The sequence below is a fragment of the Nicotiana tabacum genome, chromosome 20, assembly GCF_000715075.1.
Source record: "Nicotiana tabacum cultivar K326 chromosome 20, ASM71507v2, whole genome shotgun sequence".
In the NCBI taxonomy this organism is placed as follows: Eukaryota; Viridiplantae; Streptophyta; class Magnoliopsida; order Solanales; family Solanaceae; genus Nicotiana; species Nicotiana tabacum.
In genome coordinates this window covers 106,662,712-106,734,800 of record NC_134099.1, presented here as the reverse complement: position 1 = coordinate 106,734,800, position 72,089 = coordinate 106,662,712, and the positions used below count along the sequence as shown (strand labels likewise).

Here is a 72,089-nt window from a genome sequence, read left to right as displayed (position 1 = left end):
GGATAGGATAGACAGATATAACAAAAGAAAGGAAGAGACTCTGGCATGCTACTGAACGACTCAGAAGAGGTAGCTCACCGTGAAGTCTCGATCAAGTATCAGGGGTGCGCGCCGGCTGCAAGATGCACCTACCTTAGATCTTGTACAGTCAAGTACAAAAGCGTAGTATGAGTACATAAACAATATGTACCCAGCAAGTAGCCAATCTAACCTCGAAGAAGTAATGACAAGGGGTCGACTTGACACTTACTAAGGTAAATATCAATAATATTTAAGGATTTCGCTAAGCATGGATATCATGAATATAATAACAGTCTCAGAATCAAGGAGAAAACGATATATCAATTTCAGTCATGTCATATAACAATTTGTCTTTCAAAGCATTTAAACAGAGTAAATCATGGACAAATTCCACATAAATAACATGCACACATCATGTCGAGGTCGTATAGTCTGGTCCAACATAATATTAAACTGTGCACTACTAGAGGGTCGAATGACGCAAACCGTAGATGCATCTATTTCTACCGAGGTGATCCGCCCGATCCATAAATAGCAATTTTTTATCAAGTAAGCAAACATTGCTCATTTATGGTCAAATAAATTCATATAAGTTCTCAAGTAAGTGCGTACATTCGTTTATAATTATTTACAATTTCTAGCATGTCCTAAGTGATCTCAGTAGCAAGCAAAAACGTAGGCAGTTACATGTATAGCATGATATGAGTCCTAAACTACCCGGACAATTAGCATAATAGTAGCTACGCATGGACTCTCGTCACTACGTACGTACGTAGCCCTCACAGATAGTCACAAGCATTTATTTAATTCACCTAGGGGTTTATTTCCCTCTTTCGAGGTTAGAAATGAGACTCACCTTGCTCCAAAGCTTACTTCCAAACTCAAGAACGTGATCAAAACCCTCAATTCGCAGCCGAACAATCCAAAACTAATCAAACGGGGTAAGAACTAGTCAATACAAGCTCAAGAGTTCATATTTTAGCTATTAGAGTAATTTTCCAACCCTAAATGCAAAGTTCCTAAAATTCATCCCCGGGCCCACGTGCCCGGATTACGGAAATTTGTGAAGAAAGTTGTTACCCATAACCTAAGGATCAAGAATATATGATTTTTACTCCATTCTATAACAAATTTTGTGGTTAGATCTTATTTTTATCAAAACCCTAGGTTTTACTTTAATCCCATATTTTTTACTAATTTTTATGTGTTAACTACCCAAAACCCAAGTATTAAACTCACATTAAGTGAAAATAACTTACCTCACAATGCTAGGTTGAAATCCCCTCTTTGGAAGCTCCCAAATCGCCCAAGTGTAGAAGTGAAATGAAATAAAATGGCTTAAGTCCCGTTTTCTAAAACTGTGTCCAAGTCTCTGATGTCGCATTTGCGATATCAGGTTCGCAAATGCGAAGGTCGCAATTGCGACAAAATCATCGCAAGCAAACCTGGGCTCCCTCTGCAAGGGTTGCAAATGCGACAAAAGGGTCGCAAATGTGGACCCTGCTGAGTTTGCAAATGCGAACAAAATATCGCAAATGCGACGACTGCCCAGCTTAGGCTTCTTCGCAATTGCAAAGTCTTCCTCGCAAATACGGTCATCGCAAATGCAAACAATTCCTCACATTTGCGAGACCTACAACACTGCCTAGAAATACTAGAAAAACTAGAGTGTTTTCACTCCCAACACACTTCCGAAACTCACCCGAGCCCTCGGGGCTCCACATCGAATACTCACACAAGTCTAACAAACTTGCTCGTACGATCAAATCACCGAAATAACATCTAAAACTACAGATGTAACACCAAAACACATGAAATCCTCAAGAACATTTGAAATTCCTATTTTTACAACCGGACGTCCGAATCATGTCAAATCAGTCTCGTTTCTCACCAGATTTTACAGACATGACTTAAATATTATATTGGACCTTCACCGGTTTCTGGAACCAACATACAGGCCTGATACCAACATGATCAAGCATTATTCATTTTCTTTAAATCCTTAGATTTTCAGTTAAACAATTTTTAACAAAAATTATTACTCTGGCTAGGGACCGCGGGATTCGATTCCGAGCATATGTCTAAGTCCCATATTTTACTACGGACCCTCCAGGACCGTCAAAATACGAGTCCGGGTCCGTTTACTAAAAATATTGATCGCAGTCAAACTTGGCCTTTTAAGCCAACTTAAGGAACCAAGTGTTCCGATTTCAACCCAAACTCTTCCAAATCCCGAATCAACCATCCCCGCAAGTCATAAATCAGTTAAAGTAAGTATGAAAAGTCTTATTTAGGGTAATGAGATTCTAAAAAGTAAAACGACTAGTCGGATCGTTACAAAGGTAATGACAAATACTCAACTATTAGGTGTAAAAGAGAATAAAATTGGAAAATTTAAAACTAGAGGAGGCAAAGGGAGGGGTAGGAGGGAGTAGTGTAACAAGTAATGATGAATGTAATAGACATTTTCTTCCATTTTTTGCAAGATTATTTTATTATGTAATATTTGTTGATGTTCTAGATTTTTAGAGAAGTAAATATTATGACAATGGTACAAGTTTTTGGATCACACATTTACTTATCTAATAGTAATATTTTATTGGGCTTAAATCTTAAAATCATTTGTGTTTGCCACTCCAACAATGATAAAGTTGTTCTTGTCTATAAGAAATGATATGTTCTTATGTTGTGCTAATTATATTTCCACTCCATTATTAGAGATATTTCCCTTGTACGGAAAAATATATATGAGACTTATACTTTCAACAAAAAACTGCATTTCATACCGCCAAATGACCATTACAACTGCGACATCACTAAACACATTAGCAATTACAATATCCCGGAACGATAAATAACAATAAACCTTTAACAAAATCCGCATTATCATAATCTTTAACTAGTTTACCTAACTACACTACATCATCTTACAAACTAGTACCAACACAAAGACAACCCAAGAAATAACAATAAACCACTTCATCATTTGTAGTTTATCCTCTATCCTAGCTACATTCTCTAAGTTGGCTGAATTAATTTCCTCTATCTCTTCCATTATTTTTTCCATTTTCTACCTTTTAGCAAAAATAACCTCCTCCAAGTTAGCCACCATTTTTCCCAGGTAATTTCTTTCAACTTTCACGGACTTTAGTGAAGTATTCAAGTTTTTGATTACCATCGTCACATGTGGTGGCATCTCTTCATTCTGCCATTCTCACAAATCACATGAGACTTCCTGGTCAAAGCGAAGGTATTTGTAGAATATATGTCCACCATTCAAAGGAGTCTTAGCCACAAAATAATTTATAATTAGACCATAACCACAACGATGCGACAAACGAGAAGAGACAGAATTTTTAGACATGTTAGATTATTTATTAATCAATAAAGGCACAATTTTTACAAACAAACGCAAGATTCGAAGGGAAAAGACCAATAATTAATTAGTTGAAAAAGAAAAATTTTGGGGAAGAAGCTGATATGAGCATACATGATGACCTAGGACCTAATTTGGGGAAGAAGACAACTGAAATAGGTGGGAGTACGGTAAAAAATAATGACCCAAGTAAAAAAGGTGGGTCGGATCAATTAAATGGATTGAAAAAATACTCAAAATTTTGTTCAGCCCCACAGAACCATGTGGCCTAATTAGCCACATCATATAATGAAAGGCCCACATGTGTTGTCATTAATTGTGGGGACAGTTTTGGTAATAGAAATAATGTCTCATGTATTTTCAGACGAATAGATGGATGAACGTGTATATAAACTATTTAGTAAATCATAGAGGTAGTTTAGGTCCATTTTAGATTAATTAACTATGATTATGTGATATGTATCTATTTGTAGACACATGACATACACTAATTGGTTGGTTCGGGTGAATTTTTACCCTTTCTTGGTCTTTGGTGTGTCTATTTGTGATTCTGCTGATGATTGACACTTGTCCGTCCTTTTTAGATGGACGTGCAAGAACCTTAATTATCATTATTAATTAACCTTCCTTGGTTTTCGCTTAAGACCCTCCGTTAGTAAATTCATTGTAACAAGGAATTTCATTGGTCCCACTCACGTGGGGGCTCATCCAAGTTCCAATTACTAAAGATTATATTCCTAACCCCCAGAAACATATTTGATTGGAGCTGTATATGATATACGAGTATATTAATATGAAAAGTACACCAAATCTTATATTAGTACTAATGACCGGTTCCTCTACAATAAGCTTGTTACCTCACCATTACAATGGAGTAAAGTCTAGTCATTTTAATCTCAGGAAAAATAATTTTATAACTTTACTGTTATATTAAGTAAAGTTTAGTAATTATAAGTTATGGAAAGTAAAAATGAATTGCTTTAATGTGATAAATATAATTTATGATCTTATTAGTATAATTGATAAATAAATCGATCTGGGGCTACATATGGAATTAACCTGAAATATAATGGCATCTCAGAATATGCAGTTTTATAATAAGGATTCTTTGATTTAGTCCTTTTTCTTTGTCTGTTTATTGATTAATTTGTTCTCGTGCTTCTTTGTCATATGCAAACACACTTATGAAAAAGGAAAGAAATTAGAATTATTTTCATATGCAACATATTGTACTTCCACGTAGTGGCGGAGCTAGAAATCCGGGGAAGTGCTCAGCCAAACTCAGTAGTTATTGCTCAAATAGTGTATTTATATTAAAAAATTCACGTTATATGCGCAAAAAATAGATTTAGAATTCAATTATTAGCACTTAAAGTCGTCGTTCTAAATTCTAGAACCCATAAAATTGAAATCCTAGCTCCGCCTGTGCTCCACGTAAATGAGTCTATCTTCAAGTTGGTAGTGTAAATTCAATCGAACATGGTTTTCGAGTCATTGAATATTGAGATACGAAAGGGGGTATATATACGTTTTAAAGTTGAGGGATGAGTTTAATTCTTTATACAAGATTAAAAAGGAAGTATGATTTTCTCCCCAAATTAAATTGAGAGAGTAAATCATTGCTTTCTAATTTGGAGATTTGAGGACCTTTCTTCTGTGACTAGCTTCAAATATTATTTCAAGACATATTTTGTTGCAGAAATGCATAGATAAACTGTCAAATGCTCTTGTATTTTTATTTTTATTTTTCGAAGAAGAAATTATAAGGCTCCACATTGTTCACGAGTGTGTGAAAGTTACATTCAGTAATTAACGGTGACTTGATTTCTTAAAATCAACATTTAGAGCTTATTTATATTTGACAAATGACACAATCTAGCCGCTCTCAAAATAGTAGCCGAAAAATGTATATTTTTTGTATATATATTCTGTATGTTATATAAAAATTGTACACATTTTATACACTTTTTCGGCTACCAAATGTAAATAACGCGGGCAGGGGCGGATTTAGGGGGCGGAAGGGTGTTCACCCGAACTCCCTTCGCTGAAAAATTACACTGTATATATAAGGCAAAATCAATTTTTTTACTTCTATATATTATATTTTGAATCCCCTTAACACAGATCAAAAGCATAGCTTAGTAGTCAGGGGGGTTCAAAACCTTTGTAAGGTCATTGGTTCTATCTCACTTGCTACAATCTTTCTAACTTTTTTCTTTTTTTGAACCCCTATGGCGGTAATCCTGCCTCCGCCACTGGCTAAAAGTAATAATACCTCATTTATATTTAAAAAGATTTCTTAGCTTTTTAGATATCAATTGTAAGTTTTTGTAACTATCAATGCTTGTGGTATGAATATTAAGAATGAAAAAATGTATGACTGAGAACGTTTGAAGCTATGTCTTGAAGGATTTAGGTATGAATATTAAGAATGAAAAAATTATGACTGGGAACGTTTCCCTTTTATTTGACCTTATTATGCGACGTACACCAATTGAGAGACAAAAAAATATCGTTTAAAATTATTTTCCTTTTTCTTTATTTCCACTTTTATTTGGGGAAAGAGAGAGAAGAAGAAAAACCGGAGACAAACAAAAGACATTTGCCATGAAAATGAGAAATTTTTTAATAGCCCGTTTGGCCAAGCAGTAAAAATTAGCTTATTTTGAAAAGTGCTTTTCTCAAAAGTACTTTTGGTGAGAAGCAGTTTGTGTTTGGCTAATTAGTTTGAAAAGCACTTCTGAGCAGCAATTAGTGTTTGACCAAACTTTAAAAAACTGCTTCTAAGTATATATTTTTTTCAAAAGTGTTTATCAAAAAAGTATTTTTTAAGAGAAGCTACTTTTTTTTGCTTCTCCAAAACTGTTTATGCTTCTCCTCAAAAACACTTTTTTTCCTTCCAAAAACTTGACCAAACACCTTAATTTTTGGCCAAAAATACATTTGGCAAAAAAAAAAAAAAAAAACCTTTGCTAAATAGAAGATTGGCCAAACAGGCTATAAGGCACGGTGCAAGACTTCCTTAAACGGTAACCTTAAAATCCAAAAAAAGAAGCCATTATTCGTCTGTCCTATTGACATGTGGATCACACTTTATTACTACTACTCAATGACCTTTTCAACTGTGGTCTATGTTTACTTTTATAACCCTGTGGCATTAGATAAATTACATTTCATTAGTAAAACTTGTTAATTGCTCTATTATCCCCAAAATGTAAAGATCGAATAAAGAAAACACCTCAAGTCTTTGAAAAGTATTACTCAATTAGCAAAATTATGTCATCATCTAAAGTCCAAGAGTTATAGGCACATGGGTCCAACAACTCTTAACTCATATTGACAGTTTAAAATCGTGTTTAGTCAAAAACATGACATAATATTGGTGATAGAAGAAGTTTTCAAATTAGTAATTTAAAAGTATGTTTGATAGAGAAAACATCTCAATAAAGTTTATAATAAATATGGAGATCTAATGAATTTGAATTATTGGGAGTCCTGAAAATGTATGAAAAAATAGGCAAATATATTTGAACATCAAAAATAAAAATAAAAAATGTCACATAAAGCAAAGTGCATAAAATATTTTTACATAGGAAGTAGAAGCTTGATTGACTTACACAAATAACCACTTTTGTAGGCTCATACTTTTTCCGCGCGACTCATACCAGAATAATAAATCATCAGATACTATCAGAAAAGAAATAAATTCGAAGAACCTTAGTAGCCCAATTGGATGGCTATTTTAACTTTTGCTAGGACTGTCTAAGCCTCTAAGGGGAGGGTACTGAGTTCTTAAGGGGACTGGTATGGGCGCGGTACGTTGGGATTCCTTAAGGGAACTGTGATTAAGGGAATTTAAGGGTACAGGGTAAGTGTATTTTTAGTCAGGGGGAGGGGGTACTTAAGGGGCGGTAAAGGTACTTAGGGATATTTTTAAATTAGAATTTTAAAATATATTATATTTAAATACAAACAAACTCTAATGGTAGTAAAAAATTCAATACTTTTATTTCATTAGTTATAAAAATTAAACTACATATTTCTTTTGAACGATTTATGGAATTTTTCAATAACTTTTATTGGTTCTTCGCTTGAAATTGATAGCACTTGTTCTTCAACATCCCCGTAGTCTCCGGTAGATAGTATTTTACTAAAGGCATCGTCGCCTTCTTGAATTATTTCTAGATGGACAAAGTTTTTTTTCTTCCAATATTTCAACAAGTCTTCATTTCCTTCATCATCGCAAATATTATTTTTAATAGTTGTTCTAGGAAAACCTTAAAAAGCAGAATTATATGTTTCTTTTATGTAACTCTTAAATCCGGACTGGTTAGTGTTTGTTTCAAAACGAGGAACCCCTCCTTAGTATTGCCCTTAGTAAATTTATTACACAATTCTTTTTACCAGTTTAGGAGCCATTTTTAATAATAAATATTTAAAATAAAAACAAATAGCAATACAAATATAATAAAAATAAATGCAAAATTTAATAATAGTGCTAGAGCGTTAATTGCAATTAGAGATTGAGAGAGAATTAGAGAGATAGGAGATTTTTGTGTGAAAACTGAAATACTGAAATGGAGTATCTATATCTATATTATATTAAAAGGAGTGTAGTGAAGCATCTATATTATATTAAAAGGAGAGTAGTGAAGCAAGAGATTAAGCCAAGTGGCAAGCTAAAAAAAGCCACTTGGCAATTTTAAGACAATATTAAAAATTTAAATTATAAATGAAAACATAATTAATGGAAGTAATAGTTCAATAAGAATTATTTTTTAATTATGATACAAATCTCTATTAGTAGTATAATTTAGTTAACATTTTTTTTTTGTATAATTATGGTAGGGACGAAATAAATTATGGTAGGGACGAATTTTAATTAATTGATCAAGCTTTGTAACTGACCTTATTTTGATACAATATACATTACTGTAGGTATCTTTAGTTAAAATTTTATGTATAATTCAGTTATGATAGGTATTCTTTTTTGAGAAAGAATCAATTAAATTTTTATTTTATATCTTACACATTAATTTTAAGTTGAAATAATAATTCTTTATTTAGTACAAACTTTGTATCTGACCTTATTTGGGTGTAATATGAATTACTGTAGGTATCTTTTATTAAAATTTTGTGTATAATTCAATTATGGCAGGTATCCTTTTTTGAGAAAGAATTAATTAAATTTTTATTTTGTATCTTACACATTAATTTTAAGTTGGAATAATAATTTTTATTCAATACAAGCTTTGTATCTGACCTTATTTGTGAACAATATACATTACTTTTTGAGTATAATTCAGTTATATATATAATGAGGTTATATTAATGTTTACAATTCGGACAAATAAATATTTTATACATGTGACGACCCGACCAATCGTCTCATGAGTTACCGCTCCGTTTCCCCCATTTTAGCTTCTTGACGCTTCATTATCCGTGTTTTATGTGATCGAGTTGATTAGTTCGAGTTCGGAGAGGATTTGGTAAGAAATGAGACACTTAGTCTCTCTTAAGAAGGCTTAAGTTGGAAAAGTCAACCGGATGTTGACTTATGCGTTAGAAGGCTCGGAAGTGAGTTCCGATGGTTCGGTTAGCTTCGGGAGGTAATTTGTGACTTAGGAGCGCGATCGGAATGGGTTTTGGAGTTGTAGAGAAGATGTAGGCTTGAATTGGCGAAATTGATATTTTGGCAAATTCCGGTTGATAGGAGAGATTTTGATATAGGGGTCGGAATGGAATTCCGAGAGTTGCAGTAGCTTCATTGTGTCATTTGGGATGTGTGTGCAAAATTTTAGGTCATTCGGACGAGATTTGATAGACCTTTTGAACGAAAGCATAATTTAAGAGTTCTTGGAGTTCTTAGGCCTGAATCCTATGTTAAATTGGTGATTTGATGTTGTTGTGAGCGTTCCAAAGTTTTGAGAAAGTTTGAACGATGTCATGAGATGTGTTGTTACAATTGGTTTGAAGTTCCGGGTAGGTTGCGTGATGTTTTAGTGCAAAAATCATAGCTGTAGCAGGTCTACAGGAGTTGCAGGCCCCAGAACTCACCCATGCGGTCCGCACAAAAATAGGTGCGCCCGCGTTGAGTGCTGTGCGGACCGCACAAAAGTGGCCGCGGCCGCGGTAGGTGTCATGCGGACCGCACAAAATGGTGTGCGGCCGCGGTGGGGAACGATCCGCTGGTCCTAATTCGGAAGCTCATATCTTTTAATATACAAGGAATTTTGAGGTGATTCAAAAACGAAAGTTGTATCCCTTCGTGTCTAGTTTTCAGAAAGGTAAGGATATAGCAATTTGGACATTTATAGCAAAAGTTATGGCCAAAATACTAAAGTCTGTCACTGCAGAGGGAGGCCTGTGCGGCCGCACATTGCCTTTGTGCGGACCGCACTGGCTTGCGCATACCGCATGAGTTTTGGTGCGGCCCGCAGTAGCTGATACCTGAGGAGTACCTATAAATATGAGGTTTTGGGTTTTATTTAATATTTTGACCTAGAGAGCTCGGATTTTGGCGATTTTTCGAAGGTTTTTCAAGAAATTCATCGGGGTAAGTGATTTTAACTCATATTTGGCTAGAATACATGAATCTATCACTGAATTCATCATTTAATTCGTGATTTGAGATGGAATTTGGGAAAAAAATTGTGAAACCTTTCAAAAATATAAAATGATGATTTGAAGGACCAAATGGTATCGGAATTGGATAATTTTGGTATGGTTAGACTCGTGAGGATATGAGGATTTTGAAAATATAAATTTTACCCGATTCCGAGATGTGGGACCGGGGCTCGAGTTTTTGCTAATTTCGAGATTTTTGATATTTTTCAAATATTTTCGCTTGGGCTTTGTTCCCTTTAGCATATTGTGACGTATTCGTTCTGACTTTGGATAGATTCAACGCGCGTGGAGGCTAATTCGAGGGGCAAAGGCGTCGCGAGCTAGAGAATTAGCCAATTTGAGGTGAGTAATGGTTGTAAATGATGTTCTGAGGGTTTAAAACCCCAGATTGCACATTGTAGTGCTATATTGAGGCAAGATACGCGTTGGATGATGAGCGTGAGGTCTTTCACCACTGGAGATTGTGACTTGGTCCATCCCGATTGATGACTTTACTGAATATTTGACTGAAATCCATTTGTTATCATCATAATTTGGGCTGATTGCTATATTTGAGCTTCGTGACAACTATTTGAACCCTCCGGGGATTTTTATAACTGTTTCCTTACTGCTTGACTTATTATTTGAACTCAGTCCTGTTGATATCTACTGTTTTACAAACTCAGCCACTTTTACTCAGATTTGAAACTTAAATGATATTTCTACATCATGTTTTGGGCTGAGAACTACTATTTTCCTAATGCCCAAGGGGCTTAAGATGACTTCTGGACTGAGTGAGGCTGAGGGCCATATGTGAGGATATGCTGAGTGATATGAGGCCAAGGGCCTGAGATACTATTTATGCCATGCGGTGGCTTGAGTGATGTGAGGATATGTTGAGTGATGATTCCACGAGGTGGCTTGATATAGCGCTTGGGCCGTAAGGGGCCCCTCCGGAGTCTGCACACCCACAGTGAGCGCGGGTACCCATGTGATTTGAAACAGTGGTAACAATGACACTGTATGATGCAATTTGGTCAGGTAACAATGGCTGACCATTATGCTGAGTGATTGTGAGGTAGCTCGAGGGGCTGATATTGTACTGAGAGTGAGCCCGAGGGGCTGATACTATGCTGAGCGATTGGTACTGTGCCCAAGGGGCGAATTTCTACTTGTTAATTACCTGTTAAATTACCTGTTTTACTTGTTTTAAAAAGGAATATCATTTGATTTCTTCACTGATTTACTACTTTAAGTGATTTTATTGCTTGATATGGAATTGCCATGTGCCTTTACGTGTTTTCATACTTTCAGCCATTATTTGTAATTATTACTCACTGAGTCGGAGTACTCACATTACTCCCTGCACCGTGTGTGCAGATTCAGGTATAGCAGAGTCTGCACCTGAGCGTTGATTCCTTCCAGGCTAGGCAATGATTTGGAGTTACGAGGTAGCTGTTGACGTCCACAGTCCCTTGTCTCTCTTATCCTCTATCATTTATGTTTTATTCAGACTGTTGTATCGGATTCCGTACTTTGTTGACTTATAGCAGATTCTGTAGTAGCTCATGACTTGTGACACCCCGGTTTGGGCTATGTCGGGATGGTTCCTGTTGTTATTATCGTTAAATTCCGCAATTTATGAATATTATGCTATATGTTACTACTGTTTATGATGATTAACTGTTTAAAAGAGGTGTTCCGTTTTGGTCTGGCTGGCCTTGTCTCCGCGAGAGACGCCATCACGACCGGGTTCAGGAATTGGGTCGTGACAAGTTGGTATTAGAGCCTAGGTTACTTAGGTCTCACGAGTCATGAGCGGGTTTAGTAGAGTCTCATGGATCGGTACAGAGACGTCTGTATATATCCTCAAGAGGTTGCAGAACCTTTAGGAACAATTTCATATTCTTGAAACTCTTGTCGTGCGAACTTGTTGGTCCGAGTACTAAACTTCTGATATTCCATTCTCTCACAGATGGTGAGGACGCGAGCTACTAGACGAGGTGGACGACCACCAATGCCACCCACTGAGGCCACTAGGGGTCGTGGATGCGGTCGTGGACGTGGCAGAGGCAGAGCAGCAAGGGCAGCACCTGTTGATGCATCGACTGCCCCAACTCCGGATCAGGCTCCCGCTATGGATGCTCCAGCAACACCAGTTCAGGCACCAGTTGTGCCTATCGTAGTTCCGGGTCTTCAGGAGGCCTTGGCACAGATCTTATCAGTTTGCACTGGCCTGGCTCAGGCAGTTTCAGCCACTACAATAGCAGCTACTTCACAGGCCGGGGGAGGAAATCAGACCCCTGCTGCTCGCACACCTGAGCAAGTAGTGCAGGGACTACAGACACCGGGGGAACCTCCAGCTCAGTCGGTTGCACCAGCTCAGGAGTTTATTGTGCCAGTTATGCCGGATGATGAGCAGCGTCGTCTTGAGAGGTTTGGTAGACTCCAGCCTCCGTCATTCAGTGGTGTCGAGGGCGAGGATGCCCAGGGTTTTCTTGATAAGTGTCAGCGGATGCTCCGTACAACAGGGATTCTTGAGACTAGTGGTGTGGCATTTACCACCTTCCAGTTTACTGGGGCTGCCTTCACATGGTGGGAGGCGTATGAGAGGCATAGGCCGGTTGGAGCAACGCCCCTTACTTGGCAGCAGTTCTCCACTCTCTTCTTGGAGAAGTATGTGCCGCAGTCCCGCAGAGAGGAGCTGCGTAGACAGTTTGAGTAGTTGCGACAGGGGGATATGACTGTGTCACAGTATGAGTCGAGGTTTTCTGAGTTGGCTCGTCATGCCATTTGGATGGTTCCGACAGATCGTGAGAGGATCAGGAGATTTGTTGATGGCCTTAACTATCACCTCTGTATTCTTATGACCCGAGAGAGGGTGTTGGGTGCTACATTCGAGGAGGTGGTCGATATCGCTTGCAATATTGAGACGGTTCGCCGTTAGGATCGAGAGGAGAGGGAGGCCAAAAAGCCTCAAGGATCTGGCAGTTATAGTGGTGCTTCTTCGAGGGGCCAGTTTCAGCATGGTAGAGGCCGTTCTTTTAGGCATGCTTAGTTAGCCCGCCCAGAGTATCGCGGGGCATCTTCGGGTCATGGTCATCATGGATCTCAGCGGGGCCAGTCATCACTCAGTGCCCTTCCAACCCAGAGTTCATCTCGTGCCCTGTCAGCTCAGGTTTCTTCTATGCCGAGTGCATCAGCTGGTCACTCCGGTGTGAGGGGTTCCCTTCAGTCCCCTTCTCCAGCACCTGAGAGTTGTTATGAGTGTGGAGAGTTTGGACATGTGTGGAGGCAATGTCCTCGTCGTATGGCTAGTTCATCTCAGCAGAGGGGTCAGCCCTCGACTTCTACTCCAGTTACCTTACTACCCCCAGCCAGCTAGGGGTGGAGGTCATGTAGCTAGGTGTCGCCCCAGAGGGGGAGGTCGATCAGGGGGTGGTCAGGCCCGTTTCTATGCACTTCCTGGCAGGCCAGATACTATTGCTTCATATGCTGTCATTACAAGTATTGTTTCAGTCTACCACAGAGATGCCTCTGTATTATTTGATCCCGGTTCCATCTTTTCTTATGTGTCATCATACTTTGCTCGTTATTTGGGTACGTCCCGTGAGTTTCTTGCTTTACCTGTTCATGTAGCTACCCCAGTGGGCGATACTATTGTGATAGACCGTGTGTACCGGTCATGTGTGGTGATTATTGGGGGTCTGGAGACCCGAGTGGATCTATTGCTATTGAGCATGGTGGATTTTGATGTCATTTTGGGCATGGATTGGCTATCTCCGTGTCATGCTATTCTAGACTGTCATGCTAAGACAGTCACTTTGGCTATGCCGGGTGTACCGCGGATCGAGTGGTGTGGTGTGACTGATTATATCCCTAGTAGAGTGATCTCTTTCTTGAAGGCCCAGCGTATGGTTGGGAAGGGCTGCCTTTCATATCTAGCATTTGTGAGGGATGTTGGAGCTGAGACTCCTAGTATTGATTATGTCCCAATTGTGAGGGATTTTCCCGATGTTTTTCCTGCAGACCTGTCGGGCAAGCCACCAGACAGGGATATTGATTTTGGTATTGACCTGGTGTCGGGCACTCAACCCATTTCTATTCCTCCATATCGTATGGCACCAGCAGAGTTAAAGGAATTGAAAGAACAGCTTTAGGAACTCCTAGATAAGGGGTTCATTTGGCCTAGTGTGTCCCCTTGGGGTGCACCGATTTTGTTTGTGAAGAAGAAGGATGGCACGATGAGAATGTGCATTGATTATAGGCAATTGAACAAAGTAACAATCAAGAACAAGTATCCTTTGCCTCGCATTGATGATTTATTTGATCAACTTCAGTGAGCGAGGGTGTTCTCCAAGATTGATCTCCGTTCGGGTTATCACCAGTTGAAGATCAGGGATTCAGATATTCTTAAGACTGCTTTCAGGACCAGATATGGTCATTATGAGTTTCTTGTTATGTCCTTCGGGCTAACCAAACCCCCAGCAGCATTCAAGCATTTGATGAACAATGTATTTCGGCCTTATCTGGATTCGTTCGTTATTGCATTCATTGATGATATTCTGGTGTACTCGTGTAGTCAGGAGGAGCACGCGGAGCATTTGAGAGTTGTGTTGCAGAGACTGAGGGAGGAGAAACTTTATGCAAAATTCTCCAAGTGTGAGTTTTGGCTTAGTTTAGTGGCTTTCTTGGGGCACGTGGTGTCCAGCGAGGGTATACAGGTTGATCCGAAGAAGATAGAGGCGGTTCAGAGTTGGCCTAGACTGTCCTCAGCCATAGAGATTCATAGCTTTCTTGGGTTAGCAGGCTATTATCGCCGGTTTGTTCAGGAATTTTCATCCATTGCATCACCCTTGACCAAGTTGACTCAGAAGGGTGCTCCATTCGTATGGTCGGACGAGTGTGAGGAGAGCTTTCAGAAGCTCAAGACAGCCTTGACCACAACTCCAGTGTTAGTTTTGCCATCAGCTTCAGGTTCATATACCATGTATTATGATGCTTCAAGAGTTGGGATTGGTTGTGTGTTGATGCAGGAGGGTAGAGTTATTGCTTATGCTTCTCGGCAGTTGAAGCCCCATGAGAAGAACTACCCAGTTCATAATTTGGAGTTGAGTGCCATAGTTCATGCATTGAAGATTTGGAGGCATTACTTGTATGGCGTATCTTGTGAGGTGTTCACTGATCATCGCAGTCTTCAGCATTTGTTCAAGCAAAAGGATCTTAATTTGAGGCAGCGGAGATGGTTGGAGTTGCTTAAGGATTATGATATCACTATATTGTACCATACGGGAAAGGCCAATGTGGTGGCCGATGCATTGAGCCTAAAGGCAGTGAGTATGGGGAGTTTGGCATATATTCCAGTTGGGGAGAGACCCCTGCAGTTGATGTTCAGGCCTTGGCCAATCGGTTCGTGAGATTGGATATTCCGGAGCCTAGTCGGGTGTTGGCATGTGTGGTTTCTCGGTCTTCCTTATATGATCGTATTAGAGAGCGCCAGTATGATGATCCGCATTTGCTTGTTCTTAGGGATAGAGTCCAGCATGATGATTCCAGAGATGTGACTGTCGGTGATGATGGTGTGTTGAGGATGCAGGGCCGGATTTGTGTGCCCAATGTGGATGGGCATAGAGAGCTGATTCTGGAGGAGGCCCATAGCTCGCGGTATTCCATTCATCCGGGTGCCGCGAAGATGTATCAGGATTTGAGGCAGCACTATTGGTGGAGAAGAATGAAGAAAGATATTGTGGGATTTGTAGCTCGGTATCTCAACCGTCAGTAGGTGAAGTATGAGCATCAGAGACCAGGTGGCTTGTTTTAGCAGATGGTTATTCCCAAGTAGAAGTGGGAGAGAATCACTATGGACTTTGTGGTTGGACTTCCTCGGACTTTGAAGAAGTTTGATGCTATTTGGGTGATTGTGGATAGGCTGACCAAGTCTGCGCACTTCATTCCTGTGTGTACTACCTATTCTTCAGAGTGGTTGGCAGGGATTTATATCTGGGAGATTGTTCGGTTGCATGGCGTTCCTGTTTCCATCAACTCAGATAGAGGTACTCAGTTTACTTCGCAGTTTTAGAGAGCTATGCAGAGAGAGTTGGGTACTCAGGTAGAGTTGAGCACATCATTTCATCCTTAGACGGACGGGCAATCCGAGCATACTATTCAAATATTGGTGGACATGTTGCGTGCTTGTGTTATTGACTTTGGAGGTTCATGAGATAAGTTTCTACCACTTGCAGAGTTTGCTTACAACAATAGCTACCAATCGAGTATTCAGATGACTCCATATGAGGCTTTGTACGGGAGGCGGTGTAGATCTCCGGTTGGTTGGTTCGAGCCCGGCGAGGCTAGACTATTGGGGATAGATTTGGTTCAGGATGCCTTAGAGAAGGTGAAGGTGATTCAGGAGAGGCTTCGTACAACATAGCCACATCAGAAGAGTTATGCAGACCGAAAGGTTCGAGATGTGTCCTACATGGTCGGTGAGAAGGTCTTGCTAAAGGTTTCGCCCATGAAGGGTGTTATGAGATTTGGGAAGAAAGGCAAGTTGAGTCCTCAGTTCATTGGGCCTTTTGAGGTGCTTCGGAGAATTGGGGAGGTGGCTTATGAGCTTGCTTTGCCACCCAGCCTATCGAGTGTGCATCCGGTATTTCATGTTTCTATGCTTCGGAAGTATAGTGGGGATCCGTCTCATGTTTTGGACTACAACACGGTTCGGTTGGATGATGATTTGACCTTTGATGTGGAGCCAGTAGCTATTTTGGGTCGCCAGCTTCGGAAGTTGAGGTCAAAGGACATAGCTTCAGTGAAGGTGCAGTGGAGAGGTCGGCCCGTGGAGGAGGCTACCTGGGAGACCGAGCTGGAGATACGAAGCAGATATCCTCATCTGTTTGAGGCTTCAGGTATGTTTCGTAACTCGTTCGAGGACGAACATTTGTTTAAGTTGGGGAGGATGTGACGATCCGGCCAGTCATCTCATGAGTTACCGCTCCGTTTCCCCCATTTCAGTTTCTTTACGCTTCGTTATCCGTGTTTTATGTGATCGAGTTGATTAGTTCGAGTTCAGAGAGGATTTGATAAGAAATGAGACACTTAGTCTCTCTTAAGAAGGCTTAAGTTGGAAACGTCAACCGGATGTTGACTTATGTGTTAGAAGGCTCGGAAGTGAGTTCCGATGGTTCGGTTAGCTTCGGGAGGTGATTTGTGACTTAGGAGCGTGATCGAAATGGGTTTTGGGGTTGTAGAGTAGATGTAGGCTTGAATTGGCGAAATTGATATTTTGGCAAATTTCGGTTGATAGGCGAGATTTTGATATAGGGGTCGGAATGGAATTCTGAGAGTTGCAGTAGCTTCATTGTGTCATTTGGGATGTGTGCGCAAAATTTCAGGTCATTCGGACGAGATTTGATAGAACTTTTGAACGAAAGCATAATTTAAGAGTTCTTGGAATTCTTAGGCCTGAATCCTATGTTAAATTGGTGATTTGATGTTGTTGTGAGCGTTCCGAAGTTTTGAGCAAGTTTGAACGATGTCATGAGATGTGTTGGTACAATTGGTTTGAAGTTCCGGATAGGTTGCGTGATGTTTTAGTGCAAAAATCATAGCTGTAGCAGGTCTACAGGAGTTGCAGGCCCCAGAACTCACCCATGTGGTCCGCACAAAAATAGGTGCGCCCGCGTTGAGTGCTGTGCGGACCGCACAAAAGCGGCCGCGGCCGCGGTAGGTGTCATGCGGACGGCACAAAATGGTGTGCGGCCGCGGTGGGGAACGATCCGCTGGTCCTACTTCGGAAGCTCATATCTTCTAATCTACAAGGAATTTTAAGGTGATTCAAAAACAAAAGTTGTAGTCCTTCGTGTCTAGTTTCCAGAAAGGATATCGTAATTTGGACATCTGTAGCAAAAGCTATGGCCAAAATACTAAAGCCTGTCACTGTAGAGGGAGGCTTGTGCGGCCGCATGTTGCCTTTGTGCGGACCGCACTGGCTTGCACGGACCGCATGAGTTTTGGTGCGGCCCGCAGTAGCTGATACTTGAGGAGTACCTATAAATAAGAGGTTTTTGGTTTTATTTAATATTTTGACCTAGAGAGCTCGGATTTTGGCGATTTTTCGAAGGTTTTTAAAGAAATTCATCGGGGTAAGTGATTTTAACTCAAATTTGGCTAGAATACATGAATCTATCACTGAATTCATCATTTAATTCGTGATTTGAGATGGAATTTGGGAAGAAAATTGTGAAACCTTTCAAAAATGTAAAACGATGATTTGAAGGACCAAATGGTATCGGAATTGGATAATTTTGGTATGGTTAGACTCGTGAGGGTATGAGGATTTTGAAAATATAAATTTTACCCAATTCCGAGACGTGAGCCCGGGGCTCAGGTTTTTGCTAATTTCGAGATTTTTGATATTTTTCAAATGTTTTCGCTTGGGCTTTGTTCCCTTAGCATATTGTGACGTATTCGTTCTGACTTTGGATAGATTCGACGCGCGTGGAGGCCAATTCGAGGGGCAAAGGCGTCGCGAGCTAGAGAATTAGCCAGTTTAAGGTGAGTAATGGTTGTAAATGAGTCCTGAGGGTTTGAAACCCCGGATTGCACATCGTAGTGCTATATTGAGGCAAGATACGCGCTAGATGATGAGCGTGGGGTCTTTCACCACTGGGGATTGTGACTTGGTCCATCCCGATTGATGACTTTACTGAATATTTGACTGAAATCCATTTGTTATCATCATGATTTGGGCTGATTGCCATATTTGGGCTTCGTGCCAACTATTTGAACCCTCCGGGGATTTTTATCACTATTTCCTTACTGCTTGACTTATTATTTGAAATCAGTCCTGTTGATATATACTGTTTTACAAATTCAGCCACTTTTACTCAGATTTGAAACTTAAATGATATTTCTACATCATGTTTTGGGCTGAGAACTACTGTTTTCCTAACGCCCAAGGGGCTTATGATGACTTCTCGACTGAGTGAGGCTGAGGGCCATATGTGAGGATATGCTGAGTGATATGAGGCCAAGGGCCTGAGATACTATTTATGCCATGCGGTGGCTTGAGTGATGTGAGAATATGCTGAGTGATGATACCACGAGGTGGCTTGATATAGCGCTTGGGCCGTAAGGGGCCCCTCCGGAGTCTGCACACCCACAGTGAGTGCGGGTACCCATGTGATTTGAAACAGTAGTAACAATGACACTGTATGATGCAATTTGGTCAGGTAACAATGGCTGACCATTATGTTGAGTGATTGTGAGGTAGCCTGAGGGGCTGATACTGTATTGAGAGTGAGCCCGAGGGGCTGATACTATGCTGAGCGATTGATACTGTGCCCGAGGGGCGAATTTCTACTTGTTAATTACCTGTTAAATTACCTGTTTTACTTGTTTTAAAAAGGAATATCATTTGATTTCTTCACTGATTTACTGCTTTAAGTGATTTTACTGCTTGATATGGAATTGCCTTGTGCCTTTACGTGTTTTCATACTTTCAGCCATTATTTGTAATTATTACTCACTGAGTCGGAGTACTCACATTACTCCCTGCACCGTGTGTGCAGATTCAGGTATAGCAGAGTCCGCACTTGAGCGCTGATTCCTTCCAGGCTAGGCAGTGATTTGGAGTTACGAGGTAGTTGTTGACGTCTGCAGCCCCTTGTCTCTCTTATCCTCTATCATTTATGTTTTCTTCAGACTGTTGTATCGGATTTCGTACTTTGTAGACCTATAGCAGATTCTGTAGTAGCTCATGACTTGTGACACCCGGTTTGGGCTGTGTCGGGATAGTTCCTGCGTTATTATAGTTAAATTCCGCAATTTATGAATATTACGCTATATGTTACTACTGTTTATGATGATTAACTGTTTAAAAGAGGTGTTCCGTTTTGGTCTGGCTGACCTTGTCTCCGCGAGAGGCGCCATCACGACCGGGTTCAGAAATTGGGTCGTGACAATACATAAATAAATATTTCTTAAAATAATAGTGAAAATATTGCTGCAACAATTAGAGTTTTTACGATTAATATTTGAATTGAGTATTGCTAGGTTAAGTTTGAAAGTATAAGATGATTTTCGAAAACGTGATCCAATGGAGAAAATAGAAGAATAAGATATATTTGAATTTGAGATGGGACTTTTTTTTAATATGATAAGAAAAATCATATTTAAGAATATGAGCAATAGAGTCAAAGTTACTATTGAAATAATTTTTATTTATTATTTATATTATATTAAAATGAATGTGATAAAAGTGGATATTAAATTCAAGTAAACTAATAAAAAGCACATGACAACGTTTATTAAGTATTGAATATACAATAGCAAAATAAGAAACAAACAGAGAAAAAAATCAAAATTTCTATCATAAAGAACAAAAAAGGATAAAACTTATTTAAATTTGATATAAAAAAGTTTTTTTAAGTATGATAAAAAAGGTCATGATGTGGATAAGGCCACATAACTGAAGTTTAAAAGATTAAAAATATTAAAAAATTTCAAAATATTAATAAATTAGAGATAATGCGAGGTTATTTATACTAAGAATTAGTTTTTAAAAGTAAATATATAATGCTTAAAAATATTATTAATGAATTTAAACTATTTAATAATTTTGAGTATTAATTTTAAATAAAATAAATATTTTTTTCAATATTAAAAAATCATACATCGATTTATATAATAATATTAAAGGATATAAATAGATTATGATATTAAATAAAGAGGCATGTTAATTAAAGCGACATAAAAAAATAAAATACTACATATTATGTAACTTAATAGCAATAATAAAAAATTTAAAATATTTTTTATTATAAATAGAAGGGAACGACGATTTGAACTTGAGATTTAGATTAAAATTATGCTGAAAACGCTCAAACTATGGATAGGACAACAAAATTAAAATTTTACTAGATAAAAAATAAAATTTGGATAACAAAATAAACTAAGGAAATACAAAATAAATATCTCATATGGGTAATTTTATGAACGAAAATTAAAATCTAATTTGTATCCTAACGTTAAAAGAGAAAGAAAATTTAATTACACGTGATACAAAAAATAATTATAAGAAAATTTAATAGATTTAAAATATAATAAAAAAAACTTATCTATTAATATTTTAAACTAATTCAAAGTTATAACTTAAATAAAACGTGATATTATATATTTTGTTTATTGGTAAAATATTAATGTAAAAAACTAATCAAAAATTCATAGTAGGGAAGAGGATGTATAAAGAGCAAAATAGAAATAGTGTGAGAATATTTATACTTTGAATTAATTAATTATAAGGAAATTAAATAATTAAATAATACTCAAAAATATTATTGAAAGATTTAAATGAAGAAAGAGTTCCAAGTAATTAAGAGGATAAAAGTAAAAAAATGAATTAGCTTTTAGGAATAAAAAAATTATATTTATATATGTTTATCAGAAGGGCAATAAGCAAGATATCAAGTCAATTGGTAAGCTAATAAAAGATTATATGAATATAACATTATTAAGTAATAGATAATGCAATAACTAGAAGCAAAGATTAAAGAAAAAGTTGTTTTGGGTGAAAATATAGAAGGATAAGACTTATTCGAATTTGCGGCGAAACATAAAGTGGTAGTAAGAATTTTGTTAAATAATATGATCAAACAAGACATATCACAAACGTGATATGTTTAGTATTATTTAATATTGACCACAAAATAAAATACAAGTACTAAATCAAGGAGTTGGATTGTTACAAATATAAACTAAAAATATAAATAAAAAGAAACATGTTATCTGAAAGTTTTAAATTTTAAGGTAATTCCAATAACTCAAATTATAATTTGATATTTGTGTCCGCGCATCGCGCGGGTATTAATACTAGTTATATTAAAAGGAGAGTAGTGAAGCATGTGGTTAAGCCAAGTGGCAAGCTTAAAAGAAGTCACTTGACAATTTTAAGACAACATTAATAATTAGAAATTATAAATACAAACATAATTAATGGAAGTAGTTTAATAAATCTTATCCGTAATCTTAATAGATATTAGACAAATCTAATCTATATATCCATATTTATATTTATATCCATATCTATATATTTATAATTAATGAAAATCCACTTCTAATTGATCAAGCTTCGTATCTGACCTTATTTGGGTACAATATACATTACTGTAGGTATGTTTAATCAAATTTTTGTATATAATTCAGTTATGGTCGGTATCCTTTTTTGAGAAAAAATCAATTAAATTTTGTTTTGTATCTTACACATTAATTTTAAGTTGAAATAATAATTCTTTATTTAGTACAAGCTTTGTATCGGACATTATTTGTGTAAAATATATATTACTATAAGTATCTTTAATTAAATTTTGTGTATAATTCAATTATGGTAGGTATAGTTTTTTGAGAAAAAATCAATTAAATTTTAATTTTGTATCTTACACATTGATTTTAAGTTGAAATAATAATTCTTTAATTTGTTGGATTCTATTTGGATAACATTAATAAAAGTGATTAATTGATATTCTTTTGTATCTAACTAATAATTGAATTTTTTGAATTGCATAAAGTGTCACCGAATTGTATAACTAAATAGTACTAAATATCTTTTCCTTTTGAAGGAACATTCTCTAGAATTTTGTATCTAATTATTAATTGATTTTTTTGTTAAAGAATTGCTAGAGTTGTCACCGAGTTATACAAGGAAATGATATTAAATATTTTTTCCTTTTGAACATTCTCCAGAATTGTGTATCTAATCTAATTAATAATTAAAACAAAATTTATAAACTGCATAAAGTGCTGACATCGATTAATATAAGAAAATATTACTAAATATCTTTTTCTTTTGAAGAAATATACTCTAGAATTTTTTTCTAATTAATAATTGAATACTTTTTATGAATGGTATATTAGAACTATGACTGATTATATAAGGAAATAGTATTAATATTTTTTTCTTTTGAACATTCTCCGGATTTGTGTATCTACTTAATAATTGATTTTTTTAATGAATTGCATATTAGAGATGTCGCTCATTTATCTAAGAAATTAGTATTAAATACTTTTTTCTTTTGCAAAACCTCCAAAATTGTGTATCTACTTAATAATTAATTTTTTATATATTGCATATTAGAGCTGGCACTGATCTATATAAGGAAATACTATTAAGAATCTCTTTTAATTAGAGTTTTGTTGCTTATAGTTTTTAATATATTAATCATATGACCTACTACAAAATACCTTACAGACAATTCATTATAAACAAACCTACAATTAATTAGAAACTACAAAATCTGGTTGCAACCATTAACTATATTAGTGAAATATCGAGTATCAAAATGGGCTGGAGTTGTTAGATATGGCACGTTCCATATCGTCATAAATTAGACAGCCCCTTGAATTACTTATTCAGGATGAAAAGGTGCATACATTTTTAAGTGCTATTAATCTTTTCAATTACCATGTAATATAGATATTCGAGTTGTTTTGTATTTTCTTCAACTTATGCGTAGTTTTGTATTTTCTTCAACTTATGCATACATTTAATCCATTTTAATTACGATTTTGTTAGGGTCTACATAGATATTTATTATGGTTTCATTTACAATCTGAACTGGTGTTAGGCAATATAAATTTGTCATTGAAAATCTATTTTCCTTTATGATTTTATGTAAGAAATCTGCATATGTGATTGAATATATAAATAACTCAAGATTTTAATTTACAGACAAGTCTATTTGTATTTCTTTGCATATTCAATGAAATTTGCTGATTTCGTGAGTTTTTACTTTTATAGTTTGGTATTAAATATTATTTTCGTATGTTAGCTTGTACAACTTTTACGCTTAAAGCATAACAGAAAAGAATTTTTTCTTCTTGGCAGATTTTCAATTCAAATGGCTAAGCCATTAGTCAAAGAGTTATGATCAAATTTTGTCCATGCTGCTAAGATAAAAAAAAATATTTGGGTGTTGATGCATGTTTAGTAATACAATGTGTCATCCAGTTTATTATGACTATTAGCGATAGTTTACTTATGTTTATTGATGAATTAGTATGTTGTGGGTTTTTACAAACAAAATAATGCATAATCTTTATATAACATGACGTCCTACTAACTTAAATTTCTTTTGGAGATCAAATTTATGCAACTGTTGGACGGTTCGTTATACGTATCTTTAAAATAAATATACATGAAATGAGATTGTTTGTTACGAAGAATTTTGTAGTTGCACCAAACGATATGAAATTTAAGATCAAGCATAAATTGAAATTGATGTTTTCTCATAGGACGAATGTGGTTGAAATCAATGTTCTGCAGTTTAGTTTGAATATCATCAACTTTAAACTTTATGAGCATTTGATAAATCAACTTGATGTTCATAAGAATGAACTATTCGGTAATTGTTTCATCTTTCACTCTTTCTTCTACAAGGTGTTGATCCCACAAATGGCAGATGAAGCAGAATCGAAAATGAAGAAAATCAATCCTACTTTGCGTGATATAACGAATGGTCAGTTCCAAACAGGTAATCATTTTTCACTATAATTGTGCATATATAACTTACCTAAACTGATTATTGTTCATATATAATTCCCCAATCGAAATAGAAGAGGAGCTCTTTTAAGTATTGGTGTCAATGAAATGAGGATACAAAAAATGTGATAAGCTCAAACATGTTAGTTAATACAACTGCATTGACAACATAGCGACTATAAAATAGGGAAGGTTGATCCATAATTGCAAAGTGAATTTGCACTCATTGATATGTATTTTAAATGTGGATAATTGAAGGAAGCTGAAATTTATCTCATTAACTCCTTGAGAATAGTAACATACTGGCATTTAGTTAATTACTCATATATCTCGAATGCTTATGAGAACTGAGATTTATTTTTGCAGTATTTCATACGTTTTTAATTTTTTCTCACTTTTTTTCCCTATGCGTGTATATTCTAGACAATGAGCATACAATGATGAATCAAAGCTAAAGTATAGTATATTAAGTAATAAACTTAAAGTCCAAGACGTGCTAAAAATATACTAACATATTTAAGAAAATTGATCAAGGGCATGTAGAAGATGAAAATTAAAGAGATCATTAAACTGATGTTGCTCACAGGCTTCATATCAAGCAAATTGTATAACATCATTATTCATTATGAAACATTCATATCAAGCAAATTGTATAGTATCATTATTATTTATGGAATATCTATTAGGGCGGCAGAATAAAAGTTTTACTAGAGTCTCAAAATATATTTAATGTTTGTTTGTAAAGATGATATCAACACTAACAAATTAAAGTATACAGTAGATTGTTCTTTTTAATTCTCTGCGCATCGCGCTGGTACTAATACTAGTTTATAGTTTAAAATAGGGCCAAAGTGTAAGGGTTAAAAAAATACTCCTTCTGTTCCAGTTTATTTAAATCTATTTTCTTTGTGGTCCGTTCAAAAAAGAATGACTTCTTTCGTAACAATTTCCCTACTCCCTATATATAAAATTAAAAAAAAAGAAAAGAGAGAGAGAAGAAAATCCGTCATCCAAAATCTCGTGGAAAGGGGAAATTATTAAAATGAGAAGAATACTATTCTAAGCGGAAAAATAAAAAAGAGTAGTATTCTAATACTAGCAAACCACGCGTCAGCAATCTATTGACGGCGGCAGCAAATTACTAAATCAAGCATTTCATTGGAACACGTGGCACACAAGCGGAAACCCATTCCTTCCACAGCTCCCACTCACCAACCAAAACATCTTTCTTTCTTTGGCCTTTACATTGTACACTTTCCTTATATAGGCTATTCTATTTCAATCAGAAGACTTACCCATAAACGACGACTGCCAAAACCCTCATTTTTGTCTCCATCCCTACAAATACATTCACAACTAGTAGTAAGTTTTCTCTTTTCTCTTACATTTTTCTCCAAAAATAAAGTGGTCACATTCCCTCGGTTTTCTGATTACCAAACGCTAATTGCTTTTCCCTCCTCCTAAATCCGTACATTAGAGCTGTATACAAAATTTTGAATCAGTATAGTATTATTTTGTAGTAACTTTTTTGGTTTAAATTAAGTACTTATAATAGTAAATAAATACTTTTGCCATAGAACTTTTATACATATATTACTGCATCTGCTAGTACACACACTTCTATTCCTGTATGTGCTGGTATTGGTATATATTTATATGTGTTTCTCATACTGTGTGTATATGTAGAGAGAGAAAGAAATCGAGATGGGTAGAGGAAAGATAATGATAAGAAGGATCGACAATTCAACGAGCAGGCAAGTGACGTTCTCGAAGAGGAGGAATGGATTGTTGAAGAAGGCGAAGGAGCTAGCGATCCTCTGCGACGCGGAAGTCGGCGTCATCATCTTCTCCAGTACTAGCAAACTCTATGAATATTCAAGCACCAGGTCCTTTTCTCCATCTCGGAAGTTTAACTCTTTGTGTGTGTGTGTGTTCTGGAAGTTTGAATTTCAGAACCTTTAATTTCGTGTTTTGTTTCTGTAGATCGACAGGATTTTCCTGCTTAATCAGCTTTTTTACCTCATAAATCTTGGTTCTTGACCTAAATAATTTGGCACTATTATACTGTTTAATGTAGTGGTTGACTTTAGTGTGTGCTTATCATGTTTGTTATAAAAATTAATTAAAGCAGTCACTGAAGTTCAACTGAAACTACTAAATTAATTAAGATGAAGTACACATATAATTAATTCAAAATTTTGTGATTCACATTTTCAATTTGATGTTGTTTCATTGCACTTTTTCTGTTTGGTATTTGTAGCTTAATATCCAAAGACTATTTGGGATTTAGTTGTAGCTGATATATAATGTGCTAAGGATTGTCTCGTTTTTGCTGTTTTAATGATCTTTTGCCTTCAATATTTTAGTAGATAGCTTACCTCTTTTAATATTAAATGAGGTGAAGAACAATACTATAAACTCACAAGCAATGTGGAAATATGTAGATAGTAAAAACTTATTCGCACTAGGTGTTCGCACCACCTGAATGAATACTTGACACATGTCTTCACGTTATCACTGAATTATAGTTAATTAACACGTATTCTTACCTTCATTTATGCTTAGTCATTTGAGCCTGAATCGTGATAGCTAAAATTGCGATATTAAGGAAGAAAGTGATATACTTATTAGTGCTTTGATAGGGTACTAACGCAGCTAGTATTGAACAATCCTTGTGATTATTGAGGGCTTCATTCTCGAGACAATATAATCTCACAACTCTTTAGTTTGAGTTCTATCCGAAGGATTGGAAGTTTCATCCCTAACAATCTCATACTGGTTCGTCGATTGTGGCAAACCAACATAGTCAATTGTATTTCGAGCTATTTCCGTCCGTCTCCCTTTTTTTTTTTATTTTAAAATTACCTTAATACTAGTTCATTGATTGTGGCAAACCAACTTAAGTTTGACAGTCAATTGTATTCCGAGCTATCTCCCTCCCTGTCTCCCTTTTCTTTTTAATTACCATTTAGTGTTTAGAGCACTATTAATTATATTTGAGTAAAGCCTGAGACGCCTATATCGATACTTAAAAAACTAGAAAGATCTTCACACTTTCTTTCTATTTTACATATTTCGAGTCTTTCTTTTTGCTAATGAAAGACCATTTATTAGAGGAAAGAAAACTAGCCAGGTTTTATTACAAACATGAATTGGAGTTCCAAGAGTCAATTTGAAATTGTATAGTTGATTACAAGCAGTTGGGGGGGGGGGGGGGGGGTTTCAAGTGTCTGTTCGAGCACAGTCCTTAATAGTATTTTCAACTGTTTAGAACTCCCCTCCGGGTTTTCCGATCACAAGTGTATGTTCGAGAACACTTGCTCCGTTAGTTCTTCTCCTTGCTTCTTCTATCTTGGAATCAAGATGTATACACAAAGTATTGTTTCAAGTAAAAGTTTGTAATTATTCAATAGAATGAATAAAGTGGTAAGCCTAGGATGATGATCATGGCTCAAGAGCTGGCTCTTCATAAGAACTTGAAGTCCCTATATTTAAAATAGAAAAGTGATCATTTACAAGCATCACGCCATGCCATTGAATGCATATATTAACACAAAAAGGTTGAACATCAATGGCTAATAAACTCTCAGCTACCTTTGTTTACATTCAAAATCGGATAACAATTGAATTTATACGCGATTTTAAAGATAGACGATATAATTTGACACAATTGAGAAAACAATTTAATATTAAACTCAATGACAGAAAAATGAATGCAAACCATACAAGTTGAACAATGTTAGTCTTGAAGGTTGGTCACCCTTGAGTCAGAAAGTGCCTCAATCAATGTCAGAACAGAATAACAAGATAATGAGAACCAGAAATAACAGTGTATTGCCTTTTGATGCGTGTTACAATGTGTCTCACAAATGATCAGACCCCCTTTTATATAGTAGGGGAGTCCTAGTCTAGATACAATTCTATAAAAGGTAGAAAACCTCATAATTTGCTAACTAATAGGCCTCTCCTTGATACGTGTCGAGATTTCTGCCGTGATATCCGACCGATTGCGGATATTTTAGCCTTCTACTATTTGGCCCGATATCTATATTCTCCAAAATCAATTCTCTGATTACTTCTGCAATCACTTCATAAGAACTTCTACTCTTTACCTTATCAAAACACATCCTTTTAACTTCCTCTTTTCTCTTAGCTTCCCTAAAAATGGCAAAGACCTCAAAGTCCGTTCCCCAAAAAGAAGTTCCCTCTGCTTCGCGACCGGCTGAAAAGGAAAACGTTCCATCTGCTGATATTGAGGAAAAGATACCGGAGTCTTCTTTGACTATGTTCGTTCCTGGGGGGCGCCCAATTGGTGCCGACTTCAAAGTCGAAAAAACCTCTTCCGTACCAGGTCGGTGCGAGCCGTTCTCAAGATATATGTGCTCGATCACCGACAACTTCCTCTCCAAGGTCAAGGAAGAATGCAATTGGGCCGGTAAGCACGTGGGGGTGCCTATGCACAAGGAATCGATTACTACCCACGTGGAGGATTTTTTAAGTGTTTACACTTATCCTTTCACGTTGGGCCCTTTGGACTCGCTCATCGTCGCCTTCTCTAAGAGGTACGAGGTGACCCTTGGTCAAATTCACCCCTCATTCTGGAGGATAGTAATTCTCCTCCGCTTCTTTCTAAGTAAAATCGACAAGTGTCCTTTCACCATCGACCACCTCATGCGTCTTTATAGTCCCCGACTCTATCGAGGGGGATTAACAATGCTTGCGTGTCGAGCCTCTAAGGCCCCTTTCTCGAGTATAGACGAGGATCAAGACCGAGGTTGGTTGGGTCGATTTGTTCGAGTGAAGACCTCATATTTAATCCCCATTGAGGATATGCCATTTCCCGAGAAATGAAACATGAAACGTAAGTATAACTTTGCCTTTAAAATTTTGTTTACTGCTTTTCTTTTTTCATTCTTATAGATGTTTCGTGGTGCAACCGTTGATACCGGATGCAGTTCCCCGACTCAAGGTGTGGGTCGAGGGCATTGTATCACAGAAGCCCTATTCCGAGCGTGCGTGGCGCGAACTTTCAAAGGGTCGGTGGGAGAGCCGTTCTCACGGTAAGATTCATTCCTAGAACAGACATCACTTGGGTTTCTTTTCAAGCTTACTCATCTCTTGTCCTTTATAGGCCTTGGGAAGGATGTTGGAATGAGGCCGCTGTCCGGAGATGAAGACGTCCTCCCCCAATCACCTGCTCCAAAGTAGACTAGAGAGAAGAAAAGGGGTTCCGAGTTCCCCGAACTCGGAGAAGCAGAAACATAAAGAGGTAGGTGCATCGTCGTTCTCCCATCGAACCTAGTCCACGGGCTGAGGGACGTCCGAAGAAGAAGAAAATTTTGAGCTGGTGGCTCGGGTGCGAGTCAATACTGCATTGCCTCGATCCATGAAAGCTGCTAAGGGGGCAGTGAACAGGGTCTCTGAATCAGAGAGGGGGGACGCCTCTTTGCCCCAAACTAGGGAGGCCGAGAAGGAGACCATGGCGGCACTATTAGGGCAAAGGAAAATGTCCCGAAAGATGCGCTTGGGGTGTTGTCTTCTATCTTGGAGTCAAGATGTTTACACAAAGTATTGTTTCAAGTAAAAGTTTGTAATTATTCAATAGAATGAATAAAGTGGTAAGCCTAGGATGATGATCATGGCTCAAGAGCTGGCTCTTCATAAGAACTTGAAGTCCCTATATTTAAAATAGAAAAGTGATCATTTACAAGCATCACGCCATGCCATTGAATGCATATATTAACACAAAAAGGTTGAACATCAATGGCTAATTAACTTTCAGCTACCTTTGTTTACACTCAAAATCGGATAACAATTGAACTTATACGCGGTTTTAAGGATAGACAATATAATTTGACACAATTGAGAAAATAATTTAATATTAAACTCAATGACAGAAAAATGAATGCAAACCACACAAGTTGAACAGTGTTAGCCTTGAAAGTTGGTCACCCTCGAGTCAGAAAGTGTCTCAATCAATGTCAGAACAGAATAACAAGATAATGAGAACTAGAAATAACAGTGTATTGCTTTTTGATGTGTGTTACAATGTGTCTTACAAATGATCAGACCCCCTTTTATATAGTAGGGGAGTCCTAGTCTAGATACAATTCTATAAAAGGTAGAAAACCTCATAATTTGCTAACTAATCGGCCTCCCCTTGATACGTGCCGAGATTCTGCCGTGATATCTGACCGATTGCAGATATTTTGGCCTTCCATTATTTGGCCCGATTTCTATATTCTCCAACATCAATTCTCTGATTACTTCTACGATCACTTCATAAGAACTTTACTTTTTACCTCATCAAAACACATCCTTTTAACTTCTTCTTTTCTCTTAGCTTCCCTAAAAATGGCAAAGACCTCAAAGTCAATTCCCCAAAAAGAAGTTCACTCTACTTCGCGACTGGCTGAAAAGGAAAACGTTCCATCTGCTGCTATTGAGGAAAAGATACCAGAGTCTTCTTTGACTATGTTCGTTCCTGGGGGGAGCCCAACTGGTGCCGACTTCAAATTCGAAAAAACCTCTTCCGTACCGGGTCGGTGCAAGCCGGTCTCGAGATATATATGCTCGATCACTGACAACCTCCTCTCCAAAGTCAAGGAAGAATGCAATTGGGCTGGTAAGCATGTGGTGGTGCCTATGCACGAGGCGTGGAGTTTTTTTTAAGTGTTTACACTTATCCCTTCACGTTGGGCCCTTTGGACCCGGTCGTCATCGCCTTCTGTAAGAGGTACGATGTGACCTTTGGTCAAATTCACCCCTCCTTCTGGAGGATAGTAATTCTCTTCCGCTTCTTTGTAAGTAAAATCGACAAGTGTCCTTTCACCATCGACCACCTCATGCGTCTTTATAGTCCCCAACTTTATCGAAGGGTAATAACAAATCTTGCCCGTCGAGCCTCTAAGGCCCCTTTCTCGATTATAGACGAGGATCGAGACCGAGGTTGGTCGGGTCGATTTGTTAGAGTGAAGACCTCAGATTTAATCCTCATTGAGGATATGCCATTTCCCGAGAAATGAAACATGAAATGTAAGTATAACTTTGCCTTTAAAATTTCGTTTACTACTTTTCTTTTTTCCTTCTTATCGATGTTTTGTGGTGCAACCGTTGCTCGGATGCCGGATGCAGTTCCCCAACTCAAGGTGTGGGTCGAGGGCATTGTATCACAGAAACCCTATTCCGAGCACGCGTGGCGCAAACCTTCAAAGGGTCGGTGGGAGAGCCATTCTTACGGTAAGATTCTTTCCTAGAACAGACATCACCTGGGTTTCTTTTCAAGCTTACTCATCTCTTTTCCTTTATAGGCCTTGGAAAGGATGTTGGAATGAGGCCGCCGTCCGGAGATGAAGACGTCCTCCCCCAATCACCTGCTCCAAAGTAGACTAGAGAGAAGAAAAGAAAAGGGGCTCCGAGTTCCCCGAACTCGGAAAGCAAAAACATAAAAAGAGGTAGGTGCACAAACCCAAGGAAAGCATCGTCGCTCTCCCATCGAACCTAGTCCACGGGCTGAGGGATAAGTCCGAAGAAGAAGAAAATTTTGAGCTGGCGGCTCGGGTGTGAGTCAATACCGCGTTGTCTCGAGCCATGAAGGCTGCTGAGGGGGCAGTGAACGGGGTCTCTGAATCGGAGAGGGGGGAGGCCGCCTTGCCCCAAACTAGGGAGGTCGAGAAGGAGACCATGGCCGGCACTATTCGGGCAAAGGAAAATGTCCCGAAAGATGCGCTTGGGTTGTTGATAATTCCGGGTCCTCTTTATTCTCCGACTCTATGATCAATGAGGCCGACATGCTAAAAGAGTGTTCACCGAGTTTGATGACTTACCGGTGCCAAAAAAAGCACCACCTTCAGGTACCAGCGGGTCTTCTTTGAGTCCAAAGTTAGTGGATCGGTTCCCGGCTCCAAGTGTTGATCCTGACCGAAATCAGTCAATAATTATCTCTATCCCGGAGGACGCTCGGGATCTCTCCGCCCCCGTGGGGTTGCTAGCTATCTTTAGTGCTTGGTGACCAAAGAGGACCAGGCCAAGATGGACGAGGTGGAGGCGCCCTGCCTGTTCAATGAAGCTCAATAGGCGTTGAATCAGGTAACTTCGAGTGCTTTATTACGTGCTTTAGATTTTCAGTTGCAAACAATTGTAACACTTTTCTTTATGCTTGCAGGCATCGGTACTTCACAATGAAACTTTGCTCCGATATTGGGAGGAGTTAACCCAACACGAGGTCGAGATTCGGGATCTTACTAAGAAGAGGGATATCTATAAGCTTCTCAGTGAGAAACTCCAGGCCAAGCTAGAAGCGGCTCGGAAGGAACATGTCAAATGGGTTGAGCAGGTAAGACGAGTACTTGAAGATAGTGATGATGATTTGGACACAGTGGCTAACAGTCCGAATCTGCAGGTCCAAAAGAGACTTGAACAGATCGGGTAGCTCCATGCGGAGGTGAATATAGTAAAAGCTAAGGCCGAAGAACGGAAGAAAAACATGGACCTCCTAGCTTCGGAAAAAGGAGACTATCCAGGCACAACTGGCGTCGACTGAGGCCCAGCTCCGACCTATAGAGAAGAAGGCCTCGACCCAGGCTAAAACAATCGAGAAGATCCGGTATCAGCTGAGCTCGCCGGTCTCTAGCCAAGAAAATCTGGCCAAGGAACTTGAGGCAGCCAGGTTAGAGATTGCTGAGGTCAAGGCCGAAGCTGATGAGAAGGTGGCCCAGCTAAAGCCGATGCCAAGGCAGCTCAGGATCAAGTGAAATATTTGGTGGAGCACATGAAGAGGCAATCTCGAAGGGAGGCCCTTGAAGAAGTTCAAGCTTATGGCTTTGACCAGCTGGCTGAGATCGAGAATGCCAAAATATCTGAGGCCAAGGCCAGGAGCTGGCTTATCCCGAGGAAGAGGATTTTGAGGGGTATGAAGACTCGGATGAGCCCAAAGGTGGTGAAGACCTCGAAGGCGACGCGATCCCCGATAAAGATTAGGCCACTTAGGATTTTTTAGACATTTTGTCTTTTATTTTTTGAGGTGTTTTGGACGTTGTAGATTTCTGTATCGGCGCCATTTGGCCTTTGTAAAAAGAGTTTTGGATAAATATATATAAGGCTTTCTTTCCCTTTCAGTTTCGAAATTTTCCTTTGTTTTATTATTTGTGTTCACAAAGATCGAAATGCCTTAGCATGAAATAACTTAGGTTATGTTCGAAGGTTCAAACAAATTTCGCCTTTACATAATCCCGCTTTAAGGCGTCTTGGGGGTTCGGTGTTACCAGAAACTTTCTCCCAAAGTAAGTAATTCAGATTATGGTTTGCCGAGGGTAGCCTTTAGAGTCGGTTATGAAAATATTTCTTTTTTGAAGGCCTAATTTTTGTTACGGGTCTCGGACGTCTCCGAGCCGTGTCAATATGGCCATAGCCTTTTATTTCGGAAGTCCTCCAGTGGACTTTCTTTCCCGAGTTATCCGAGCTTGCCCAAGATAACAATCCCCAAGCGGGGATGGCCGTGGCCTTTAAAATTCGGGGATTGTCGAATAGGTCTTATGCCCCCGAGGACTAATAGCTTGGACCGTGCAAGTTTGTTTTCGAACGGCAATCCACGAGTGAGAGAATGATTGTTCGATCTGAGGTTAAGGTGGCCCTTAGGCTCGTTACCTTTAGGGGATCGGAAGCAGGGAATTCCTTAAGAAATGTAAATAAGAATTTTTTAAAAAACAAGATGATTGCAAGATGATACTTCTCTTTATTCTTGTGTAAAACAGTTATACATGCTTTATCCTAGGGCTTGAGCAATCTATGCGGGCACGGTTCGTTTGACTATTTGGCCCTTACAATAAATCCTACCTATCGAAACCCTTCCATCACGAAGTATAAAAACCTTGCCGAAAAACCATTTGGGACAAAATTGGTTCAAGGGAAAAAGAGTGCAACGCATGCTTTCAGACCTAATACTTTGTACGGCTCCTTGTTGGTCACCTGCAAGTGTTAGTTCGAAATATAAATAAAAGAAAATGAACGGAGTCGTACCTTAGCAGCAATATCATTTTAGATGAGTTACATTCCAATTGCTCGGTAGTCGTTCACCGTCCATCGTTCCGAGCTTATAGGATCCTTTCCCTGTGACCTCGAGAATTTGGTACGGTCCTTCTCAGTTCGAACCCAACTTCCATTTGTTCGGATTTCGGGTGTTCAGTGTGACCTTCCTTAGTACTAAGTCCCCAATATTGAAGTATAAAAGGTTGGTCCTTCGATGTAATACCTCTTGATCCGCTGTTTTTGGGCGGCCAACCAAAGTAGTGCTGCTTCGCACCTTTCGTCTAATAACTCCGCGCCTGTACTCATGGCCTTGTCATTCGATTCCTTTGTTGCATATCGGAATCTGACACTTGGTTCACCGACTTCGACCGGTATCAAACCTTCAGTGCTGTAAACCAATAAGAACGGGGTGGCCCGATACTAGACTTTGAGGTCGTGCGGTGTGCCTATAGAACTTTGGGTAAGATTTCCTTCCATTTTCCTTTGGCGTCCGTTATCCTTTTTTAGAGGTTTAGGAGTATGGTTTTGTTGGTCGATTCGGCTTGTCCATTCCCACTAGGGTGATAAAGTGTTGATATGATAAGGTGTTGATAAGATTATTTTGATCGTATGATCTCCGAGAAACTTGGTCATTTTGTTGCCGATAAATTGTTTCCCGTTTTCTCACACGATTTCGGATGGCATTCCGAACCGAAATATGATGTGGTTCCAAATGAAGTCAATGACATCCTTATCCTTGACCTTCTCGTACGGCTGTGCTTCAACCCACTTAGAAAAATAGTCAGTCATAAATAAGTTAAATTGAGCCTTACCCAACCGGCGCCCATGGAAGAGGGCCAACGATGTCCATTCCCACTTCATGAATGGCCATGGTGACAAGACCGAATGCAGCAAATCTCCGGATTGGTAAATCATCAGAGCATGCATTTGGCATTCGTCAAATTTTCGTACGAACTCGTGCGCATATTTTTCCATGTCAATCCAGTAATAGCCGGCTTTGATTACCTTTTGAACCAATGATTCGGTGCATGAATGATTTCCGCAGGCACCCTCGTGGACTTCCCTCAGAACGTACTCGGTATCTCCCGATCCCAAACATATTGCTAGTAGGCCATCGAACATTCTTCTAAACAAAGGTTCCATCCTCGGACAAGCTAAATCGGGCTGCCTTTGTGCGTAGGGCCCTCGATCCTTTGGATATGAGGGTAGTTTCTCGGTCTTCAAATACTCTACGTATTTATTTCTCCAATACCAAGTTAGGCCCGTGGAGTTTATTTCGGCGCGACCTTCTTCTACTATCGATCTCATGAGCTTTACCACTGACCCCGAGTTGAACTCGTCGTCTTCGACCGACGACCCTAAGTTTGCAAGGGCATCAGCCTCGCTATTTTGATCTCGAGGTACGTGCTACAAGTCCATTGTTTGAACCGATGTAATGTCACCTGCAACTTATCTAGGTACCTTTGCATTCGTTCTTCTCTGACTTCGAACGTTCCATTAACTTGGTTCACAACAAGGAGGGAGTCACACTTAGCTTCGATCGCCTCCGCCCCTAAGCTTTTGCCAGTTCAAGAACCACAATCATGGCCTCATATTCGGCCTCGTTGTTAGTCAATTTCAACGTTCTAATGGATTGTCTAACTACATTGCCTGTGGGGGGCTTCAATACGATGCCAAGTCCGGACCCCTTTATGTTCGAGGCACCGTCTGTAAAGAGGGTCCAGATTCCCGAAGACTTCCCTGAGTTTACCAACAACTCTCGCTCGATCTCGGGTATTTGGTCCGGTGTAAAGTCGTCCACGAAATCTGCCAAACTTTGAGACTTAATGGCTGTTCGAGGTCGATACTCAATATCGTACCCGTTGATTTCTACGGCCCATTTGGCCAATCGTCCCGAGAGTTTGGGTTTATGCATTATATTTCGCAATGGATAAGTTGTCACAACACATATAGGATGGCACTAAAAATACGGTTTCAGTTTCCTAGAGGCGCTTACTAGCAAAACGAGCGCCAATTTTTCTAGGTGAGGACATCTAGTTTCGGCCTCACCTAAGGTCTGCTAACATAATAAATTGGACATTGTGTACCTTGTTCTCCCCGAACTAGGACTCCACTTACTGCTATCTCCGACACTGCCAAATAAAAGTATAGTTGTTCGTGTGCCCTTAACGTGTGAAGCAGTGGTGGGTTCGATAGATATCGCTTAAGTTCTTCCAAGGCCCATTAGCATTCCGGGGTCCATGTGAAGATGTTTTTCTTCTTCAGTAATGATAAAAAATCGGTGGCTCTTATCAGAGGACCTCGAGATGAATCGCCCCAGGGCGACGATGCGCCCGGTTAGCCTTTGCACGGCCTTCACGTTGTCCACTACAATGATATCCTCGATAACTTTGATCTTGTCGGGGTTGATCTCGATTCCTCGGTCGGATACCATAAACTCGAGAAATTTACCTGATCCGACTCCAAACGCACATTTTTTTTCGGATTTAGCTTCATGTCGTACTTCTTCAATATACTGAAGGTTTCCTGCAAATGCTTTAAATGGTCCTCTGCTCGCAGGGACATAACTAACATATCGTCAATCTAAACTTCCATGGATTTTCCTATCTGTTCTTCGAACATCCGGTTTACTAGGCGTTGGTAAGTGGCACTGGCATTTTTAAATCCAAATGGCATTATGTTATAGCAGTAATTGCCATACTTAGTGATGAAGGTCTTTTCCTAATCATCCGGGTTTATTCGTATTTGGTTGTACCTGGAGTAGGCATCGAGAAAATTGAGGATCTCGTGGCTGGCGTGGCATCAATCATGCGATCGATGTTAGGCAAATGTAAAGAGTCCTTAGGACATGCCTTATTTAAATCTTTATAATCTACACACATTTTCAATTTGTTCCCTTTTTAGGGACTACTACTACGTTTGCTAACCATTCTGGCTATTTGACTTCCTGAATGGACCCTATTTTAAGGAGTTTAGTTACCTCATCCTTGATAAAAACATGTTTGATCTCAGACTGGGGTCTCCTATTTTGCTTGACCGGATGGAATTTCGGGTCTAGGCTCAACTTGTGATGGTGATCTCTGGTGGGATCCATGAATGTCAAGATGGGACTAAGCAAAACAATCTATGTTAGCTATGAGAAATTGAATGTGTTTTTTCCTGAGCTCGGAGGTTAACCCCGTGCCAAGGTATACCTTCCGATTGGGTAGACACTCGATCAATGTGACTTGCTCCAGCTCTTCGATTGTTGATTTTGGAGCATCGGAATCATCAGGTACTATAAAAGATCTAGGAACCCCGTAATCATCATCTTCGTCGGTCCCCTATTTATCCGATTGGGTCGTGGCTGGTGTCGATAATTGTTATTTAGTTTCCTGCTTTATGTTCGAACTTGGTTCCTTCGATATTGTTAGTGTTGATACCAGAATCACTCCTTCGACTACAAACATTTTCTTTGTGGCCGGGTGCTCCCCGTAGATTATTTTAATCCCTCCTGACATTGTGAATTTTAGCACCCAGTGAAGGGTCGAGGGTACTGCCCTCATATTGCGAATCCATGGTATCCCGAACATGGCGTTGTACCTCATATCTTATTCGATCACATAAAACTTGGTTTCCTGGACAGTCCCGACTGCGTTTACTGGTAATGTTATTTCTCCCTTAGTAGTTTCACAAGCTATGTTAAATCCGATTAGCACTTGGGCCGCAAGCACGATTTGGTCTTGTAGGCCGAGTTTTTCTACGAGCCTTGATCGAATGATATTGGCCGAGCTACCTGGATCAATCAACACACGTTTAAATCGAGATTTATTCATGAGTACAGATATTACCAGTGCAACGTTATGAGGCTGCATGATTCCTTTTGCATCCTCGTCGTTGAAAGACAAAATTCCTTCTGGTATGTAATCTCGAGTTCATTTCTCCCTTGTGATGGATACTTTGGTGCGTTTTAACATTGGACCTTGAGGAACATCGACCCCTCCAATGATCATATGAATGACGTGTTGAGGTTCTTCTTGCTCATTTGTTTATTGGAGTCCCTATTTCTTAAATGATTCTTGGCTCGGTCACTTAGGAATTCTCGAAGATGCCCATTATTGAATAACCGGGCTACCTCTTCCCTCAACTATCGGCAATCCTCTATTTTGTGGCCGTGATATTTGCACATCTGGTTTGGATACCCTTGGACTGGGTCGGTTTGTAGGGGTCGAGGCCATTTGGTATCTTTGATGCATCCAATAGCCGATACGATAGCAACAACATCAATGTTTGAGTTATATTCTGACAACCTTAGTGCTTCTTTAGGTCTGATAGGCCTGACGAGACCATTCTTGCTCATGAGTCCCCGGTTGCTCTAGCCTCGGTCATTTCTTCTTTCATTTCGTATAGAACTCTGTCCGGACCCATTGCTTCTTCGATCCTCATTGTACGACTGATACTGATCCCTGTTCGACCTTGGTTCATGATCGATACCTCTCTTGACTCTCTCGAAGGGTCTAACAGTATAAACGGACCTGGAAGGAGCCCCCAGCTGATCATCTTCGACTCTGATCTTTGATTGATATTGGTTATGCACATCAGCCCAACTGACAGCCGGATATTCTATCAGATTTTGCTTCAATTGCTGTGAAGCCACCGAACTTCGAATATTGAGTCCTTGGGTAAAAGCTTGAACGGCCCAATCATCAGTAATTGGTGGCAGGTCCATCCGTTCCATTTGAAATCGAGATACGAACTCTCTAAGCATTTCATTATCTTTTTGCCTCACTTTGAAGAGGTCCGATTTCCTGGTTTCGACCTTGATATCCCCAACATATGCTTTTACAAAAGAGTCTGCAAACATAGAAAATGAGTCAATAGAATTAGGGGTAAGTTGTGATACCATATCATGGCTCCCTTTGACAAGGTTTCTCTGAATTTCTTCAATAAGATAGACTCGATCTCATCATCCTCCAAGTCGTTTCCTTTGATGGCGCATGTATATGAAGTGACGTGCTCGTTTGGGTCAGTCATTCCGTTGTACTTAGGAATCTCGGGCATGCAAAATTTTTTAGGTATCGGCTTCGGAGCCACGCTCGGAGGGAAAGGCTTATATACAAACTTCTTGGAATCTAAGCCTTTCAATATTGGAGGCGCTCCACGGATATGGTCGACCTTAGAATTGTAGGTTTCCATTTTTTGTCGTTTGCTTCGATTTTCTTTTCCCCTGATTCTATTCGTTCTATCAGCTCCTCGAGCATTTTTATGATTTCGGGGTTGTTACACGACTTGTTCCCATTCGACCTTTCCACGATCGGTTCCTCCTTGCGAGTGATCTCACGAGACGGGTCGGGCTCGATCCTGCTCGGTGCACAGCTCTGGTTTTGTAACTGAGCTATTGCCGCCTGTTGAGCCTATAATATTTCGAAGATATATCATCCGTAGATTGACCTCATCTCCTTCATTGTTTTGAGTATTCTATGTCATTGATCGGGCTCCACCACGGATGTTATTCTCGGGGTCTGTAGGGAGGCTTGTCTTGCGAATTAGCGTCCAACGGGTCTACAATTGGAATTCCGACAGGATCAACAGGCGGTATCTCGTGTGTTATTGTTTTCACCGTGGTGACCAGACTCACCGTCAATAGGTAGAGGTGATAATTGTGAGTTTGATATTTTTAGCTTAAGCCTGAAATCAAATACACTTCAAAGAACAAGTGAAATATAGTGTGTGTTATGGAAATTCATATCAAATAACCACTATTATTCTTAGCGCCACTGTGGGCGCCAAACTGTTTACCCTCAAAATCGGATAACGATTGAATTTATACGCGATTTTAAGTATACGTGATATAATTTGATACAAATTGAAAAAAAAGGTTTAATATTAAACTCGATGACAGAAAAATGAATGCAAACCACACAAGTTGAACAGTGTTAGCCTTGAAGGTTCGTCACCCTCAAGTTAGAAAGTGCCTCAATCGATGTCAGAATAGAATAACAAGATAATGAGAACTAGAAATAACAGTGTATTGCCTTTTGATGCATGTTACAATGTGTCTAACAAATTATCAGACCCCTTTTTATATAGTAAAAAAGTCCTATTCTAGATACAATTCTATAAAAGGTAGAAAACCTCATAATTTGCTAACTAATCAGCCTTTCCTTGATACGTGCCGAAATTTCCGCTGTGATATCGGACCGATTGCAGATATTTTGGCCTTTCGTTATTTGGCCCGATAAAGTTTTCTCGATCTTGTTCGGAGTCGGGGTCGGTTTCGAATTCATGGGCTCTGATTATCATTATGTATCTTCTCAACCTCAAATTATTTCTCTTCCACGACCATTCTTATCCAATGATACTTTCTATTTATATATTTCGTCTTAGAATGAAAAGTGAAGTGCTTAGTGAGACATATAGCACTCTGATTATCGAAAAATAAGATCGTACTTTGACTGTTCAAAGCCAAGATCATTAATAAACTCTTTCATCATAATAATTCTTTGGCACCTTCGATGAAAATAATATATTTGGCTTTTGTGGTGGATAGAGCTATGCACTTCTATAGTCTAGATTTTCAAGAAACAACTCCTCCTGCAAAAGTGATCAACTAACCGAAAGTGGATCTAAATTATCAAGATTGCCTCCTAATCAGAGTCTGTATAACAAATAAGTTCAGGCTTGCCACTGCCAAAGCACAACTTCAACTCTGTAGTACCTTTCAGATACTTTAATATCCATTTTACTGTATCCCAACGTCCCTAGTCGAGATTAGAATGGAATCTACTAACAATACCAATGACATGTGCAATATTTGGTCTAGTGCAAACTATTGCATACATCAAACTATCAACAACAGAAGTGTAAGGAATACGAGACATCTCCTTTTTCTCTTCATCAGTAGATGGACTCTGACTAATATTCAGTTTAAAAAGTTTATCAAAAGGAATACTAACCACTTTTTCCTCATATTGAATCTCACCAATACCTTTTTAATATATTGTTTTTAGGACAAAAATAACTCATTTCTATCTCTGTATTGGTGCATTAATGCCCAAGATTATTGGCCCAAGTCCTTCATCCCAAACGATTTACTCAACTGCTTCTTAAGGACTGCAATTCTGAATTTATTCTTGCCAACAATAAGCATATCATCCACATAAAACAATAAGATAATAAAACCATCATCAGAGAACTTTTGGAAGAATACACAGTGATCTGAATAAATTTTCTTGTATCCTTATTTTTCAAAGACAAATTCAAACTTCAAAAATACCATTTTCTTGGAGCTTATTTCAATCCATATAGGCTCTTTTTCAATTTGCAGACATAGTTTTCTTTTCGCTTAATTACAAAACCATCAGGCTACTCCATAAATCTTTTCATCTAAATCACCATGAAGAAAAGCAATCTTGACATCCATCTGCTCAACCTTATCTAGACTCGCGACTAAGCCTAGAACTACACAAATAGAAGATATCTTCATGACAGAGAAGAAAATTTCATCAAAGTCAACTCCCATCTTCTGGCCAAAACCTTTAACAACTAACCTCGCCTTAAACATAAAGGGTGTTTGGATTGGCTTATTTTAAGTACTTATTGGCTTTTAAGCACTTCTCTAGTTTTTGTGGTGTTGGCAATGTTAAAAAGTGCTTAAAAAACTTACTTTTAGGCATGAAAAGTACAAAAATAAGCCAAAAACCAAAAGTTGGGTACTACTAACTTATGGCTTTTAGCTTATAAGTTACTTTTTAAAATGCAATCCAAACACCCTCTTAGGCGCAAAGGTATGTTGATCTTGATTTACTCTAATAATCCATTTGTTTGATAAAGCTCTCTTACCTTTTCACGATTTCACTAACTCATATGTGTCATTCTCGTGGAGTGACTTCATCTCATCTTCCATGGCTTCTACTCACTGATCTTTGTGAGTACCTTGCATGGCTTCATCATAGCTCTCATTTTCTCCCATGCCGGTCAAAAGTTCATACTCATTAGGAGGATAATACATGGATTTCTGCCAAAAATATATTTGAAAGTTTAGCCTCTGAAAGCAAGCATTTAACCCCCTCAACTAGAGTTTTATTCATCCTCTCTGCCAAACCATTCATTTGAGGCATCTTGGGCGGAGTTTTCTGATGATGAATTCCATCTTCTCTGCAATAGTTATTAAAGGGTCCACATTATTCACCACCATTGACATTCAAATACATTTTAATTGTTTCCTCGTCAATCTCTCAGCTAATTAGGCATGAAATTCCTTAAACGTGCCAAATGTTTAATCTTTGGATTTTAAAGGATATACCTCGAACTTGCGGAGAATGATCATCAATGAAGGTCACAAAGTAAAGTGCACCACCTTTTGACTTTACTTTAAAAGGACCACATAAATCAAAGTGTACTAGCTCCAATAATTCAGGATTTTTTGAAAGAGGATGACTATGAAAGAAAATCCTTTTCTATTTGCCAGGTAAACAATGGATACACCTTTTCAGCTTTGCTTGTTTCACTCCAAAAAATAAGCTTTTCTTCGCCAAACACGTAATCCCTCTCTTGCTCATATGACTCTGTCTTTTATGCCAATGCTGATAAAGTGTCACTTTTCACCAAATTTATGTAGTCACTAAAAATAGAGCAAAAGACTTGACTCCTCGAGCTACTACTAATGAGCCCTTGGTGAGCTTCTATTAGACATTAAATAGCGCATTATGGTAACCTTTATATTCTAATCTTCCCTCGGATATCAAATTGAAAGGAAAGTTTAGAGGATACTTGATATTCTGAAGTACTAACATTGAACCACTATTAGTTTTTAAACAAACTGTGCAAACATCAAACCCCTTAATTTCACTGGTATTGTCCATCTTTAACACTCCAGAGTCAATATGAGTATAAGATGAGAAAAAGTCTTTTCTTGGTGTGACATGTGAGATAGCTCTAGAATCTACTATATATCCGGCTCGTCTTATGGGATACCAAATTGATGACGTTTTCATCATAAGCAAAAAGAAAGTTATCTCGAACAATAGCAGAAATATTGTTCTTGTTATTTTCTTTCTTTCCTTCGATAGTGTCTTGCTTCAACTTGTGGCAAAACCTTTTGATATTTCCTTTCTTACCACAATGGTTGCATGAATAATTTTGATATTTGGACCTTGACTTACTTCTGCTTCTACCTCTATTCCTCGAACCCTTGTTCTATCTCTCCTCCGGTTTTCTATAACCAAAACATATGCTTGTGAGGACGAACCCTAATATTTCTTCCTTACTTCCTCATTCAACACAACACACTTGGCATATTTCATGGTCACCTCAACACTAGGAGTTGAATTTGTCAAAAAAACGCGAAGAGTTTCTCAAGAAGCCAATGTCTTTGTATCTCATCATCAAAATTAACTCACATTCCAGACAGCTGATCAACGACGCCCTGAAAATTATTTATATGATCAAGAATATGACCGTCATTCTTGTATTTAAAGGTCATCAATTATTTTAGCAGGAACAACTTTTTAGTTTTTGAAGCATAAACACTCTCTAACTTTTCACACAATGATCTCGCATGTGTCCATTCACAATATAGTTGTGAACATTGTCTTCAACCCATTGTCTTACGTATCTACATACTTGTTGGTGCCCGAAATCCCAATCTTCATCAGACATAGTCTCGGGTTTATGAGCTGAAAAAACGGGTAGATGCATCTTCTTCATAAACAACAAATCTTTCATCTTGCTTCTCCAAACATTATAATGACTCCCATTCAAATATACCATCTTGTTCATATTCGCCTTCATTCCGTAAAAATTTCGGATAAATAACCAAGGCTCTAATACCACTTGTTATTTCGATCCTAACAGCATTAACGATAATGGAGGCAACAGGCGAAGGCTTCACATGGACTATATGCTGATGATACCCTATTATTATGTGAAGCTAGCAAGAAGCGATTTCTATATTTGAGGCTGATTGTGCTGGCTTTTGAAGCCAGAGTATGAAGATACATAGATCTATGGAAGATTCTATAGTGTAGAAGTAAGACAATGATCTAATTTCCTATCAGCTCTTGTTACAAAATACGGTAGGAAAATTCTGGTGAATAATGGAAGATAATTTAGAAGACTACCACCTAAAATGACATGTTTGGATGGTAGCAGCTCATAATGCTTGTTTAACTCACGATAGGCCTCAGAGAAGAGGCTTCAACTTGTGTAGCAGATTCTTTCTCTGTAGGTCCTAAGAATCAGTAGACCATTTGCGCTTGCATAGCCATCATACATGGCAGATCTGGAGTTTATTCTTAAATGTATTTGGGGTATCTTAGACAACACCACAAACTTTAAGAGGTTTATTATGTAATGGAAAAAGCACAACATGTAAAGAAGAGGCTAAAGAAGACATGGAAGACTATATCTATTGTACTGCATAACAGTATAGCTCGAAAGGAAGAGAGAATCCATTGCTTGAGCTAAATATAGATGTATTCAGAATCTAGTTTGTACCTTAGCGTGCTAGAAACATTATATATGTTTGTCTTTTGTTGTCTAGGATTGTCATCTGTCCTACTCTTGTACCAACTTGATGCAGTCTTCTGTGTTTCTATGCGTATACAAGATATTTATACAACTATCTAAGAGACTAGCAAAGGAAAGAAATCAAAAAAGATATTTGTGCAACTACATAAGAGACTCTACCAAAGAAAACAAACCAAAACAAATAAAGGAAACATCCTACACATCTACTCATATGATTTTGTTAGCTATACAAGTAAGGAATATATTTACATGCCGATTTACAGATTTTACATTCTGTAACACCACATATGAATTATATACACCTAGCAATGTATGTTGTTCCTCGTTATTACACCACATTATGATTTGTGCATGTCCAATGATGACATTGGATCACATACTTGTTCATCGGTTTCTGTTTCTCCTTGGATAATTATAGAGTTTGACTAGTCATCTAGCCATCAAGAATAGTTTAAGACAGGAATGAACATAGTTCCTCTGCAAAAAAGTATTGCTAGAAGAACTTGAGCAAACAAATAATTCAACCACGACCTTAAAAATCTCTCAAGAGTATAAATTTGATTGGAATTCTCCACAATATAATGGGATGATTTATAAGGTGGAAGATGATATACTCTACTAAATGTTGCTACATTTTGCTATTGACTTGTATGATATTCCCATATTGGCAGTAGTTATGCAATTTTTAAGTGAATGTATTTGCACCTGCGTATAAGGCTACTATCATGCTTAATGTGTTTCTCTATCTGAACCTCTTTGATAGAGAGGGGGAGAGAGTCAGCGACAAGTATTCTTTCTTAGTTGTCCTCAGTAACCATAAGGGTTACTTTTACAACATCTTATATGCAAAAGCAGAAGAAAGATCATGTCACCTATACTGCAGCGGAACAAAATTTTGTTCTGAACTGAACAGTAATCTGAAGCCATGCTTAGGTTGTGTCCCCAAATCTGTCATTGTGACACTATAACTACAATTGGATGGAAGGGTTGGTAACTCAAAATCAAATCCCAAATCCTCTTGAACAGTTTTAAATCTTATCTACACCCATTTCTCAGTGTCACATTGCTTTAACAATCACTTGAACTGTAAAGATTTAAGATTTACAACAATAAAAACCCCACATAAAGTGCAGTAATATCAGATTCTGTCTAATTTGCTCTCCAATCCGGCTACTACCTTTTGTTTGTCTCTAGCTGGCGATGTATGTAGTCCAGAACAAACTTTCCGCCTCTTTCTGACATTATATGAAGCATAATGTATTTGGTCATTACAAATCTAGTCATAGAATTCATAACAGACATGTACTGTCACATACACGTGTACTCCATGTTCTACTTCTAGTTATACGGTTTATACCAATCTACTGCTAATGTAATTGCTTTCACAAGCATGGGGTCTATAGAAACATCTCTTCGCAGAGACATACATAGAAGTGGAAAGAAATAGACACAATAAAAAAGAAATGTGAAATAAGAGAAAAGGAAATAAAAGTTTACAATAAACACCCTTTCTGATGTTCCTCGCATTCTGGTTCTCATTATTTTTATTAGCACCTGCCTATACGTACGCTATGCTAGAAATGCAGAGGAAACTACATAAGACTTTTGTGCCACAAAAGAGGAGAGTTTGACATGTTCTATCCTCTCTCAAGGTCACATTTAAAGATATTTCTTTTCCTACTTCTGCAAGGAGGTCCATGCCATGCCTTATTTGTTTCAACACGCAATACTAATCTAGTCTTCCTGAGTCTTTCATCTATTCGTTCTTCTAAAGGTCAAAAAGCAACATAGAAAGTGTGTATAAGACCTTTCCCTTAGATATTATAGCTACTACAAAATAATTCAACACGAAAGCAATAATTTCTTTATACTGATGAATAGGATTTGAAAACAAATTTAACAATTCATTAGGACGTTGTAAAAGCAATAAGCTAAAGGAATTATGTAATATTGGGGGGGGGGGGGGGGGGGGGCTTAACAGTCTTCTCTTCAGTATTCAATTGATGTTACGTCAGTTAAAGTTTAAGGAATTCTAGAGGAAAAAATTTCTTTGGACAACATTCTAAAGCTTACCATGCATTACTGGTTTTCATTCTGCAATGGCAACATTATTGCTCTTTTTGAAAGGCAGATAGTAGGTATTCCCATGTCTTCATGACCATTCACCCATTACTAGTGATTAGGAAAAAATCCGAACAATGGCTACTTGCCTAGAGAAAATAATATGATATTTACATAACTTGCTTTCTTATAAACAATGAGAACATGCTTTCTTTAAACAAAATTGACTCAGCAATTTGATCCATACTGATTGATGAATGAAGCTAGAATAACAGGAGGAAGAGAAAAACCTATATGTAGGTCCCAATTTCACTGGGATGTTGTTGTTGTTGTTGTAGGTCCCAATTTCAGAGCGAACTCAATAACAGCAGCCATTCACTTTGTTAAGCTTTTTCATGCAATTAAGCTCAAGTAACTAGGAGAAAAAAGAAGAAAAACTACAATTTAGGCCGTTATACATTAGTGAGAGGCTTGATGAACATTGACCGATTTAATTGTTTCTGTCCTAATTCACAAAGTAGATAATTATTAGCACGACAAGTATGGGTGAAGTTGATGCAATGTGAAACTTCTAGATATAGAATAAATTTTCCTCTTTTTTTTCATGTGATGAGTGTCTGCCTAGGATAGATGATAAAGAAAACAGAGCAACTGGAACTTCATAACAACTTTATGATACTGCAATGATCAATGTATATGAATACCTTTCAAGTCAGCACATCAATCAGACAAATCTGAACAGTTTTGCTATTTTGGCAGCATGAAATCGGTGATTGAAAGATACAACAAAGCAAAGGAGGAGACTCATAAATTGGGAGATCCAATTTCCGAGGTCAAGGTAGGTTTTGCTAGCTAATTTGCAGTCAACTAGTCAAAGGAAATAAAGCATAATAGTTTCCTGCATACTTGTTAAATAGACGTAAGGCCTAACTCAACCCAAAAGCTAGCTCAAGAGGTGAGGATTGCTCAAGTCCATATAAGGAGACCACTCATCCCCTTCATTGTCGATGTGGGACTCAACATCCCCTCTCAAGCCTAGGACTGGACATCTGTAGCGTGGACAATTATGGGGCCTAACATCGGAAAATCGGGATGGGTCCTGCTCTGATACCATATGGAACAACCCATCCCGCTAGTGATATTATCCGCTTTCGGCCTAGGCCTTCACGGGTTTAAAACGCGTCACTAGAGTCTAAGGCATGTCTACTTATATAGACAACATCTCTCTCGTATTTTGTTGATGTGAAATTTGCCTAGGGTGTTAAGGACTCAGTTTACCCCACCACCGTTCAAGGTTGCACGCGGAGTGACTCTGATACCATGTTAATAGGACATTGGGCCTAAATCAACTCCAAAAGCTAGCTCAAGAGGTGAGGATTGCCCAAGTCCATATAAGGAGACCATCCATCCCCTTCATTATCGATGTGGGACTCAACACTCCTATTAATTGTACATTATTTATGAAATACCAAAAAGAACTTCCTTTCATGCTAAAATCCTTAGGGTTCTCTTGTCCTCCAAGCATAGTGTCTAAATTAGAATACACTCTGAAAAGAACAAAGTGGTATGACCTCAGAAACAAAACCAGAGTCATAATTTGGTCTGCTAAGGAAAACAAAGAATAGGACTAGGCATTTGACTTTTCAGAAGATTACAAGTCGTGGCACTAGCAGGGAAAAAGTACATGACTTTAAAGCACTTATTTTTATAACTGTGGTGTCCGGGCCAACTTGCGTGCACCTCAACTAATTCCACAAGGTACCTCTTATCTTCCACCAACACAGGTACTGGGTAACTCTGTCCATCAAGGCTTGGACAGATGGAAAAAAATCACCTACTGTTTTTACCTCCGCTGGGATTTGAGCCTTTACAGCACATTATACTGGTATCAAGCTTTTTTGACAACGTAAAAGAATCAGGACTTTACAGCACATTCTTTCATGCATCTGCAGTCTTCTTGTTTGTTTTGTGCACTAAAGCATACATCTTATAAGCGTCTTTACTATAGAAAGCTTTGCTTCTTTGAGTGCCAAAATGTTTCTGCACATCTAAATTATCTTGACGTTCAATAGTATCCAAGTTTAAGACACCAAAACTGTTATTTTTACCTTATAACCGGAGGCGGAGCCAGAAAAATTTATAGGTTCTAAACTTGCTATCGAGCCCATAACTCGTCTTAGTTACTGGATTTACAATTAAATAACTATGCACATTTAATGAATTTCCTAACACGAATACAGGGTCTAAGCAAAAGCTACTGAGTTCGTCTGAACCCTAGGTGATACTCTAACTCCACCCCAACTTACAATAACAACAATAATTATGCCTCGATCCCAAGCAAGTTGGTTTCGATTATATGAATCATCACTTTTTCATTTAAGCTATGATAAGAATGGATCTTTGGCCTAACTCAACCCAAAAGCTAGCTTGTGAGGTGATGATTGCCCAAGACCATATAAGGAGACCAAGATACCCATAACCCACCGATGTGGGACACAACTCAACACCCCCCCTCCCCTCACGCCCAGGCCTGCAAACTGGAGCGTGGACAACATAAATGGGGGCCCAACATCGATAACAATAAATTGGGATGGGTCTGACTCTGATACCATGATAAGAATGGACCTTGGGCCTAACTCAACCCCAAAAGCTAGCTTGTGAGGTGAGGATTGCCCAAGACCATATAAGGAGACCAAGATACCCATAACCTACCGATGTGAGGCACAACTTAACAAGCTCAATTCTTGTTATCATTGTCCCAATTAAAAAAATAAAGTGATGAATAAGTTAAATATATATAAACAACTGTAATAATAACAATACTAATAATAATAGTAATAACAACAATATTAGAAGTTCTTCAACAAGACTTGAAAAGATACTCAACTGTTAGTAACAAGCACAAGCAAAATAGTAGGTCGTCTGTGTGAAGTTCTCCCAGGAAGACAGAGTCAAGAATCTATAGACAATAATAGTAAGGCTGCCAGCAGACCATTAGCATGACAAGAGAATTCTCAAGGACAATTTATACTAGCAAAATTAATAAAAATTGAATGATACCATGAACTTGGTTCCCAATTCTACAGAACTTGGATGCCAGCAGCTACACAGTATTCCAATTCTACCTCTCTTAGTTGTACCCGTGATCTGGATTGATTCCATGAACTTGGATCCCTGGATCATTGGATTATGATTCTAATATTGAGGACAAGAACATGCATGCAATGAAAGGATGCGTCAATCAATTCCAGAACCAAATGGGCATAGAGAATGGAGATCCTCATTAGCTGATACCTGTTCTACCATCCCCATTCCACCCCGTCTATTTGGAGAAATGGAGGAATGAACTAAAGATGGAACCTATGATGAATTTCATTAACGGCAAAGGACCAATACAATTCCATTAGCGTTGTGGCAATCGGAAGAAAATCTAGAAGAGTGGGAACATGCATATCTTCCACTACTGGAAGCACAACATAGCTACAGAGATGGTGCCAAGAAGGAAGACTTTATAATATAACAAGAAGAAAGCATCACAAATGGCTTAATGGATCATCAGGGAAGCAACTTTTATAGGGTTACTTCTGCAACTCCACTTTATTTCGTTATGGGAACTGAAACAGCAACAACAAAAAAGCACATATGAAAAAGACAAGCAACATCTATAAACTGGCAAGTGAAAAGAGTTGTCAAGGCATTCCCAGTAAAAAAGCTCTAAACTGTTTGAAACCGAGATAATTTCATCTTAAGCACAAACGACTTTGGCTTTGTCATTTAGGTATACATTGTAGGGCACCTAAGAGGGAGTAGATATTCATGCTAGCACAGGGCAGGAAGTTTGATGAACTAATGCAGGTCTAGCAATTGGAACAAGGACTTTAGACAAATTAATGTCCTCCCACAAAAGAGATAGACACACTTTAGATGCGCCAATCAAGAACCTTATGCAATGACTGCATTTATCACTAGCATTTTGGAAGCAATGGGAATACCATTTCATGACCTGTGCTCGACAAAAAGTAGCAAATAAGGAACGACACTCATATATTGATGAGTCTATTCTTTTAGACCCATCTGCTGTCTTCATACTGCAAATCCTGGCGATGACTACACACAAATGCTAAGATAAAGAAGCTCAAAATGCTCTTAGAAACATGCAAGTTTTTGACAGTTAATGGTTCGAAGGATCAGACGACTGTCCGAGAAACTTAAGAGCTTTTTAGTCATTCTGGTGCTTAGCACTTTTTCTCTAGGAACTAAAAAGTATCAGACAATATTTCGCAGCAGTTATCCTGGATTATGACCATTAGGGTCACTCCATTTCGTTAACAGTGGAATTAATCTCTTTACATATTTACCCTCTAATCATATCCCAGCTAATTAGTTTCGAATGTGGCACTATTGATGATGCAAATTGAAGCCTGTAAAGAATTATCTTCTAGAAGAGAAGATAGTAAAACCAAGGATGCTAAACTTTATACCAAGATGACAACAAACATGGAGCTGTTACAAACTACCCACTCGTTGCATTATCATAATGACATTCTGGGATACCACTGATTGAAGGTCTCTGGTTCAAACATTATCCAGCTCTATAAGAGGATAACGAACCTTAGCTTAGTCATGCCATCTTTCCACTATTTCGAGATTAATCATCTAATCCTTCTTTGCAATTGCTGCAGGGGAAACAGAAGTCAGAAGGTGTGTGTTATTTGGACTATGAGAAGCTGCAAGAGAATAAAAATTTCCATCAAAAAATAGTTCGTTCTGCTTTACAGATCAGTATTCAATGATGCAGGTCAAATTATAGGTGAAGAAAATGTGATTAAAGGGAAAATAACAGAAACTCTGGACCCTCACGTTTTCAGAAGTTACATGGCCCTGATACTACTGCCAAACCGAAGTGAGGTACCAGTCTCTTATATAGCTGCATTAGATCTCAGCATAACACAGAAACTCTTCCTGTGTTCTGGGGATTTTTATCTGGCAGAGTGCCATAATAGTTCAGTTGGAGCAAGGAGATCTGGAAATGGTTGTTCTGTATTTTCTGGTAAGATTGATCACAGAAGCAGCTCTTGACCCCTCTTATCAGGTGCCTTTTAACCCAAATATGACTGCTCCATGCTGCCATGATTTAGCATATACTGAGATTTGTCCTCATATGCTAATGCCACCATCATGACATCCAATGCTCATGTCTATGGCACTTATAACACTACACAAATTCGAGTACGAGCATCTCGTTAGAACTAGAGCATAAGTTCCAATCGGGATTCCAAGTCCTAATGTCCTGTACATCAAGAAAAGCAGAAAAGTTTACTATATTATAGGAACCTAAGCGATTCAGCTAATGCAAAAACCCTGAGTAAAAGGATGAGGCTAGACTTGACTGGTCACAATTTAGAGCTACATCTGAACCCAAGAGATACAATCTTGCAAATCCTTTTCCATTATAAGTCATACCATCATTTGAACCAAATGTCAAGTACTGTCAACTCACTGAAGATGCAACAACTTCCGGAGATGCAAAAACAATTAGCCAAAGGATACCCCGGCTCTCATGCTGCAAACCTAGATGCATGCTAATCATGTACCTTATACTCGAATCACTTAAATTCTCAAATAACTTAAATTCCCACAATTATTTGCTTAAATCAAAGAATAGAATAGAAGCGCCAACATGCAGAAACAGGGGTAATGGGTAGGAGCTAGTGTAGAACCCTAAAGACAGGCATACACAATTTGTTAAAAGATTCCCTTTTTCTCAAACTCAAAATCTTCATCCATGATAAACGTTGACCGATTTGGACTATCATACAAGAGTCGTCCATCTCATTCACTTTAACAGGTAATAACTAATTTAACAACCCCTTGCATTTCCAATTAATTTCACTCCTCCATAAGTCTAATACATTTTCCTGTCGAGAGAAAAATTCATCTTAATTTGCTATTTAACTATAGCAAGACAAACACAAGTCATATTTGGACGTAGATTAAATCTTCACCTCAAAATTCAACTGCTGGAGATTGGAACATAAATGGTTTTATGTATATTTTTCACCTTGATACCATGATATCACATATAATGCAATTACCTATTTATATAAAAACTTCTCAATACAACCTCAAAGTTACAAGGTGTAACAGAATATAATGGGACAAGTTCTTACTGTAACTAGAAAATAGAAAAATTATGCAAAGAATCACTCTGGTACTCTTCCCAGATACATGGCTTACCTACCCACTCACCATTCTTGGAAAAGAATCAAATCGAGGGTTCGAACGAGATCCAATTTTTAGATGTCTACCTCCTTATCTCTGGTGTCCAATTTATCTAAGTTGCTCCGACATGGCAGTTTAGGTGTCGTACCTGTGTCGACACGACGGTGTGGGTATGAGATCCGTACTGGATCTGGTCAAACAATTTCGGGTACTTTGACCACGACGGATGAAAAATTCGAGATGAGATACAATTTGGTTCCCGAAATCAGAATCCTAATAATTAGGGTAAAGTTGAAGAAAATAACATACATTTTCTAAGAAATCAATCCATTACTTATCTACAACTTGAGAATAAAAAAGAAATCCACACTTTACAATCTATACTTAAGTATTTCACATAATTTCTCATAATTTAAAGACATTTTTTATATATTTTTTTTGAATTATTTTTAGCCGGATCCCTGCACCCGTATCCGTACTAGGATCCGTATTCCCGAATCCTAGAATTTACATCTCGAAGGATCCGATCTCTAGATCTGTACCCGTGTCGGACATCCGTACGAGTGTCCGAGCAACTTAGCAATTTATAACCTTAGATTCATTATAAATTCGCTGACCTATTAAACTGTATCTAGCCATAAAGAAATTGCAGCCTTGTGAGAAACTAAGCACACATGTGCACTTGCAAGTAAGTTACACACAATGAGGGACAACTTTTAAAAATAACACATCGACAATACCTATACTACAACTGTAGCTAGTCATCGTAAAAGAATTTGAGCATCAAATCCAAAATAGCAAGGCAATGAGTGGAGTAACTTGAGATCTTATAAACCATTTGGATGCCATAGGCTTTATATAACTCAACACCTTCCCGCACATATAACCTAATTTTGGAATTTACACTATGGACTTTAATATGAACTTACTAGCGAGAATGGATTTGTCGAAATTCGCTTCCGTACTATGTTAAAGAATTTGAGTACCGGCTCAAAAATACTAAAGTAATATATGAATTACCCCATAACCTTCATAAACACCTACATATGCCCTTGTATACTTGAATTAGGACATGTTATAAACTAAACACTCATTTACCAAACCAAAAAGTGGCCTTTTGCCTCGTCATGCTATCTCAATGCAGTGAAATTTATAGTCATCCATTCCAAGCCCCAAGGGTTCTATCTTGCACCAACAGATGTGGTTGCAACCTTAAGTTGTATTACTAGGTGAATGAAAGTACTAGATGACGAACCAATAGTGTCAATTGTCGTAAAAAAAAATTAAAATAATATAGTAAATACAATTCAAAAATGACTGTGAAAAGGACTAAATACTTTTACAAAAACAAATAGACATATTTTACTTTTGTTTGCTTTTGAAATAGTATTTTTTTTTTGGGGGGGGGGGGGGGGGTTAACGTGATATAAATGCTAGAAAGCAACAGCAGCTCATTATTTTCTTTAAACCAATTTTGAAAGGCTTGTTATGGCTTTTGATAAGTGAAACGATCTTATTAACCTTGTCCTGTACCATCACTAAAAGAGCAAGAGATATGTGTTAGAAGATTAACTTATCACTATGCTTAGGCCACCAGAGAGATGGGTCATGAAAAATAAATCTAAGTAGCATCTCCAGTGGAATGTGGCAACAAAAGTTGAGCTTGGTTTGCTAGTAATTCTGCATTACTATAGTCATAACACAAAAAATCATCTATTGATTTCTCTCTTATTGAATAAATTTACAAATAGTATTTCTTTTTTGTTGCAGTTTTGGCAGAGGGAAGCTGCATTGCTGAGGCAACAACTAGAGAACCTGCAAGAGAATCATCGGTAAGCTCTTCTTAGCATAATTTTTCATGTTGTGAGTGAATAACTTATCCAACTACCAATAGGACTAAACTAAAGGCATGTTGACCATATTGTTAAATCCATAGGGTTGGACTTATTTTGGTAACTTGATGCTCCTTGTATTTTTATTTTAGTTAGTGAATCCCAAACCAAACCCCTCCACAGAGGCCAACAATGGAACTTTCCACTTTCCCTTAGGTGACTCGATCTCCAAACCTCTTGATTGGAATTGGAATGTCCGTGCCCAATTGGTGACTCGAATGCCCTTAGTCTTGGTTGGAATTGTAATACTCTCCTGGTGGCACTATTGATTTTTGAGAATTACAAGTGAATTCCTTTGAGATGAAGGTAGCCATTATCTAATATTGAAATACTGCTCCTCACAGAAGTCATCTCATTTAATAAACCGAAATCTTTCCTTCTTTGACTTCTTTGAATACCTAGTCCATTTTACTTGGAAAGTTTTTTGAAGAACTGTCCCCAAAACAGATTGTTTTCTTGAAATCAAACAAAAATGGTTTCCAAAAAACAAAGCAATTTAAGGTAGTTTTTTTTCCACAAAACTAGCACAAATATTCTTAAAAGCATATTTCTCAAAGGTAATAGTTAATACAAATACATAACGTTTCCCCAAATTACGGAACTTTCTCCAAAACCTAACTTCCAGGAATTAAACCAATAGCAAATCAAAATGTCACCTCAGAATCTTCTATTCCATTGAGTAATCTATTGGAGCTTTTATTGTTCCAGAAGAGATGAATTATTCCTTCACTAAACTACTTGTTATTTAACCGATCCAAAAAAAAAACACTTGCTATTTAGCTCTTAGCAATTTATCTCAAAATTTTATTGAAGTACTTTTTTTTTTATAAGGTAATGTAAATTTCATTTAAAAAGTACCAAGAAGATACAGAAAGCATACAAAACTTCAGCACTGCCGAAAACTATTACAATCTCAAAACTTCTATAAAATCAATACTCTTATTTAGGAATTCCCCTCCCAAATAAACTGACTTCCTCTCAGCATTCCCCTCCCAAAGAAACTGACTTCTCATGGAATCAAATTTCTTTTCCTCACTGACTGGGATGGGGAAAAGAGACATCAAATATGTAGGAATTCCATCCAGCACACTATTAATTAAAGTGAGCCTCCCACCTAAGGATAGATATTGAAGTACTTTACCTCCTAAGCTATCTTTTGAGCACTTTAAGCATCCTTCTATGAAATGCAGGCCCTGACTCCATTCCATTGAATTATCCCGTAGCTAAGGGCACAAGTTTTCTTTGCTTTTCGTTTTTCTTCTTGCTTGTATTTCCCAAACTCCACAATCAATATCGCCTCCTTTCCTCTCCTTTTTCTTTTCTTTCTTCCTCCTCTCCCGCACCACCAATAAACACCCTCAGTCCATAGCTTATTCTCCTTCTCATTTTCCTCTCTACATATTGGTGTCAAATAAAGATATAGAGATAAAGATAGAGATAAAGAAAAAGAAAAAGGAAAGCCTTGATAAGTTGTTTGCTTGTAGCGGGATAGTGTTTAAAAGAAGAAGAGAAGAGTAGCGGGTAAGAGATGAGCCAAGATAATAACCAAAAAGAGACTATCATGAAGGAATATAAAATGGAAAAGTCTCCTTCACTGTATGATGAAAGGCTAAACTCATGTAAAAAGTTGAGCAGGTAATGTTTGGGAAAGTTCTAGTACTAGATAGTTCAAGAAAACTACATGCCTTACTGTTGTTTATAAGTGGTAATTCTCTCACTCTATCTTCTCTCTAATTCTCTTCTTCATTAAAAGCCAGGTCTAATAAATCTCCTCCCATCGCCATCAGAATCAATAAGGAAACCATTTGTTCCAAACTTTGCTTCTGCAAGCCAGGGCATCGTTGCCACTCTTTCAGCCACATAAAAAGCCAAATAATCTCCACATCCTACAATCGAGCGACCTACTAATCCTGTGTTCAAGTGGACCTCCAAAATAGGACCAATTTTGGTGATTCATACATGATTTTGCTACGAACATATCCCAGCAGGACATAGGGATACTGGTTGTTATATTTAATTCCATCATTACAATCTTAGTTATGGCTCATACCAGATTATTATGGAGCAAACCACAATCATATCAAATGGAGATGTAAAGACGAATGTTTAGAAAATTCCACATCAAAATTGAAGCAACAGAAGATGTGCAACATTTGTCTTGTCTGCTCGAGAACATACATACATAAATGTTCGCTTCAATGCATTCACCGGTGCCAGAACAGATAAAAGGTATTCATGTGTAAGGTCATTGAGATCAGGTTCACTGCAAAATGAACGAACCCTGCAATAACCTTTAGGGGAGAATTATTTTCTTTACGTCCCTTTTTCCCGGGGGGTTGTACTTAATTGGATTTATATAATACTTATCTTTTTGAAACTAAATCTTATGAAAGCCTCAGCTACCAGAAAATTATACAGACCTCAGTTGCCAGTGACAAAGTAACATACATTCATCTACCAGTATAGTTGTGTTGGAATCAACAAAATACCTACTAACTACGTCACGAAATCTTTCCTGTTTCCTTAAAGTAACAACATGGGATAATAAACTTTTTCACTTTATTTGAATATAGTATAAGAAGTTCTGAACTGTAAGGTATAGCCTATTTTAGTTACTTCTTGAGACACGGATTTCTTTCCTCTGTACGGCACTTCTCTCATGCTCAGGCAATTAAAGATATTTTATTTCCTAGCACAAAGAGAGAAAAACAGCAGCACATAAACTAAACTTGTGCCAACAAAGGAAACTTCAAAGGTTCTACTAGAGGTAGGTGTGCAATGTGTAGGGATGCCCCTCTATTATCTTCATGGATGTTGACTTCCAAGGTACTTACTTATGAAGCAGGAATAACCAGAAAAATTAGGCCTTAATTTTCAACCACTTTTCCAGCAAACACTGAAGCGAACAGATTAGATAGCTTGAAACATTTTAGTTTTGAAATAAGAATGCTCAAAAACCCAAATGTCCACTCGAGACTCTCCCAAAAGTATCAAATCTGTAAGTGCTAACAGAAAGGCATTTAAGATCCTACCAGGCAGGTGGTGTTAGAAAATGAAAGAGCGATCTGGAGAAAATTTTTTAACTTTGGGAACACCTATTTATGGGGTTGAAATATATTTCTCCAACATGGGTGATGGGACAGTATAGCTTAACATTCTAGCCTGCCCCTTTAAACTCAAGGTGGAAAACCAACTTAAGTCGCTTATTTTGAATAAAACTTGGAACAGAATAAATTTGCCTGAACAAAGAATAGATTCCTGAGTGGTGGGTGAATAATTGCCAAAAAAGTGAATGGGAAGAGACACCATAAGTCCATAACCCCCACTGCACCCCCAAAACCAAAAGCCAGAGAAAGTTATGGTTAATGTGCAGCACACACAGAAGGAAACCTATCCTCAAACACGAGAAAGAAAGGCACTATGAAAATTTTCCCAGACATCACCAGTGTAGCAACCAACTCTTAAAGTGGCAGTTGAACAGTAACCAAGTGGTGCCTAAAGAGAACAACAACCGCAATATTGGCAGGAAAGATGTCTACAAAATTTCTTATAGCATGCAAGCCCAAAATAGTGGCAGGAAAGAGATGTGATTCCATGCCACTGATTACCCCAAGAACAATGATGAGAAAAATTTAAAATCGTTAAAGGAAAAACTTTGGTAAGGTGGATGTTGTTAGGGTCAGACAGCTGGACGAGAAAGTGACTTAGGTCTATACTATGATCGTGGAGTCTCTCATAACCAGCGAGAATATGAGAGATATTCTAACTAGGCATTGATATATTTAGAAGAAGATACACATACCTATGGTGCAATAAAACTTACACCAACATTCTACCAAGTGTTGCATAACAATAAAAAAGGATGAGGCATTCCCGTCGAAATATACTTCTTGAAATACATTCACTACCCTTAATCGATCAAGGGAAACTCAAATGACTAGCCACTATATTCCCTCGACAAGAATTATATTAAGCAACAATTCACAATGAACACAGAATCTCATATTAATAAACTGTTAGCATGGACTTAAATGGAAAACCACCTTATACTTAATATATTACAGTACAAGGTAAACGGGCGGGTAGGATATGGTTCGGGTCAAAAACGGGTAATAAAAATGAATAAATTATCCAACCCGACCCATATTTAATACGGATAAAAAACGGGTTAACCGGCGGATAATATGGGTAACCATATTATCCATGACTTCTTGCATATGATCAATTTTGGGAGAATTCTTAGTCTCCCTAACTTGAGGAACCCCCAATTTGAGGTTTTACAAATGTAAAAGTTAGACACATTGGTTATCCATTGGTTATCCATTTTGTAAATGGATAATATGGTTCTTATCCATATTTGATCCGTTTTTAAAAAGTTTATTATCCAACCCATTTTTTAGTGATAATATGGGTGGTTAACTGTTTTCTTTTAACCATTTTGCTACCCCTAATTATAACAATTACTCTATAGTAAATCAGATGCAGATCTGGGAGGACTGCACATGATGTGCCTCACCAGTATAAGCTTACAAAACCACTAAAGTTGGAGACTGTGACCTAATCATTGATAAGCTAATATCATATGGTATTGCGGATATCTGTGGGAGCTCAAACTGTCAAGTTCGTCACACCAAAACACCACGTATTGTGTAGCTATAGCTTTTTTTTTCTTTTTTTATAAGTCAATATAGTTACTTCTAGAAGCGAAATGAATACTGCTAGTCTGTAGTTAAGTCATGGATATTATGTTAAAGGCCTAGATTGGCTTAAAAGATTGTTTCTCCTGCAGACAAATGATGGGTGAAGAGCTATCTGGACTGAATGTCAAAGATTTACAAAACTTGGAGAAGCAACTCGAAATGAGTCTTCGTGGAGTCCGTATGAGAAAGGTATGAACTTTCACCTCCAAATGTCCCATATATTATTGTGTATAAATAGTACTGACGACCACTACTTTCTGTAGGACCAAATTATGATTGATGAGGTGCAAGAACTAAACCAAAAGGTCAACCACATAACTGCAGCCACTTGTTGTCATTATCCTATGAATTTCTCTGAGAAGCTAAACTCCATCTGTTTCAATGCAGGGAAATCTCAGCCATCAAGAAAACATGGAACTTTATAAGAAGCTAGACCTAGCTCGTCAAGAAAATACGGAATTGTATAAGAAGGTATCGATGTATATCCCTAGAAAAGATTTCACTTACGCTAGTAGATAATAATTTCCTAGTGTATTAAAAATCAAGACGAAAAACTTTAGTCATTCTGCTTCAAAAAAATTTCATGTTCTGCCGGAAATCAGGTTTATGGAACTAGAGATGCAAATGCAGTGAGCAGAAATGCCATGAGTTCAAACAGTTTACGCGTCAATGAGGACCCTCATGCACCTCTCCATCTCCAGCTAAGCCAGCCTCAGCAACAACACTATGAAACACCAGGAACTACAAAATTGGGGTAATTTTCACGTCCATATAATTTGAATGCACCAAACAAACTCCCACTATCTGGACCCTTGATTCTTGTCTAACTGGAATGCTGCAGGCTATCACTGCATTAGTGGAGTTGATGCAGACTGCCATTAAGCTCTCTTCTCGATCAAGTACTCCATGCTCACGAATATATGTTAAAATTATTAAGGACTGGTATAGAACCCGTAGATGTAAGGGGAAAATTGGTCAATTGACCTGGTAAATGCTAGCAAGTTGGTATGTAATAGGTATCCACAAAACAGCCACCCAAATCATGTTTAACTATGAATAAAGAAAATGTTAGCACAGTTAATGTTCTTTGACTGTCTTGATACTTCATGCTTATGATGCATATGCCTATTAGTTAGGAATGCACTTAATCTGACAGATTAAAGCTAAATATAAATACTATGCAGAAAAACTTATGCAGACAACAGTAGCATCTCAGATAAAATACTCGAGAAAAGCACCAGAAGCAAACAGAATAAGAGCAGACCAAAAAACTGACCAAAGAGTACACTAAGATATACCTAAAAGCTGCATCAATATGCATTGCAAAAGCATCATCAAGGAGATACTAAACTCATATTCACATCCATGCCGACTTTCAGCATCTACCTAGAAAAAGAACATGTAACAGTAATATTGGTAAAGTCCTACCCAGCAAAGATGAAAAACATCAGTTAATGAATTCTTATAGTGGTAGGTCACTGAAAAAGAAGAAAAGAATGAACTACATGAAAGACTAAATGATGGGGAAATATGCACGGCGAGAATTAGATCAGTTCAGTGCACGAGATATGCCCCGTAAAAGTGATCACCACATTCTTAGCTAGTTAAAGTGTTGCTTAAATGAAGTCATTTTCTGGATTCCAAAGATATCGGACTGGCATCCAATAAATGCCATCTCAATGTACTACAAAAGCCAAAGTTACCATAGAAATTTCAGTTTACTATCACAAGTTTGAGATTTGGTTCAAAATGCCATCTCTATTGAGATAATCCGCCACTCAAGTGAAATTGCATGTCATCCTAGAGTTAAACAATATGGCAAAAACTATTTTTACCCCTAGCCACTATTCTGGAAAGCTAGAGTAGACAATCACGTTTCTAATAATTTTCATGGGCAAGGAGTGATGGATGAAAAGCAGCATGGATAGAGAAGCACGTGCCATTTTTTTCATTTTAATTTTTTCATCACTTAACCATGCAAAATAATGAGCAGCCCGAATGGCATCCCATAAGATGCGTGACTTCATCATGTGACAAATTAACTGAAGTTGATATGGAGATGAACACAATGGATTAACATCCATATCTCAGGAAAAAATCGAAGAATTGTTTCAAGGGTACTAAGATACTACAAGAAACTGATGAAACAATTACTATTTATTGACTTGAATATGTGGACTCTGCCTCAAATAATTCGTCATAACTTTTTTTTATCAAGAATCAATTCAGCCAAATTTCGGTTAAGACAAAGAAAATGCAAAAACAAAACAGTAATCTCAAACATTTTATACAGGACAAATATATTCTGAAACTATGTGAAAGTGAATTATATGCTAACATAAGTTTGAACTTTAAGGTGTTTAACATATGTTAAATACAAAAAAATCAAAATTTTTAGTGATCCGATAACATCAACATCTACTACAATAATGGTACTACAATAATAACATCAACATCTACTATTTATTGACTTGAATATGTGGCCTCTGCCTCAAATAATTCGTCATAACTTTTTTTTATCAAGAATCAATTCAGCCAAATTTCGATTAAGACAAAAAAAAAATGCAAAAACAAAACAGTAATCTCAAACATTTTATACAGGACAAATATATTCTGAAACTATGTGAAAGTGAATTATATGCTCACAGAAGTTTGAACTTTAAGGTGTTTAACATATGTTAAATACAAAAAAGTCAAAAATTTTAAAAGGATATAACTATCGATTAGTATTGTATGATGCAATTAAATTTATAATCTAGTCAAAATATAACAATACATCCAAAAAAATTCACGGCATCATGAACTATGCACACACCTTATCACAAGAGTCCACATCTATAAAAAGCTTTCCAAAAGGAAGTATAGCAAAGACAAAGGTTAGGTGTTGCTTCTTGTCCTAGCATGTGGTTTATACTTACGTATAAGGTAAAATGCATTTACTTTAATAATATGGGAGCAACATTTTCTAAGAGAAAATATAAACAGGTAATACTAATAGGATCACTAAGATTTTGCCATCTTATGTGATCCGATAACATCAACATCTACTACAATAATGGTACCTCAGCCCTCTTTGTTTCTACCTACCAATATGAATCAATTTCCCAAATTCAGGCAATAGGATCATGTGGTCAGAATCAAAATTTTAACAACATATAGTAAACTAGAACTTAACTATGGATTGGAATAGGGAGAAACACAAATTGAATGAAAAACCAAACTACACCACTTTCCGAAGATCTTTTCCTTCTCTCGTGAATCAAACATCAATTGCAACGATTTGATGGATGACTCATTTGGATAGATGTAGATGACCCCCCCCTCCCCCCGAAAAAAAACCCTCTAGAGACATAGTAAGAAGTTTTCTCCTCATACTGCTCAAGAAAAATGATTGATTCGAGGTTTGGTCGGTGTAATCTGTATGGAATTCTATCTAATAAACGACAAATGGGTCCATAAATTGAATGCAAACACATAACTTTGGGCATCATATTAGTTACTGAGAAGCAAAAATTTCCATGGTTTAACTTTAGATTTTTTTGTGTGGAGCAAGAAAGTATTTAAACAAATAAATTAACTATACAAGATGAATTCTTACTTGCAATGAAGAAGCCTAATTTATTTATTTATTTATTTTCATGATGGTGGTTTGTGGAGCAACTTAGAGTGCGTTTGGGCATAAAAAAAAATTCCTTTTTTTCCGAAAAAATTTCACTTTTTTCGAAATCAGCGTTTGTTCGTAAAATTTTCAATTTTCACTTGAAGATGCATTTTGGAAATTTTTGAAAATTTGAAAACTCTAAAAAGTTGTTTTTCAAAATTTTCACTCAAATCACTCACAAAACTTCAAAAACAACCCAAACTGAAATTTATGTCCAAACACAACTCTAAATTTCAAATACCATTTTCACTTGAAAAAAAATTTCACCATTTTTTGGAATTTTACAATTCTTATGTCCAAACGCCTACTTAGGCCATCTTGACTAATTCATCGGGTTTATGTTATCTCCCACCAACATAGGTGTCAGATAATTCGCACAAAGAACTCACCTAGTGTCGTCTTTGCTGGAGTCGAACATTGGTTCTCAATTTTGTCACTCCAACTCTTTGATGGCAAGACGACTCCCCTTTGAAGCTATAGGGGCCTTATTTCATTATAGCGCAAGAATAAAGAAAGACCAAAGATCTGATATAATCAATATAGGGAAAGTCTATTGGATTACGAGATCCTACATCACTAACTTGAAGGAAAAAAAAAACTTGCAATATGTCAAAGACTCCCAATCAAGGGTACCTTGGCGTCGAAAAGTTTACTAGATGCGAGTTGGTATTCTAGTCCATCTTCTAGTACCAGACCATTGTTGTGAAGCTGCCCGTGTTCTTTTAATATGTGAAGCCACTTGAAGTTACATGGGCTCGTACCATCGGCGGATTGAATGTACATGTTGTGAGTTCTAAAAGATATATATCTAACTCTATCTATACTTGGTTTTCTTTCTATACTTGTTTTTCATACATAGAGTTCGTGAGTTAACATATTTCCAAAGGATTATTATTTCAGATAATGTCCACAGGAAGGAAAATGCACCACCTACACAACCATATAGCAGAGCACCAAGATTATACCACACAGGCATAAAGCATGATTATCTCCTGCTCTAACGTACAACCATTTTATATATCAATATATGGTTCTTCAAACTGGAATGATATATCAATAGCAATAAACGAAACAGAAAAACAAACAAAAAAAAAAGAAAAGTTTACATGTGACAACAAATATGCAGGCACCAAATATTCAACAACCATCAGTACTGTACCACTAGTAAAACTAATACTCCAGTACTCCTAAAGCTTAACATTGAATACAAAAATGATGCTTCTTAGAATCCTTAAAGAAATGAAACTCCAACAACTCTGAGCACAGGTGGATCCAACCCTCGGGTTTGAACATATGTGTGTGTGCGCGCGCTCTCTCTCTCACTGAATTCAAAACTGAATCAACATATGTGAGTAAGCTAGAGTTTTTACGAGCAAAAAGTAATAAAACTAAATAGTGCGTGCTACAAAAGCAAATTATTTGATCGACTACTATACAATGAAAGAAGCGACATAACGGACCTGAAAAAACGAAGCGATGGCTTTTCCGTAGTTGCTAAAGTCGTGATTACAAATGATGTATATTTCCCAACTTAAGATCTGCAAAAGTTCCAAAAAGAAACAAAACATTAAAATAAAAAGGGATACAAGTTAACAAAAATTATGTTACTAGCAAAAGAATTATGTAAAAAGCCTAAAGATATTGAATTTCGCATTTGTGATGTCAGCTGTGTTCTCTTGCGGAGCTTTTCTCAGGAAATAAACAGCAAAAGCTGAATTGAATCACGCCATTAGCATGCATTACAATTTCATATAGTGATTGATTGAACGAAAGAAGAAGAACGTTTAACAGAAATTGCAATTGCGTACTAAATCAAACAAATTGAGTAGAAGATGTACGGAATTTTGAAGAAAGAGAGAAGGATTTTCGATTGCATTTCGCTTCAGAAAGGGAGACAGGAAGAGTTGCGTTAATACCTAACAGTAAAAGAGGTTCGATAGAGATGGCGAGAGCGGTCAGAGAAGATTGAATGGGCAGAGAGACGTTAATAAATATCTTAGGTGGAGAACGGGCTTATATACGGATGAATGAGGGTACCGATGCGGGGTATGAGTGTGGGGGTCGGGTTTATTTTAGGAATTTTTACCCAAAAATGTTTAAGGTTTGATATAATTACATTTAGTATATCTAATTATCAATTCTATACCATAAGATTTTTTAACTATATGTTAATTGTACCTTCTATCACTCCTATATTTATGGTACCGTATATTCTTCCAAATCTCTCCCCCCCCCCCCCCACGTTTCTCTCTCCCAACCCCACACCCTCATCCATGTATTACCACACACCTAGAAACTAGAAAAACCAGAAAAACAATTGAAACCCTCTGCTAAATCCAGAAAAACAATTCTCTACCAGTAACGTCCAAAATTAAGGTTTTTTCTTCTACAACCAATCAAAATTGAAGTCAAATCTTCAAAGTTTCATACACAGCAATAACTTTTGATGGTTATAATTTCGGGTTCCTTCAGTAATATAAGAGGAAAGAAAAAGAGAGCAACAATTCCACAATTGACAGCCATTAAAAAGCTTTGAAGCTTTGAATTCAAATTTAGGTTTTCAAAAATCATTATTTGTTTGGATTGAGTGTTGTTGTAAATAATTGGGAATATGGTTTGGAGCTTATATCTCAATTTTGAGGGGTTTTGATGAAGATTAGACTTGGTTTTGGCTGAATTTCAGATTGAAATTCGAAGAAGAAGAAGAAGAAGAAGAAGAAGAAGAAGAAGAAGAAGACGTATATTGCAGAAATTGTAGAAATATTGTAGATAAATTGAAGAAAAATTGTAGACTGTTGTTTATTTATTTTTCTTGAAGAAAAATTGCATAAATGTTTTTTTGGATTCCATATTTAGCATAGCAGTTTCGTAAGGAGTAACAAGAGCATGTATGAGAATCACAGAATTGTAGCATAATCGGGATTTTCGACATAATTGCGTTTTTTGCAGAAGATTTGTAGAAGTTTTAGTCGTTTTTGATTTATGAAAATAGAAAACAAAGCATCTACAATCAGAATACAAATAATCTACAATTTATCGATAAAATATCTATAAACTGGGTACATTGAATTTTAATATCCCAATTCCCATTCAATTGTAGCATAATTGAGATTTTCGACATAATTGCGTTTTTTGCAGAAGATTTGTAGAAGTTTTAGTCGTTTTTGATTTGTGAAAACAGAAAACAAAGCATCTACAATCAGAATACAAATAATCTACAATTTATCTACAAAATATCTACAAACTGAGTACATTGAATTTTAATATCCCAATTCTCATTCAATTGTAGCATAATTGGGATTTTTGACATAATTGCATTTTTTCAGAAGATTTGTAGAAGTTTTAGTCATTTTTTTATTTGTGAAAACAGAAAATAAAGCATCTACAATCAGAATACAAATAATCTACAATTTATCTACAAAATATCTACAAACTCGGTACATATTTGGACTCGAAATGCTTCCCCTAAAATGCATGTTTCACATTTTTGATACATATTTTTGTCCAAAACAGTACTAAATCATCCACTTAAATACAATTTTTATACAATGTTGTTCAACTTTCATACAATAGGTAAATGAATAAAAGAAAAATAAATAAACTGTTTACAATTTTTCTACAATTTCTGTAATATACGTCTTCTTCTTCTTCTTCTTCTTCTTCGAGTTTCAATCTGAAATTCAGTCAAAACCAAGTCTAATCTTCACCAAAACCCCTCAAAATTGAGATATAAACTCCAAACCATATCCCTAATTATTTCAACAACACCCAATCCAAACAAATAATGATTTTTGAAGACCCAAATTTGAATTCAAAGCTTCAAAGCTTTTTAATGGTTGTCAATGGTGGAATTGCTGCTCTCTTTTCCTTTGCTTTGTATTTTCACCATAATTGCTTTTGTTGCAGAAGAATTGTAGAAGATTTTGTCGATTTTGATTTGTGAAATCAGAGAAAATGTTGAAACAGAGTTTAGCGCAAAACTCAGAGTACGAAAATTTTGTAAAGAAGTCGACGATAGTAATTACTGTGCGTGATCTGCGTTGGAAGATCTGGAAAATATTTAATTCTCCTTTTTTAGCGCGTCTAAATAAGGAATCCTACAACTATAATGATTCATTATTTAATGCATTGTATATATTATGTAGAAATACTATTAGCATGAAGGGTAATATGCAAATTATGAACATATTTGGTAATATAGTTTCTTATATGGTATAGGAACGAAAATTTCCCTTTTGACATAGATACCCACAAAAATAAAATTATTTACCCTTGTCTACCCATTTATTTTTTCCAATTTACCCTATATTTCTGGACATTTGGTAACCAAATTTAAAATAAGTGCTTTTGGAAATCCAGAAGTTTTTCTCTCTATTTTAATTTATATTTATATGATCAAATTTTCTTTTTAATTCATTCAAAATTAAATTTAAAAATAATTAAATTCATTTTCTTTTAATTTATCTTTAGTGATTAGTTTGCCAGGGCATCCTTACGACCAGAAGTTTATAAAGCCTTGTAATCACATTAATTTTATGACATGTTATTCTCAAACTTTGTGATTAATCAAATAGGTTGTTGAAACGAATGGAGTAGTGTGCAGCTTTATAATGGGTATTTAAATTAATTTGGGTATACTTCGATTATCTTACAAAATTTTACTATCTCTTTTACTAATATAAATAGATAATTTTGCCCATCGAAACTTAAGAATATACTATCTCTTACCAATATAATTATTAATAACGCTGCCATCAAAACTTAGATGAAAAGTAATTAATCACCTAACACTTTTTCACCTCCATTAAATTAAAATTTTGAACACTGGTTTTTCATGATTTTCATTCCAAGGTCGTTAAGTGTGTGACTTGTGTAAACTTCATCTTTTAATTAACCGTTGTTAATTACAATTAATATGTATTTATTTAATTTACTTTGATTTGATGCATGCATTGGGTTCTACCTAATTTTTCATTGAATTAGCTAAGTCTTCCTCCACAACCATAAGATTAGGCCGTACTAATATATATGGTTTTGTTCGTATGCTTTTGGTTTATGATTCGACGAAATCAGATTCCTTTGATTTTCTTGAGGACTCGTGCTGTTTCATGCACTTGACCAACTGGCGATTTATTTTAATTGTACCACTTGGTTGACTAGCTAGTTAGGTTTTTTAGCATTTGATTACTCGGCTCGAGGTGGATGACTCAACCTTCTCTTGCTAATCTTGCCGACAAATTTAGGAGGATTTATTTAATTTAAAAAATGTAGTAATTTTTTGTTCTTTAACAAATCTTTACTGAAGTTAAAGGAGAGTAGGACCAATATATTCCCTTAAGAGCTGCTAAAATTTTGTCAGGAGCAGTAGTGGGGGACCTTTAAATAGTTTTTTTTTTAAAAAAAAATAAATTTAAGCGGTACTATTGCATCTTCGTGTAAAATTGCCAGAGAGTACACTTGGTAAGGGAGGGGGGGAGGGGAGGGGCATAAGGCCTAACCCCTCTTAGCAGTTGAGAACTTGTATTCAAGCTCTATGGATGTTTGTCAAAGAAGCTCTAACAGATTCCTACTACAGTTACTAGCTACTAATATCATGGTGGCTCAAAGTGAATTTCTGATGCTTTCATCTGCCTAATTCTAAATGAAGCCACTTCCAACTTATTCTTCTTAGCTTTCTTATGGCTTTTCTGTGACAACTCCACAATGTTAGAACTTTTCGTTAGTGGCATTGGTTCGTATTTGTTTGACTCAAAAGATATTAAGATCTTTTTGAATAAATTAACTTAAGGAAATGAATGGGTAAATCTTAGCTAAGTATAATAATCTTTAGAACAAAAGATATATGAGATGAATACGAAGAATAATATTTCTTGGCCTTCTCAAGAAGAATGATCGAACAATAATGATATTAATCGTTTTTGTAAGCAAGAGTTACAACAAGTGTTCTTAGTTGACAAAGCCGAAGAAAAAAAAACAGATACCCTTACAAGGTTGTTTTCACGCTATATATATAACGGACAAACCCCTTCTAAGCCCTAAAAGACAAAAATATAGAGAATATTCGAAAGAATATTCCTAATGCCCCCTAATGGGCCTACACTATTGTAAAAGTCGTACAATTTCTTGTTAGCTTGTATGTCGTCCCCTGTAGGACGTCGAGCTACGAGGATCTCGTCGCTTGTCGTACTCATCCACGGTCGTGGTTGTCCAAATTTGGGCTTATACAATTAGTCCCTCTGCTTGTCGAGGCTGCAACTTGGTGCGTCCTCGATAAGCAGACACCACTCGCTCTTATAGAGAAATTTGGTCTCATGAAGCATTACGGCCTGGCCAATAATAGGGGGTCAGCATGCTCAACAAGACACCGGATAGTGTATGTTATCGGGAAATAACGCCATATCCACGTGCGTCATCATTATGCGTGTTTTTGAGACAGGGGTTGAGGGCTTGTCGCTTCGATTCGGTGCCACTCTGCAACCTTCCGCTTCGATTCTGGCGCCACCCAATCCTATAAATAGGTGGAGGGTTTGTTTTTTCAAAAACTCTTGGCCATTTCATTTCTGGTTTTCCTTTCTCATCCCTTCCGAGTTTGTTCTAACAACCTTCTACTTCTTCTTCTCCCATTTTTCGTTCACAACCTTCTCTACTACTTTAACACCTTTTTCATCAAAGAAATGCCAAGAACACATCGATCTCATGAGGGGGTTTCTGAGGCCGCCCAGTTGTCTGTGGTGCTCCCCTCTGGCGGTGAAGATATGATGGTGGAGGAGGGGGATAGTTTCCCCACTGTGGAGGAGTTGCTGCCGAGATACACCATGTCTCGAAGCGACTTCCTCAAGGATCCTACTCCTACTCCTGCCCCCGTGCTCTCTGAAATGGAACAAGTTCACATTGACGCTCTCCATACAAAGTATAACATCCCCGCTCATATTGACATGGTTCCAGTGAGAAGGGACTTCGTGGAAGTCCATAGGCCTGGGTACTGCGTTTTTTATGAGTACCCTTTCGTGATTGGTCATTCTTTCCCCCTCCATCCATTAGTGGAAGAGTTTTGTAGATTCTATTAAGTTTGCCCGGCGCAACTTCGCCATACCCGCTTAAGATACTTCTACTGTTGACAAAGTATACGGAGTTGGTGGGATGCGAGGTTACTATCCACCACCTCTTGCACCTATTCTCGTCCAGCTTCCACAGGGGAACTATGGTGCATTTGAGGCACCGTGGAACAAAAGGGTTGGTAGTTTGGGACCGACGACCTATCAAGTCGCAAGTTTTGGCATAAGTACTTCTTTGTCAAAACCGAACACATTGTTTCTAACCCCGCTAGGTTCCGGAGCGGTGGAACGAGACTCGTAAGTGTCGCCGCCTATTTTACTCTTTCTTTTCCTCTTCATTCATTATAGAGTTTGTTTACTTCTCGTTTGCAGCTATGGGGCATCCACCCCCGCCCTATTGCGGGTATAAGGGATTGGGTAGCCCGTCTGTTTCCCCATGCAGTGGAGACCCGAGATTGGCCCGCCATCGTAAAACGTTACGGCCCAAGAGTTTCATCTGGTAAATGTTTTCCCCTATATCACTTTGTTGGTTATACACCGTAATCTATTGATTCAACTCTTCATGACGATAGGTCGAGGAGCTTCCATGCGGAGGGCCCCAATCCCTGCATTCTGATAGGCTGTCGCTGCTGCAGGAATGCAGTTTACTTTGACTGAATCTGTTCGAGGGGGTGGTCCTCATCCTGGTTCAAATGGAAGGTCCCTCTCGGGATATGGTCGTGAGGGAGGAGGCCTCTTCCGTATCGACCCCTCACCTCTTGGACGAATCCTCTAACGGGGACGAGTCGTTATTGAGAAAAATGAGGAGAGTGGAGCTTGGGAAGGGTGTGGTCGTGGACGCTGGTAGAAGTAGGGTGGGTGCATCGTAGACGTCACCTATGCCTACATTTATGGCCGACGCCATCTTAGCGAGGAGGTCTCCCAAATGGAAGTGGTTTACTCAGGAGTCGGCTCTGTGCGCTCCATTGAGGGTGGCACGTCATCCAATATTGGAGGAGGCCTACACGTCGAAGGTGAAGAATCGGGTTCAGATGTCGACCCGAAGGACGTTCATGAGTTTGTAGGGCGCCATACTCATGTGGAGGTCAGAGTGGAAGGGTCTAATCATCATATAGTTGTCCTAGGGGACTACAACATGTTGTCGAACTGCGATCAAGTGGCGTCTGCTTTAGCCCCTCTATGTGCTATCCCCGAGAGCGAGGTGCTTAGAGCGATGAACGACATGGAGTTGTCTCAGAACGTCGCCGTCATGGCCTTGCGGGTAGGTGTCTTTCTTGTCCTTTTTGTCGTTGGGTTTGATTTGTTATTGTCGACTTGTCTTTTTTGTCTTAACTTCTTTCTTTTTGTTCTAGACCCTTATCATGGAGACCGAGCGCGAACGCCGGGAAAGGAAGAGGATGGCTATCTACGGGAAGATGTCTTCCAAA

General features: G+C 37.7%; 1 protein-coding gene and 1 long non-coding RNA gene across 16 annotated transcripts; one reads left to right on the top strand and one right to left on the bottom strand.

The window, feature by feature from the left end:
- Positions 1-25,817: 25,817 nt before the first annotated feature.
- LOC107767159 (MADS-box transcription factor 23-like) lies at positions 25,818-61,330 on the top strand. 2 transcript variants are annotated; one of them, XM_016586084.2, is made up of 9 exons: positions 25,818-25,898; positions 26,223-26,422; positions 47,892-47,970; positions 55,125-55,186; positions 60,036-60,135; positions 60,210-60,251; positions 60,334-60,417; positions 60,549-60,700; positions 60,788-61,330. In XM_016586084.2, the coding sequence occupies exons 2-9, from the start codon at positions 26,241-26,243 to the stop codon at positions 60,801-60,803; spliced, it is 717 nt and encodes a 238-aa protein (XP_016441570.1). In that variant the 5' UTR covers positions 25,818-25,898; positions 26,223-26,240; the 3' UTR covers positions 60,804-61,330. The 2 variants fall into 2 exon arrangements, with proteins under 2 accessions (XP_016441570.1, XP_075096666.1); XM_075240565.1 differs by lacking the exons at positions 25,818-25,898; positions 26,223-26,422 and adding exons at positions 51,815-51,833; positions 51,931-52,040 and having other exon boundaries at positions 47,541-47,970.
- LOC107767175 (uncharacterized) lies at positions 46,076-65,636 on the bottom strand. Of its 14 annotated transcripts, none has more exons than XR_012703632.1 (8): positions 65,524-65,636; positions 65,068-65,145; positions 61,245-61,332; positions 51,744-52,422; positions 50,193-50,306; positions 50,020-50,112; positions 47,423-47,547; positions 46,076-46,306 (listed from the first exon to the last, which is right to left on the bottom strand). It is a non-coding gene; the product is annotated as an uncharacterized LOC107767175 (long non-coding RNA). The 14 variants fall into 14 exon arrangements; XR_012703637.1 differs by having other exon boundaries at positions 50,020-50,091; XR_012703630.1 differs by having other exon boundaries at positions 50,020-50,306; positions 51,744-51,859; positions 51,993-52,422.
- Between the last annotated feature and the right edge of the window lie 6,453 nt (positions 65,637-72,089).

Bases quoted from the DNA above. Each gene is read 5' to 3' on its own strand.
- LOC107767159 (XM_016586084.2), top strand. From the start codon at position 26,241: ATGGGTAGAGGAAAGATAATGATAAGAAGGATCGACAATTCAACGAGC. The intron at 55,187-60,035 runs GTAAGCTCTTCT...TTTCTCCTGCAG, and splicing joins AACCTGCAAGAGAATCATCG to ACAAATGATGGGTGAAGAGC. The intron at 60,418-60,548 runs GTATCGATGTAT...GCCGGAAATCAG, and splicing joins ATACGGAATTGTATAAGAAG to GTTTATGGAACTAGAGATGC.